Consider the following 68,707-nt stretch of genomic DNA (forward strand, 5'->3'; position numbering starts at 1 on the left):
TCCTTCCTGGGTCTGAGCGCCAGTCTACCTCATTAAACGCTGACACCTAAGGGCATGTTCCACTTCTATCTCTGTACCTCCTGGAGATGTCAAGCTTAGCTCCTGGGCGGGCAGGCCAGACCCTCCCCCAGCGGCTAGTCCCCGCCCCGCCCCTGCCATTCCCATCCCAGATCTCGGGGGTCCGGAGCCCCCTGCAGTTGCGGCCAGCCAGGATGGATTCTTCTCTCCGAGTTAAATTTCCCCCGCCTTTTTGATGTCACATCCTGTCCCAGCCTGCTTCCCCGCCGCCGCCCTCCCCACTCCCGCGCGTGAGCGTGGCGCGCGGGTCCCTCTGCGCCACCCGGCTGCCTTCCTCGCAAACTTTTGGCACCCCCGCCCAGGCGCGCCGGTGCGGGAGGAGCGCAGGAGGAGGGGCCGCGGAGGGCCGCGCCCCGCCCGGGGACAGCGGGGACAGCGCGCAGGACGCGCTCGCCATGCAGAGCGGAGGCTCCGGGTGCTGAAGGCGCGGGGCCAGCAGAGCCGGGAGCGCGTCCGCGTCCACGCAGCGCCGGCGCCAGCACCAGGGCTCCTGCATGCCAGGACGGCGGCCGTGGCAGCGAGACATGCAACCGGCCCGGAAGCTCCTCAGCCTCCTCTTCCTCATCCTGATGGGCACCGAACTCACTCAAGTACGTGCATTCAACGCCATTTTCCTCTCTGCGAGCGACGGAGCGCGGGGCCGCCCAGCACGCGGGGCCGGCGAAGTCCGGGAGCGGCTGGCTCGCAGCTCCGCGCCTGGGTGGGGAGGGGGCCCCGAGCGCGGCGCACCGGCCTTGGAGGGAGGGGCGCGGGCTGACCCAAGCCTGCCGCGTGCCCCCACCTCCGGAACGCCAGCCCGGGCCCGGCGTGGCTGTCGGCTGCCCCCTCTCTGCTAGGACCCCCAGCCTCCTACTCCCCTGAGAAGTTCAAAGGGCAGCATGAGGGACTCCTACCGCTGCTATTGTCATCTGAGGGGGGGGGGCATTCGGAGCAGGGTGTCCAAGCTCCAGGCATTTCCAGAGGTAGAGCTAAGTCCCACCCCCCCCACACCCCTGCTCCAGAGCATCCTGCATCCCTTCCTTTGGGCATAGCGCTGCCCTTGGGGCTTCCCAGGCCGGCAGTGGTGGCAATTGTGCCTCGGAGGCCAGACTGGGAAGGGCAGGCGGTGTGTGCAGGGCTGGGTGCATTGTGGACTCAGTGTGGCGGCTGGGGGGTTGTGGCCACATGCGCGGCATGAAGTGTGAGTGGCAAGCCACCGTGTGCGTGTGTGGGGACTGCTGGGCATTTTAAGCGGGCTTGCCATCCCCTGAACAATGTATCAATAGGAAGCCTGTCTCTGGCTGGTATTCTCCATTTTAAAAATCCATTTCGGAGCTGGCAGGTGGAGAGAGGAGAAGGGCTGTCTGGGAGGGCTGGAATGGGGGTGTTGCTTTGGCACCGGGGCGCTGGGAAGAGGCTGCCAGCTTCAGGAGCCCGGCTGCTCGGGAGTGACATTAAAATGCCCTTTCGTTGGTGCCACTGTGCCACGCTCGGAGCTGAGAGAGGCTGGCCCCTTGGAGCTGCAGGTCCAGGAGGTGGACAGACGGCCCGCACCTTGGCCACAAGCCCCAGCTGCCCCTGACCCTCCTTCCCTCCCTCTGTCCCCCTCCATCTCAGGATAAAAGAGGAAACAAAGAGAGAGGGCAAGAGGTGGATCACAGGAGAGAAGGCTCTGGAAGAAGCTTCTGTTGTTCTGCCTTGAAGCCCTTGCAGGCTCCCTGGCTCTGTCCGGGAAGCGCCCCATTGGGAGGGTTCCGTTGCTCCACCCGCCCTCAGAGACCCCTTCCCTGGTGCCCCCAGACAGTGGGCTCCCCTAGAGAGGCTCTGCACGGTAGCAGGGAGAGAAGTTTTCTGGGCGGTGGGGAGAGCCTGGCTGAGGGGCTTGTGCTGTGGGCAGACAGTTGCATGTGTGCACGTGCACACTCACACACACTCACACACACGCACTCCGCAGACACGAGCGCACACGGGCAGAGAGGAGCCAGGCAGGTGGCAATTAAGAGCACGTGCCTTATCGAGATGTTTTGGGAAAGAGATAGCTAGTTCTCCGGGGCCCTGGAAGTGGCTGTCCCGAGGGCCCCTGGAGCCTCGGTGGCCTTCTCCATTCCAGGCACCCAGACCACAGACACTTCGCATCCGGAGGTCTCCACCTCCCATCTTTTTAAAGATCCCCAATTCTGGGAAGAAACTTTCAGTTCAACTTCAATTGGAAGCTTCATCTCGGTGTTGAAAGTGTTTGCCCGGCCGTGCTGACGGTTGTGCCTGTCCCCCTCCCCCCTCCCCCCCCCCCCCCCCCGCCGGGGGTCAGCCAGCCCCTGCACAGGCTCCTGCCCCTCCTCCTCCAACCAGGTCCCCCTTCCAGACCCAGGTCAGCTCCCCAGCCCCCACCCCCCTGCACCAGCCAGGGGAATGGTGTTGTTTTCTTCCGGAGGCTTCTCTTTCTGAAGCAGAGCTCTGGGAAGTCTCCGGGGACTGTGTCCCTCAGCACAGCCAGGAGGGACGGCCCCACCCTCCCCAGCCCTGCCTCCGAGGGTAGGCTACTCTCTGTGTGAGGCCTATTGTCCCGAATTGTGGTGGGATTTAGAACAAAGGCTCAAACAGCTAAAATCACTCCGATTGTTCCTAGTCTAGGAAGGTTCAGAGAGTGGTCACCAGCTCCAGAGACCCCTGCTCCCCGGTGCTGCCCAGATGACCTCGGATGGGCTGGGGCCTGCCACCTTTAGCAGTAACCTCTAAGGTGCCGAGGAGAGCTGGGGGCAGTTGTGGCTCAGGGCTGGGCTGCTGTGAATCTGAGAGCTGCTTGGGGACATCCACGCTCAAGAGTCTTGCTTTCTTGATCCCAAAGTGATTTCAACCCCGGGAAGCCACACCGCACGGTGTCGTGAGCAAAGCTCCGAGTGCCTGTGAACACCTGGAATAAGCCAAGGGAGAGCTGAGCACTGGAGGCTGAGCCCTGAGGGTCTGTCTCTACTGCCCATCCTGTTCCTCTCCCACCCCTTCTAAGTCGCTCCCACGGCCGTATCCGCCCTTTGGGGACCCTTCCAGAGATCTGCACACAAGGTTCTAGGGCCATGACGATCCCGGGTCAGCGGCGTTGAAGTGGGAACAAGTCAGACACGCGTGACTCGTACCTGCACTTCATACGGGCTGCTCGAAGGAGGCCCGCGGACGGGCGGGGGAGCGAGCACATGGCTGCACCATCTGTTCTCCCGACAGCCGCCTGTGATGAGCCGCTCAGTCAAACGCCAACCGGTGATGGATGGCCTACTACGTGCCAGGCTGGCGGGCGCACACGAACTCTGTCCTCAGACAGAAAGACGTCTTACTCGGTCTCGTTCTGCGATTTCCAATCAAAGGTGGTGCTTCACACTCCTTGAGAAGCACCTTAGGAGTTTCCAGGGGGAGGCGGGTGTGGGGGGAGCTGAGCCCTCTGTCCTGGGGGAGGCGGGTGTGGGGGGCAGCTGACCCCTCTGTCCTGGGGGAGATGGGTGTGGGGGGCAGCTGAGCCCTCTGTCCTGGGGGAGGCGGGTGTGGGGGGCAGCTGAGCCCTCTGTCCTGGGGGAGGTGGGTGTGGGGGAACTGACCCCTTTGTCCTGGGGGAGGCGGGTGTGGGGGGGAACTGACCCCTCTGTCCTGGGGCAGATGGGTGTGGGGGAACTGACCCCTTTGTCCTGGGGGAGGCGGGTGTGGGGGGGAGCTGACCCCTCTGTCCTGGGGGATGTGGGTGTGGGGGGCAGCTGACCCCTCTGTCCTGGGGGATGTGGGTGTGGGGGGGAGCTGACCCCTCTGTCCTGGGGGATGTGGCTTTGGGGGGGAGCTGACCTCTCTGTCCTGGGGGAGGTGGGTGTGGGAGGGAACTGACAACTCTGTCCTGGGGGAGGCTGGGTATGGGGGGGAGCTGACCCTTCTGTCTTGGGGGAGATGGATGTGGGGGGGAGCTGACTCCTCTGTCCTAGGGGAGGTGGGTATGGGGGAGCTGACTGCTCTGTCCTGGGGGAGGTGGGTGTGGGGGAGCTGACCGCTCTGTCCTGGGGGAGATGGTTGTGGGGGGGAGCTGACCCCTCTGTCCTGGGGGAGGTGGGGCAGCTGGGGCTACCTGAGCCCCAGGCCCACTTGGTCCACTGATAAGAGCAAGCTGCCTGCATAGGAAGCTGTGAAATGGGTGGGGGCTCCATAGCAATGACCTTGACTCAGCTGCCCTGACTTGTACCCTAGTCCTACCAGGCGCCATTGGGGTGACCTTGAGAAAACTCTTAGCCTCTACGCATGAACGTCCACCTTCCAAGAACTGGATACCTCTCAAAGACGTCGCCCCCCCCCCCCACCCCCGCCCGACCCCGTCCTGCCCGGTTGCTAACTCCCCCTCCCTGTCGCCATCGCGTGCTGTTCTTGGACGCCAGCTGGTCCGCTGTAGCGCAGTCAGACCTGGGCTCACGGTGTGGAGCGTGTCCGAGCCCTGCGGTCTGGCATCTGGGCTGATAAGCTTTGTGGGAAGACCCGAGGCGCTACTGTAATTGATTGTTTAAGAGGCAGGAGACTGGGTGAACCCAGGGCTCCGGGGTCGGAGCAGGGGTGAGCTTGGAGAAGGTGGTGTGCGCGCCAGCCGTCCTGAGATCGCTCCTGCGTCCAGCAGTGAGCAGGGGTGGAGGGGGCTCCCCACCGAGGCTGACCTCACAGGAGGAAGGGTGTGTGGAGGAGCTGATTTATTCTAACGGAGAAGCGAGCTCCTGTCCCTAGCCAGGCTCTGCCTTTCTTAAGGACGCCAGCGCCCCACAGCACGCCCTGATGGGCTTCCCGCTGTGAATACTGAGCCAAGTGTCCCCGCGCTTGTCACGGCTGGTCCAGGAGCCCCAGTCCAGGTGTGTGCAAACCCGACTCCCCCGGGGAGGTGTGCGTGGGCGCCGTGGATGGACGGGGCGGGCGTCACCGAGCAGCTGGCGTGGGGTCAGCCCCTCAGAATCCCGCCGGGACCCGTCACTCCAAATCTCTTCTCTCCTCCTGAGATTCTGCCCGTCCTACAGGGGAAGACAACACCCGCTCCCCCGAGCAAATTTAATGAGAATAAAACAGCCCAGTTCTGTGACCTGTTGGAGACTAACCTTGGACGGATGACCCCACTGACCTGTGCACCTGCTCTGGCCCCTGATCTCCCCCACATCTGCGCGGGACACCGGGGTGGGAGTGGTGGTGGGGCTGGGGGTCGGGAGCACTGCGGTCCTTCCCTAAACCAGTTAGCTCACGATGCACGGCATTTACTCCTCTGCCTTAGGGCTGGTCCACCGCAGAGCAGCAGGGAGCGGAGCGCTCCCCAGTCCCAGGCGGCAGGGAGGTGCGGTGACACCGGGAGGGCATGACGCTGTGACCCCTCCCCCTCCCCTCGCAGCTGCTTTGTCTCTGAGAGCACTTTGCTTCTCCTTCCACTGACTGCCGCCTTCCCCAGTAAAAAGAAAGGTAATTTTCTGCCTTGGGTTGTATTTATTACTAAAGTTACCAGGCCCTGTGATCAGTATTAACGTCACCGTGTAAAGTAATACGAAACTAACTACTAGCTAAACTGAATTAGATACATGGCAACTGCCAGCCAGGCTGGTAGGGGGGGAGCCAGTTTTTGGCTCTGACAGGAACACCGTGATGCTTCCCACACTCTGGAAGCGGCAGCCGTAGGGTCCTCGCCACGGCGGGGCCGCTCCCGATGGTCCGGGCGGCTGACCGGGGCAGCAGGTGGGAAGCGAAGATGACTGTCCCTACGCTTCTCAGGCCGTCGCACACACGAGAAGCGCGCTGGACCACCTCAAGCACAGGCTTGACACCAGTAAGGAGGGTCACCGTTGGCTGAGTGTCCCTGAATCACGCTGCCTGCCGGGAGCCCGTCTGGACCCGCAGGTAGCAAGCCCAGCGACCCCATGCAGCATCCTCACTGTCCAAGCGAGGACGCCGCGCCTCGAGGTGCCGTACCTGGCCTCGCAGCCCCGCGCGTCAGTGACAGAGCCCTGGTGCGCCCCCAGGTCTGTCTGCCGCCTGAGACCCCGAGCGCATGTTTCTGTTAAGATGGAGAGAAAACATGAAAAGTAGAGGGAAAGGCTCAAGGTCACGAGCAGCAGGCAGAACAGAGGTGCCTGGAGCCATCGAGCAGATCTGTAGCCCTTTGCAGGGCAGCTCGGGGAGAGTCTCCAGCTGCGGGCCCCATGCTCTGACCTGGAAACTCAGCTTTTAGAAGGGGAGCCCAGAGCGCCCGGGAGCATTTGGGTGGGGGCCCATGTTGTGGTCTTCTTCCTACCACGAAGGGTGGGGGCCTTGAGCAAGTCCCCATCCGGGGGGCGTCTGGGAGAGTGCACCCAGGCCCCTCACCTCAGTTCTCTGGGGAATAAAATGAGGGTGCACGGAGGGAGCTCTGCACCCCTTCACGCATCCCAGCATCTGCTTGACGGCTGAGTCCAAGGAGCAGGCGAGAGCACACAGACATGCTTAGCTAACGTCGCTAATCGCTGACAGGCCCACGGTCCGTCACACCATGTGGGGCTCTGGGCATCATTCACGCAGCACTGGGGGGAGAGGGACCAGACCCTGCTCGCGGCTCCTTGCAAACGCTGGCTCCCCCTCCCTCTGGGCCCAGGTTAAGTCTTAGGACAACAACGGCCAGATGACGGCCAGATGACGGAGGGTGAAGGTGCCTTCTTTGCTCTCCGGCAGTGTTTAAAGACGCGAGCTTTCCAATCCGCTGGCTCTGATCTCGGCCACAGGGATTGGTACTGTGTGCCCGTTATGCAGGGTGTAATGACATCTACGGTCCGGTGTTCTGGCGGTCGGGGGGAGAGCGGGCAGCAGGAGAGCCTGGGGAGAGGTGGGCGGAAGCCCCATCTTCGTTAGTAGTGCTTATCCCATCCCCCAGCGTCGGCCAGCGCGTGAGAGGCCCAGGCTTCACGGCGGAGACTTCTCCAGCGTGCGAGATGGCTGTCGCGGGTGGCTCTGGCGAGAAGTCTCTTCCTCGGGCTTCAAGCGATGCTTGGGGTGTATGAGGGTCGAAGAGAGAACAGAGGTGTATTTATAAATGTTATAAATAGCGTACTCAGGACCGCAGGGTGTTGGTGTTAAATCTGACAGCAGAGCAGGACTCGGAGAAGACACGGAGGCGGGCTTTCAGAAACAATCCGCCGCTCTCAGACATGAGTCCCCGAGCCCCTGCCCTGCCCAGCGCACCAAGGCTCCCGATGCCCAGGCTGCCCAGCCTCCGGGCCTCGTCCTGTGGATGCAGGAGAGCGGGGGGAGGGTGTCTGGGGCATGGCATCGAGGGACTCCATTTCTCCAGAGACAACACAGCCTCTGTTAGAGCTGGCTGGGCGGCTTTCTGAGGCCGAGTCGGGCCAGCAGGCAAAGGGTCCTAATCTGCTGAGGGCAGAGCGTGGGCGCTGGGAAGGAGGAGCGGCTGGCAGCGCCCGCGGCCGGCTCTGAGCGGGCGCTGACTTCCCGGTGCCTCCTGCAAGCGCAGCTGGACCCCAGGGTGGACTCAGATGTTTTTATAACTACGTCACCCTCCGATCCACGTCAGGAGCCGTGAATTCGTGTCGGAATCACTGACTGATTCAATAGAAACCAGTCTGTCCTCCTCAATCACTTATGGGGAGTTCCCTCAATGGACAGTAACGTTTACAGGACCCCCGAAAACCACGAGCTCAGCCCACGGGGCTCTACAAAGTCATCTCATCCGGGCTCTTCAAAGTGCCACTCCCAGAAGTGGACCCCATTTCCGCTGGGCAACAACGTGAAGCCGTGGCCTCCCGGTCTGGACGTGAGCCAGTCTGAGGCAGCATTTATGAAAGCAGCATGGAGCTTTCCGGAGCAGGAGCAGAGGGTGTGGAGGGCAACAGGGAGGGGCCACGGGCAGTCAGCTCTCTGGATGGACAGAGAATCAGGACTGAGGGCTGGAAGGGGGCGTCGTGGCTCCGCCGTTGGTCACAGAGCACTCTCCCACGGGAAGCGGTTCCTGTCCCCGGGGGACTGGAGAAAACACCATGAGTCCCAACACCCCCCTTGAGCCTGTGCGGACCGCGGAGGGAAGTGACCTAGGAGCAGTTTCGGCTGGGGACGGGCCAGCTCCCGGCAGCCGGGCTAACGCACTTGCCGTCGCAGCGGCACCCGGGGCAACCAAGCATGTCTGGGCAGGCTCGCAGCCAGCCAGTGGAGCCCCGGCCTGGGTCTTCTGAGCCCTCCTCAGGACATGCTCTCCCGGTGGTCGGGCGGAGAGCAGAGCAGCCTCAGCAGAGCGCACGCCTGGCCTTTCCACACGACCCAGCCCCACAGCGGCCGTGGCGGGAGACCCTCCACCACAGAGGGTCCTGCAAGTGCACGGGCGAGGCCAGGAGGAAACGCCCCTCGTGAATGGGTATGAGGAGCAATCACCCCGGGGTAAACCCAGAGGCCGTGGGCTGAGCGAGGCGGAATAAGGGGATGCTTGGATCGGGCTGCCCATGGTGGTCTTCTGTGGCTGCTGGGAGAGGGGCTTCAGGTCACCGTGGGCTCCTAAGGTGCACGGCTCCAGACCAGACCCTTTCCCTGCCGCAGGGGTGTTCTTCCCCAGAGGAGAGTGAGTGGAAAGGGCACATAAGGGCTGGAAGGAGCGGACTGGCTCCGTGAGGACCCCCCCACGTCTGTCTTCCCTCTTCCTCCCCCACCCCAACTATGTGCAGATAGCTTGAGAAAAGTGTGCGTGGTTTTTTCACAGCAAAAGAGCATCCCAACTTTGTTCTTTGGGGATGTCCCTTTGCTCAGACCTGAGCAAAGTGGACCTGTGTTGTGTCTGCGGCACGGAGACGCTCCGATCAGAGCGGCTGTTGTGGGCCCTCGTGGGGTCGTGCTCCGACACCCCACATGTGCCGTCCCCTAGAAGAAGACCGCGGTTTTCGGCAGGAGGGTGCTTCCCCAGGCATGTCACGTCGGCGCTCTTTCTGAGAGCCCTGAAGCCCCAGGCCCTGGAGGCTGGCGTTCTTGTTTTCACATGTGCTGGTGAATTTGTGCAAAGCCCACCCAGGTCAAGGCTGGAGGACAGAAACCTGGCTGGTCCCCCCCAAATTCACATGCTGACATCCTAACCCCGAAACGTGATGGCATTGGGGGGTGAGGACTTTGGGAGGGGCTCTGCCGTCATGACCGGCCCGGTGCCCTGTAACAAGGCTTCACTCACCCCGTCTGCCGTCTGCCCCGTGAGGACGCAGCGAGGAGGCGGGCGCTCCCAGGACACAACCCTGCCACTGCCTTGTTCTCAGAATCCCAGGCTCCGCCCCCGTGAGCCACGAAGGCCTGTTTCCACGCTGTCTGTCTGGTGCTTTATCATAGCCACGGGGCACACAGACACCGTGACCTCTGCCAGGCGGAGGCCCACCATGAGTTTGAGCTTGGTCCTGGGGACGGCTGGCTCCCCAGGTGACCTGGGACAGGTCCTGCCGTCTTTCTGGAACTGACACAGCGAGAGCATCGCCCATGGGCGTCCGCAACGATTAAGGGACGTCCGTCGCGCACCTAGTGTGAGCGTGTCTGGGGCTCAGCACCTGCTCGGTTAACGTCACCCCAGCTATGCCGACGTGTGGACGCGAGTGAGCCCTCGCCACAAGGAGAGCTGTGTGGGAACTGGGATTGAAGTTCCTCCCAGGAACATCTGGGGTTGGCCAACGCCAAGGATCTTTAATCCAATGTCTCATTCTTCAACAATTCATAGTTTGCCTTGGGAAATACTGTGTAGCCTTCTAAATCCAATTACACTTGCTCAAGGCTTCTCAGATGACCCTTTCAAATGCATTAAAAGCAGTAGTCTTTCCTACTGACTCAGGGATTCCAGTCACTGAAGAGGACTTTGGTTTGAGATTGGATGAGTCGGAAGTGACTTTCCTCCAACCTCCAGTTTGTCAGAGCAGGGATGCAGGACAGGGAGACAGGGGTGTATGCCAAGGCGGTAGGGGTGCAGGACAGGGCGGCAAGGGTGCAGGGCAGGGGGACAGGGGTGCATGGCACAGCGGTAGGGGTGCATGGCAGGGCGGCAGGGGGGCAGGGTAGGGGGTCAGGGGTGCATGGCAAGGGGCAGGGGAGTAGGGCAGGGGGCAGGGGAGTAGGGCAGGGGGACAGAGATGCAGGACAGGGCGGCAGGGGTACAGGGTAGGGGCAGGAGCACAGAGCAGGGGGGCAGGGAGCAGGACAGGGAGTCAGTGGTGCAAGGCAGGGGGCAGGCGAGTAAGACAGGGTGGCAGGGGTGCAGGCCAGGGAGGCAGGGGGCAGGGGTACAGGGCAGGGCAGCAGAGGTGCAGGGCAGGGGGGCAGGGATGTAGGCTGCCGGTTCGTCAGGAGCAGGGCTGTACCCACCGCACACCGCTGTTCTGTCTATATGCGCACTATGGGAGGGAAGGATGTGAACGGTGCCTCTGCCCGCTTCTTTATAAAGCCGACAAGGACGGGAGAGCTGGTGAGGAGGGGCAGAAAGGCGTCGGCCGGGGGTGAGCAGGCTTTCCCCCCGAGTCCCTCTCAAACTCCCCTTCCTCCCAGGGTCAGCTTCGCTCTGGGCAGCTGCAGGAACCCCGAGGCGCAGTCCACGCTCGGCAAACCCGGCGGGAGTCGCCCAGAGCCGCAGGCTTACAGGACGGCCTCTCCGCCATGCCTGGGGGTGCCCGCACCCCCCGGCTCCCCAGCGCGACTGCGGAGGGGGCTTCCCAGCCCCAGGCCGGCCCAGTGGTCCTCGGGCCCTCCTGCCCCCAGCGGTCCCCCGCATGGGCACCAGCCCCGTCGCCTCCCACTCCCTGGGCTTCGGTTTCTCTGTGGAGGAGCCCGGCCGAGCCGGCGCTCTTCGCATTGGGAGCGCCGACTGTAAACCCTTACGGGAATTACGGACCTCAGGTGAAATGAGATGTTCTTCAGAATCAGGAGCGATTTTGTTGCTGTTTAATTCTTTGTGTCCGCCCCTTCGAGCGTCATCCCCCAGAACGCAGCCCTGCTCGGTGGGGACCGTTCTCGTGTCCCGCGAGACCTCTTCCGCACGTGTGCGTCTGTATCAACAGCAGCAGCTCTCACGAGGGGTGGCCCAGGTCTCTGCCATTCGCTTAACCCCTGGTGGCTCCGCTGGGGGCCTCCTGATAGGTTGTGTCTTGTGCAAAGCAGGATGGTCGTACTGGGTGCCAACCGGCACCTGCTCTAACCGCCCAATCTTCATAGCACCCCGCAGAGAAGGGTGACGATTATTATTACCGAACCCATTTCATAGATGGGGGAACTGAGGCACAGGACGGCCAGTGCCCTGGCCGGGGTCTCCCAGCCAGGGGCAGGCTGTCCACCCCCGAGTCTGCATTCTCAGTGCTGAGGGGCTTATCGGCGATGCCCCTCTCTGGCCATGGCACGTACTTGGTTGCAATGCCGGGAATTTGCTCCCGCGTTGGGGCTGCTTCTGTCCAGGGCTGTAGGGCACGCTGTCCCCTGTGTCTGGGCCTTGTCCTGGGGTTGGTCTGCAGCACACTGTATCCCCCATCTTGCACTAGTAGGTAATAAGCTAGTACCTGTGGCTTCTGGATGGAGGGCCCCAGAGTCTTGTAGATTGCGTTGGGTTCAATTTGAAATTCTTCCCACCAATTAAGTGGCCACTGTCTGCAGTGGGATTTGAGCGTGAGTGATTTGGGCCCCGCATCTGTTTCTCATGTGCCGGCAGAGGAAGGAGCCAGAGCATCGGTAGTCCCGTGAATGCTGCCTCCAGCATCCTACTCCCCCCCGCCTGCCCCCGCCTGTGCCTGTGCCCGTGCCCCTGCGTGTGACCTGGTGTGGCCTGGACTCCGCTGGTGCTCAGCGGAGCCTGCAGTACCAGCACGTACTGGGAGATGGCGCCCTTCCCCAACAGTTGGAACGGGCCACCTGCACTCCCTCACCTTCATCAGGGAAACCAATCAGGAAACCCTTCAGCGTGGTCTCACACCCAACCCTCAGGCCAGGACCATCCTGGCTGTAATCGAGTCCCCTTTCTGAAAGGGGACGGAGCAGAGTGAAGCCCCAGGAAGGCTGGCTCCTTGCAGTCCGCATTCTGGAAGGGAGACTTCTCGCGCAGGCAGAAGAGAGTGTAGTGAGTGATCTGGGGAGCTCTTCCCTTCCCAAATGGCTGGGAAAGCTTAATGGGAGCAACCGGAGCATGTGCATTTCATCCTTCAGAAGCCTCCTGCAAACACTAAAGCCCCATTAAGGTGTTCGACCCAGTCCGCGCCGGGCTTCCGAGGAGACTTGCACGTGGCCTGGCGTGATGCTGCAGAGCGCTGGGGACTTGTGCCAGGCTGCCCTGCCCCTCTCCCTGGGCACCAGGACTTGGGACCGCCACTCTTGCCCCCCAACCATAGACCCCAAGGCCCCACCCAGGGCCATGCTCCTCATGGGCGGGGCACCTTTTGCGCTCCTGCCCAGATTCCTGAGCCCCAAACCTGCACCCAGCTCCTGCCCTGCCAGCTGGGCCCTGCACCCCTCCTGCATACACGGACCCCTCCCGCCCATACCCGGGAGCCCACACTGGTGGGTGCCAGCAATTGCCTAGAAACTCCTTTCTTCCCAGAGGTATTAGAGCACCTGGCCACCCTGGGTCCCAGAGAGCCTTTACACCTCTTTCCCTCTCCCCCAGCACTGGGGCTGGAGACCCCCTCCCGGCTGGGCTTCAGATGGCAGCAGGGCTGGCCTCGGGAGCGTGGACCCACCCCCAAGTAGGTCCGGGGCAGCCAGGGCTGACCCCGCAATGGGGTGGGGGTGGTACCAGAGGGGTGCCCCGGCCTGACTCAGCGGGGCGGGCGGGGGGGGGGGGGGGGGGGGGGAGGGTAGCAGCGCGCAGCCCATCTGGAGAGTCAGGCCGCCGAGGTACACGTGGATTTTAGGACTTGGGGGCAGTGGTCAGCTTTCCTCCCTGAACACCCATCTCAACCCCTTGGCGACTGGGGTTTGCAGGCCTCGCTGCCAGCAGCCAGGGGGCGGCGGGGAGCCGGAGCGGAGAGGAAAAATCCACCCATTTCCTGGGCAGATTGCGTCGGCCGCCGCCCGGCCGTGTCCCCGCCTCCCGGCCGCGGCCCCCGCGCGCAGCCCGCGCGGCGCTCAGAGCCAGAGCCGGAGCCCGAGCCAGCGGCGGGGCGCGGGCGCAGGGCGCGGAGGGGCGGCGGCACCGCGGACACCGGGCGGCGGGCGGCGGGCAGCGGCCACTCTCCCCCGGCGCCCGGGGCGGCGCAGCCATGGCCGGGGCGCGCGGGGCGGCGACGGCTACGGCGGGCGGGCGGCGGCGGGCCGAGGGGGCGCGGGGACTCGGCCGGGCGCCCCTGCCCGCCGCGGTGCCGGCCGCCTGAAGGCTGCCCGGGGGCGCGGAGCCGGAGCCGGCGCCGGCGCGCGCGGGCGCAGGAGGCGACTCGAGGCGCGATGTCGGTGCCGCTGCTCAAGATCGGGGTTGTGCTGAGCACGATGGCCATGATCACCAACTGGATGTCCCAGACGCTGCCCTCGCTGGTGGGCCTCAACACCACCAAGCTCTCTGCGGCCAGCGGCGGGACGCTCGACCGCAGCACCGGCGTAAGTCCCCGCCGCTGCCCCGCGGGCCCTCCCGCCTGCCCCCTCCGACCCCGGGCTGGGCGGCGCCGAGCAGGGCGCAGGGCCAAGGATGCGGGCAGGGGTCCCCGGCGGCTCCCCCAGCAGGTGGGGGTGACCCTGTCCGTGCGCTGCCGGCCGGGCCAGCGGCCCGTCTGGTCCCCCAGGGGCGCCGCCTCCTTCCTTCGCGGGGTTTCCTCGCAGGGCAGGGCGCCTGAGGGACTTGGAGGCTTGGAGTCCCCTTCAACTAATAGTAAGTCCCTCACTGACAAGGTCAGGAAACTGAGGCAAGGGACTTGGGGACTAGTCCAAGGTCACTCAGCAAGTAAGGGGTGGGGACGCCGCTGCTCCACCCTGTCGGGGCTGGTCCAGCCAGGGCTCGGACTGAGCCCGCCCTACTTTGTGAAAGGCAGACCTGACTGGACTGCCCGGAGTGGGCCGGGCCGGCAGGCGGGCCGGGAGCGGGCGGCTCCCACTCCCTGAGGCTCTTTTCCCTGTTGGTCCCCACGCATGCCAGGTCCCTCAGGGTCCCGGAGCCTGAAGGTGCGGTGGCCGGGGTGGGGCCCTGGGAGGCACTGGCTGCGGAGCTGGCCCCCTCTCGGTCCCATCGCCCCTCTGTCCTACCTCCCAGGTGGCTTTTCCCTCCCCTGTCAAGGCCTTGGGGGAGGGGGAGAGCGGCCAGGGCGCCTGTGGGCAGGGCTGACTCAGATGGTGGCTGGAGCTGCAAGCCAGGCTGAGCTGAGCGGGAAGCTCCCCTGAGCAGAGGAGGATGTGAGGAAGGGCCCCAGGCTGGCTCCCTCTGGGGCGTGGGGGGGGCAGGAGGCTCCTCTCCTGCCTGGTTTTTGCTGGCCCCGGCGCAGCGCTCCGGGGGTGGGGGGTCTCCACATGACCCCCTCCTAGGACCCTCGGCATGTTCACCGCACCTGGTGTTTCTAGGATGACAGCCAGCGTGCTTTTCATAATGACTGTGCTCCTGCGTCTGGGTCCTGGGCTCCTGGGGTTGGCAATGAATGAACAGATGTACAGCTCCTATAGATTCTCCTCCCCACCCCCAGGCTAAAAATAGCGGGGAGGTGACCTAAGGTGCTCGGCAGCTGCGGAGGGGGGGGGCGGGGGGCGGGGTCTGTGCTCCAGCAGTGGTTTTGGACAGTAGTGTCTCCCCATGTGCCTGGTGCTCAGCGCCTGAGCCGGGCTGCAAGGGGACACCGGCCAGGCACAGCTCCGGTTTCTCGGTGGTCCTTGGGCATACCCTGGGACTGAGGTTGGGTGTGACCTGGCCCCACATGTCCCCAGAAACTTGGTGACATCCACCAAAGGACTCGTGGGTCGCAGCCCTGGCAGTCGTGGAAGGCTGGCATCTCCTCGGGCAGTCTCTGCCAGGATGCCCGCAGGACGGCCGCCGGGGCTCGGGGTCGTGGCGGCTCTGGGCTAATGGGCTGCCGGACCCCGGCTTTTACCACGGGCGCTTCGTCTCCGAGCGTCAGGGACGGCGTTGTGAGGCTGCGCCAGCCACCCCTGCTTGCCTTATGGGGAGGAGATCTTATTTCTGAATTACGTGCTGCTGTGAGTCAACCAGCCACTTGCTTTCCTGCCTGACTCCTCACCGGCTTGCGGCCTCTCCCCCTCCCTGCTGCCTAGCCTACCAATTCTGTCAGATGCCAGAACACCAAACATCCCTGGGATTGAAAAATCCCCTGAATTTGAACTAAATTTACAGAGTCGTGCCTGTTTGACTTCCTTCTAGCCCTGGGGACCACGATGGGATTCCGCCCCTTTGTTCTCGGGGGCTCCCGTCCCTCCCCGTGGTCAGAACGTGTCTTTGGACCGTTTTTGTCCTTCTCTGCCAGGGGTCGGACTTTGACAGTCCTTGCTGGTTGCCGTTTGCAGTGCCCTGCCTTAGGGTCTCACTTCTCTCCCTCTCCCCCCCCCACCTGCCCCCCCCAGGTGTTGCCCACCAACCCCGAGGAGAGCTGGCAGGTATACAGCTCCGCCCAGGACAGCGAGGGCAGGTGTATCTGCACAGTGGTCGCCCCCCAGCAGACCATGTGCTCACGGGATGCCCGCACGAAACAGCTGAGGCAGCTACTGGAGAAGGTGAGTCTGTGCGGGGCGTGTGTGCGTGTGTGTCCGTGTGTGCGTGTGTGTGCCCGCACCGGCACCAAGGCTGGGCTGGCCTGCACATCTGTCCCGGCTTCAAGACCTCCCTCTTTCCTGGCGTGTCCACACTCAGAATATTCATGAATGAATGACTGGGTGGATGGAGACCCCCCCACAGATGGCGCAGGAGGAGATGAGTAGACCCTGCTGGACGAGCCGCATGGGACTGGGGAGAGGGGACGTGGGCTGCTCCCCATGCCACCATCTTCCCGTCTGTCCCGGCCGTGTGGGGACCTGTAGTCCGGAGGGCTCGGAGCTGTCGCTGAGCAGCCGCCTGGGGGAGCGCCCTGGGAGCCCCTTGGGTTTTCGCCGATGGGCTCTTTCCGCTGCCCATGAGCACTTGCTTCTGCCAATCGCAGGCCTTGTGGTGCAAGTGCGCCGCGGTCCGCCCTCTGCGACCCACTGGCAGCGGCGCCGTGCGCTCACACTCACGTTTTAAACCCATCGTTTCAAAGAATCTGCACGAGAATCATGTCAACTTGGTGAGATTTTTCACCCCGTTCCACTGCCCACATACAGGAACACGCACGCCCATGCCCTCACCATGCACAGACCACCTACACACCCCATGTACACACACCACACACACACACCCCAGATACACACCACACACATGCACACCGGATACACACGCAACACACACACCCCACGTACGCAGAACACGCACACATACCGGATACACACGCAGCACACACACCCCACGTACGCAGAACACGCACACATACCGGATACACACGCAGCACACCGGATACACACGCAACACACACACCCCACGTATGCAGCATGCACACCCACTGGATACACACACCCCCCAATGAGCCATAACTGCCATTGTTGAGGAGTACGGGGTGGGGGCGGCCTGATCTGTGAGGAAGCCGTCCCCCTGCCCCCGCCCCGGGTTGTGCTCCTGGCTGGGGAAGGTCGTGGCGGTGGCAGCACCATGGCGCTAGGTCAGAACTGTTCAGTGTGAGCCCCGCTCAGCCACAGCGCCTCACACAACTGCAGACAAAGCAGGTCCCTGTCTTGGCCTCAGTTTCCTTAAGTGTGGAGGGAAAGCGTGGGTAAGCGACTCCCGGGTACTCCCAGCTCTGCGCGGTCCCGAGGATGGGGGGGGAGAAGGGCATGGAGGCCGTGGACTCGGCCTGGCCGTGGCGCCTGCTCCCCTGTAAGGGACAGCGTGGTCTTTGTTCTGCGGTCTCTAGCCCACCCAGTACGTCATTTAGAAAGAATTAAAGTAAAACGCATTTAGCAGATTCCACGAACGTTCATTAACACCAAACTAGACCAAAGCCTAATTGGGCCTTTAATTATTCAGAATTGCAGAGGAAGAGGTGGAGCTGGGAGGGGCCTCTGGGACCTGGGAGGGGGGAAGCGGGGGGCCGGGGGACAGGCTGGGGGCCCTGGAGCTCTTTGGGGAGGTGCCGTCTGGATTCCAGAAAGCTCTCAGAGCCCTTGGGAGCGCAGGGCTTGGGGCCCTTCTTCTGCCTCCGTACTCCACGGTGTCAGGGCTGGAAGATTTAAAGCCCATTTTATACCCCAGTGGGCACTGTTTTCAGAGGGCAGCAGCCTTTTGTTGTAAAAGAGGGCCTCCCGGCTTCCTGCGTTAGTGCGGCGGGGGCAGGGCGCGCCTGCCTCCTCGGGGTCTCCTCCTGCCTGTGGGGAGGGGGCACCGATGTGCCCGGCTCCGGTAAGGTGTTCCCTCGGCAGGGCTGGGGTCCCAGCCAAGCGCCTGGCGCGTAGCTCTGTGCTTCTCCAGCCTGGCTGCATGTGGGGCTCCACCCGAGGGCGTCGGGCAGTGGAGTCGTGGGCCGCATGCCCAGGGGTCCGACTGTCATTGGCCTGGAGTCCCCGGGAGGGCCTCGCAGCCGGGACCTGGTAGATGCCCGGTGCCGACATGAGGCCAGGGCTGAGGGCCACGGGAAGCCCGCCGAGTGGAAAAGGCCTGTGGGGGCCACGGGTTCTGTTCTCTTTGAAAAAGCCACCAGCCCTGGCTTTGGAAGCATGGGCTTTGGAATCAGGCCAGGCTTTGGATCGTGGCTGACCGCTGTGTGACGATAGACAAGCTGCTTAACTTCTCTGAGCCTTGGTCTTCTTAAGCATAACATGGGTCTCGAAATAGTGTTCACCTCCGAGGGTTTCGTAAAGATAGAGTGGAGTAAGTGACAGGATGGGCTCAGCCTGGGGAGGACGGTGTCATTTGGTAGCTGTGTGACCTTGAGCTCATCAGTTGGTTTCTCAGGGACACAGCCTGCAGGAAAGAGGATGGCCCAGGGACTGGGGTGTAGACCGGGGGAGAACACCCACCTGGGAGTGGTTGGGCCCCTCAGCCCCATCGTCTGCTGTATGACCGGCCAGAGAGGGGGGTCCTCGCTCCAGGTGGGACGGACAGTAGGAGAGTCCGCATTTTGTGTCAAGGCAACGGAGTAGCTTGGCCTCTTTAGAATTTGTTTTCTCGATCTTAAATTTAATCTTACTTAAAATTCATGAAAAGCATTCCTCTTCTGGCAAATGAGAAGCCCGTTGTGCTGCGTGGGGCCCCTGTTGGAGGTCTGCGTCTGGGGCCAGTGCGGACCCAGCAGCTTCTGCTCAGCCCACAGGAGCCCCCGCCTTGTGGGTTTTGCCAACGCAGCAAGAACCCTGCGTCTCAGGAGGGGAGGGGGTCTTGACAGGAGCGGCCATCCGTGTTCCTCCTCCCAGCATTGTGGCTGCAGGAGGCCCTGGGTGCATTAGGCGCAGGGGGCTTTGTGCCGCGGGTGTAGGAGTGAAGAAGCCCCAGGCCCCTCCCATCCCACGCTCCCCGTCCAGCCAGGTGGCTGAGACAGATGTGTATGCGTGCTTACTGCCTGGCAGGCCTCGCGCCAACGAGCTGATGCCGTTTCCAAGTAGCATGCGGCCACTTCTGGCTCAGCGCATCCTGGAAGCCTCCGAGGGAGGTCGTGTTTGGCATGAGCTTTAAAATAGGGAGGAAACCAAAACTCACAACTCTTCTCAAAGCGAGTCCTGTGGTTATTCAGTGTGACAGAATCAGACAGGTGTGGGGGGCAGGGAGAGAGAAGGTACTAGAGCAAACGTTTTCCGGTTCCCCATGGAAAGGACCAGAGAGCATCAGAGTCACCCACAGAGTGTAATTTATAAACCTGAATTTTTAAGCTGGATTTGTGTGTTGCTTTTAAATAACTAGCCATGAAATTCCAGGTATTTTAAAATGCTGCAATGAGTAATATCGGTCTTTCTCCTCCCAAGAAGCCTTTCGGTCGTGCTCTTACTTTATTCGCGGGGGCGGAGGAGGTACCGTAAGTGGTAGAAACCGCACTGTCATCTTTCCACCCAGTCAAGCTGCGTGTCATACCCTCACGGTTCCGTTCGTAAAAAGCGAGAGGGTTTCCAAAGGCAGCAGGAAGTCAGAAATGGAGTTTGGCGGTGGTCGTGCAGGTATCTCCTCCCTGGTGATTGGATTCAATTCTGAGAAGCGACCCAGACGCCACTGCACTATCGCGAGCTGCATCCCCTCCCCACCACCCCGAATGCATGTGCACAGAAACACCAGCCGGTTTCCCCAGAATAAAATGCACTGGCAGGTGGCTTCCCTGAAACTGTTTTTCTTTTAAGCTCTCTGGAATCCTGTTGAATATTAAAGTTCCATCTTGAGGCGAGACTCAGTTCAGATCTGCCTGCAAAGACGTAAAACAGCGATTCTTCATTTGCTGGCTGATTGATTCCTGACTCGATGCACGGAATGTGTATGTTTGCAGAGCAGTCATCCACCTATGATACCGGGAGGAGTGATGGATGGTGCGCGAGATAGGGACGAAGGTTGATGCAGAGTCAGGGAGAGCAGGGCCCTGGTAGCTTGGCTCCACGCTCCTGCCATCAACCTTCGCGGCAGGATGCCTGTGAGATTTAGGGGGACAGAGAGTCTCTACCTGGGTGGGGGAAGCCCAGCAGCGCTATTCATCCTTTTTTGGTATTTATGCCTGCCTGACCGGTTTCATCCTGCAGAATAAAGAGACTGAGACACAGTCCCCTCCCCTCTGATGAAATCAAAAGAAAGAAAAAAAAGTCACCCAAAGCCTTGTATGCCTGGAGCTGTGAGCCGGGGAGGACCCGAGGCTCCCGAACCCCTGATTTGCATCGCTGGCCATAAGAGAAAGCATTCTGGAACATGGCAGAGGAAATGTTTACCAAGCCAATTTGCTCTGTTTGGGGAGTTCTTGGTCCTAACACTCCCTGATGCTGGTGATTAACTGGTAAATAATGCATGGGCCGCCTCTGGTTCCCAGCGTGTCGGCTGCGTGGAAAAGGTCACTGTCGTGTATTAGGAGGCAAATAAGTTGGGTGGGCTCCTGCTGCAGCTCCTTTCTTGAACTTGTTGCCTTTTGACAGGTGCAAAACATGTCTCAATCCATAGAGGTCCTGGACAGGCGGACTCAGAGGGACCTGCAGTACGTGGAAAAGATGGAGAACCAAATGAAGGGGCTGGAGTCCAAGTTCAAGCAGGTGGAGGAGAGCCATAAGCAGCACCTGGCCAGGCAGTTTAAGGTATGTGTGCTCGTCTTCCTCCTCCAAGACTGGCCTGGGTTTCCCTTGTGCTTTCCCCTTCCCCTCCATAAATAGAAACATGGGGGGGCTGGGGAGGAGTCCCGCAGAAATTGCCCTTCGTCCTGCAAATGGCCGTCGTCCTTGCACACGAGGCAGCCCGCCCTCGCCCTGGTTTGGCAGAAGACACCTTAAAAGGGGTGGAGGGAGCCCTGGTTTTCAGCCCCCATTAGCTTCCCAGGCCCGGTCCAGGGACCTGGCTTCTGAAGCCAGGTCACAGATTAGCTGGGAAGGGACACGATTGGTCCTGTCATTCTGCAGCTGCTGTAGGTAAATCACATTAGCCAAGGATTAGCTTAATTGATTAGAGCCATTTCTGAGCAGGGATCACTCGGGGCAATTTTTCACATCTGACCTAATTTAGCTATGACAAGGCACACTGTAGATTTGCAGGGAGGAAAGAGACACCAACATCTTTCTCACTTCCTGGTAAGTGTTTTTTCTTTTTTTTTTTTTCTCTCCAGGTCACTCTGGACATTAAAGCCAGAGTTTGACCTAAAATTATATATACATATATAGAAATATGTATATATATATACATATATATATACACACAGCTCTAGTTTACTAAGCTTCTAAATGATTAAATTGAAAAATTATATGCACCTTAATTAAGGTACACGTGCATGTTAATTAGCGATCTAGCCCAGATATAAATGAACAGGTCAAATTACACAGCCCTGCTTGACTAGAAATTGCTGATGCTCTGTCTTCCTGTCCTTTTTATGCTAATGTTTTCTTTGATGTGCTCCCTGCATGAAGCAAGAAGTAATCCACTTTTAAAAGCGATACATTATGCAGACGAAACGGCAGGCTAACGAAGTAATAAATCTGTATTATAAATAAAATAATAGCAGGCCTGATCCTCTCGAGGAGCAGTGAGCCGATTGCTTACGTCGGAGGCAGGTGACTATGTTGTCCTTGCTCCTGACAACGTCGTCGTGAATTATCTCGGAGAGAGAGGTTTTGACCCACCTGACCAAAAAGAGTTTGTGTCTCTCCCTGAAAGGCCAGCATTCCCTGCGCCATGCTAGGGTCCGAGTCCTCTGAAGACGGGGGTGTCTTTAGCTGCCATGAGCGCGCTTATCTTTGCAAGCGCTGTCCAGACAGGCATCTCTCCCAGTTCCAATCTGCGGGGCAATATGGCCCCAGGGGAGGAATTGCAACCCCTTGCCTTTGACCATGCTTGAATTGCATTAAGAATTCCACCAGGAATGGTGAGGGAATCTCTGTAACTGTGAAGGCAGTTGGTTTGGACTAAATCTAACAATGGAGTGTGATTTTTTTTTTTAAGTGACCATGAGAATATTTGTCTGTGAATGGCTGTCTGTTGAAGGCAGGCTAGTGAGGTAGTTCTTCAACGGTATTTCGTTTTCTTGCTTGCAGGGCTAACTTAAAAGCGTTTTTTCAGTGCTGCAGTGATTGAAGAAGCAGTCCACTCCCATGTAACCATGAAAGAGGGTCAGAGAGCTTTTGCACCATGCATTTTTACTATTATTTTCCAATACTTAGCACCATATCACTAAGGAACCTTGAACACAACCAGGATCCTCTTTTGCATGCGGCGGTAGATGCATTCCATGGATAGTTTGAACCCTTGTCAATGCATTTTTTGAAAAAGAAAAAAAAAAAAGAAAAGAAACTTTGTGTGTGTGACTAAAAGCATGTAACCTTAAGATGTTGCATTCTAAACTGACAATAAAGACCTTTCCCAAATATGTTGGTGTTCTGAAGACTGTTTAATATGCTCTTCTAACTCTTTTGGGCCAGAATACATAAACCTATAAATGCAACAGGAGTGTGCACACACTCCCTCACCCGGGGAGAAGCCAGGCCAAGGCAGGGTGTTGCAAGTTTTTGCACGCAGAGCACTGAACCCAGCTTATTTTAACCTTGCAGGCGATAAAAGCGAAAATGGATGAACTTAGGCCTTTGATTCCTGTGTTGGAAGAGTACAAGGCCGATGCCAAATTGGTATTGCAGTTTAAGGAGGAGGTCCAGAATCTGACGTCAGTGCTTAACGAGCTGCAAGAGGAGATTGGCGCCTATGACTACGATGAACTTCAGAGCAGAGTGTCCAATCTTGAAGAAAGGCTCCGTGCATGCATGCAAAAACTAGGTAGGACCAGAACCCTGCGGGGGCGTGGCGCTGCTCCGCCCACCTCCGCTCACGCACAGGCTTAGGGAGCGGTGCTGAAGCGGACAGCGCCCGCCTGGCTTCAGGGAGGCCGCGGCTGCATTAGGGCTCCTGGGTAGAGCGTAGGAGCGTACCGAGGCGGCGGCCCTCCCCCTAGCGCACTGTCCGACCCTGTGCAAAGGCCAGCGCACAGACCCCATGAAGTCGCACATCCGGAAAAGGTACTAGATGCCACATACCATCTGAAGAATGTGTGTGTGCGCGCGCACACGTGAGTGAGTGTGTCTGCGTGTGTGATGGGTGAGTTTAGGACACGCGTTTCATAGGGCTGGAAACATACATCTCATATTCTCTCCAGGTTGGGAACAAAGGCTAACGAAACTCCCGAGATAGCAAATCATGCGTAGTTTGAATAAAAGAGAAAAGAAAATTCGGTCACACCACCATAGACGACTTGCCATTCACAGCGAGAAAAGGCGTCAGTCCGTCCTAACGGCCTGGATGGAGGGAGCCCCTGAGTGCATGGGCTCCTCAACCCCGTTGTTGCTTTCTGGGGGGCACCAGATCTGGGGGGTCCCCTGCCATGGGGGGACCCCTCTGGATTCTGGCTTGTGCTTGAATTCCTGCTCGCCTTATCAACCTCCCTCTTGCTTGCTCTCACAAATCGTGACTTGCTGGTGTCTGCGCCCATTCTTCTGGCACGTTTCTAATTTCCAGTTCATTCTTGGGTTTTCCTGTGAAGATTAGCTGGCTCTTCTCACCAAATATTTTTTGACACCACAGTTGTTCATGTTCATACTGTATACTTAGTGTACTTGAGGGTAATTTTTAGGGTAATTTTGGTTTATGAAGAAGTTTTCTTAGGTTTTATCTGATATTCTAACTTGATGCCCTCCCCACACCCTCCACACATACCCCAAATGCCTTCTTATAAGCTTACAACATCCCAAAGTAGCAATCTTTTAAAAATCCCTGGCATCATGGGACGAAAGCGAGAGAACATCGAAAGGGCAAGGAAGTAGTCGGCCAGCCCTCCTATTTGAGCAGGTCTGCACGGCCAGATTATTTCGAACGCCGTTCGAGACCTCCCAGCAAAGGCAAACACTCGAAAGTCCCCCAGGCCCAGGAAGGATGGCGAGAGGCATTGGGAGTTTAATCTGGTTTAATGTGGGCACTTCTGCCGTGTCCCATGAGGGATTGTCTACTGCGTTTTTCCAGTCACTTCACAGTGCTCCAGTCCTGGTGTGTCAGGGGCTGGGGGACCTGGGGCAGCCCCAGGAGGGGTCAGGGCTGGGCAGTCTCCACAGTGCTTCCCCGTTCTGACACTCCAGGGTTGGTGTGATGTTTAGAATGTTCACGATTAAGGGTCTGTATTGATGACTACGGGTTATATAATAATTTCCGTCGGGCACAGGTCGGGGTTTCTACCCAGAATTAGCCCACGCTGACCGCCTCTCCAAACACCCCCGTCCAGGGGTCTGAGCATCTGGAGAATCCAGGGGCAGGGGATTCTTGGTTATTTTATCCCGTCCCTGGGATGCAGACTGTGTATACCAGTGAGAACCTGAGATGGGACCTCCATGCTTTCCAAGTAGGGGATCAAGGAGCGAGATGGATTTCAGAATGGAAAGTTACAAACAGCGGGAAGCCATAGGCCTCTCCCAGGGGACAACGCCCCTCTTGGGACGAGCAGCCTTCCCATCTGCACCTGGCCTATTTTTAGAAGCTGCATGAATCTTCCTTTCAGCTTAGGATCTTGGGGCTTCCACGCGGTTACCCTTGGGCCACTGAGATGGTTGATCTGGGAGTAAAGAGAGAGGATGACTCCCAGGGGCTGTGTTCTTTCCCATCGGGAAGCAGCTGTGTGGTCTCGCCTCTGTGTTTCTTTCCTCAGAAACACCTTGACTTGTAGATAGACCCATGGAATCGGAGGCTGCGGGGGGCCCAGGGATCGGCATTTAACCCACACCTGGGTGATTCATGTGAACACCAACGGGTGAGAGCCCCCTGTCTGCGGCAGGCGGTAGCTAGGTATCACTCTGCAGCCGTGTGACTCTCCCTGGGCACTGACTGTCTCAAGTGGCAGCCACCTGTTTACCTGTACAATGAAGGTGTCGGAGTCCCCGTGCCCTGGGATCACCCTGTGAGTCCGGGGACACCTCATATCACGGCTCACACTATGCCCGGCAGAGTGGGTGGTGGGAGGGCAGGCAGGTGGTAAGCGACAGGTAGGCAGGTAGGCGGGCAGACAGACAGACACAGCTGGTAGGTGAATGAACAGACAGGTAGGTGCGAGGTGTGGCATAGATAAATAGCAGATGATAGATTGAGTAGTGGCTCCTCCCGCTCCCTAGGTTTCCATTCGAGCTCAGTAACTGCAGGACCGCATTCCTATCCTGTGGCTGGTTGGTATGGTTTTTATTTCAGGCTTGCAAATGGGCACTGTCTTAGCAGCCTGCTGTCCCGCTGGGAGGTGCTGGTGAGCATAGAGCCGAGGAGCCCGCCCCCTGCACTGTGGGGGCCCCCCATTCTCCCACAGCTGTCCCGGAGGCAGTAGCTCCCCACTCCCGGCCCCAGCCCCTTGGTGCCTTGGCTCCTTGGTCTGAAGTCTCAGTGTGGGTCCGTCCTCGTTACCTCCCCAGTGTAGACACTGCAGCTGCCCCCAGAGTGCTCTCCATTGGGTCGCTCCTTATGGCCACCTTCTCTTTAAGTCGACATGGCTGGTAATTTCTGACCACAAAACGTACACAGAGAAAAACAAGCTTCCATTTGTTTTCTGTTTCTATTTGTAAAGATTGCTCTCTCAATGGGATTGTATGTTTTTCCCAGAGGCCCAGCCAGAAACGACTCTGAAACTCTGTTTCTGAAACTGGAGGTGGGGCTCAGCATCTCTGGGCATCCTCTGCAAGAGAGGCAGCTTCTGACCACTCCCCAGAGCTCCCCTTGTTCCCAGACAGGGGAGCGCCAGAGCTGCCAGCGACCCTGCCCCCAGGCTGGGGCTGGAGACTTCACTGTCCCCCCCCGGGGAGCCCACACAGTCAGATGACCCAGCAGCTAGACCAACTGAGCCAGGACTCAGGATCCAATGCAGAATGCTGTTCACACATTGATGTGTCCTGAGCATCTCATGTGCCTCTTAGCTTCAGGCCTCAATGTTCCTGTCTGTAAGATGGGGGCAGGGAGAAGAGCTGAGTTTTAGGGCTTTCCCCAGAGGGAAGGAAGTGCTCAGACACCCAGAACCTTAGTATCAGAATTTCTGGGGGTCTTCTTGTTCCACCGAGAACACACGTGAATGAAGCCCGTGGGCTTCAGGGTCCACATTGATAACGGTCTTCGCCAGTGTGGGATGTCAGGGCATGGTGCTTCCCCTTGGCACCACATCCTGGGCTCTCTCTGCTGGGGAGGCAAGTCGGAAGCCTCCTTCCTGTTCTCTAGCCCTTGAGATGTAGCAGGTTCAGGAAGGCAGACACATTGGTCCTGACCTGCTCCCAGGGACCTGGAGGGGCAAGGGTGGTATTGAAGATAGCATGAGCGGCTTTTGCGTTCAGTGGAGGATTGAGAGCTAAGTCTAGGATGCCTCCGCCTGCAGGAGACCCGACAGGAAAGAAACCAACCCACATCTGAAGTGCTGTTCGTGTCTTGACCCGAGTGGGATCCTGGCAGGGCAGGCTTCCCCTTCTGGAGTCCTTCCAGGAAGTGATCAGGACTGGGCCTGGTGAGAGGTCTCCTGGCACGTGCCCTTCCCTACCCTGCCCATGTGCGGAGGGGTGATGAGTGACCCTCCTAGGCTCTGGGTCTGCCTGGTCCTCACATTATTCCACCTACGAGGACGTGTGTCTGCCCCAGCTCCCAGCTTTGCAAACCGTTCCCAGTTCACGAGGGATAAAAGCTGGGACCAAGGGGGACCAAAACTGGGGGCCCAGCCTGCCTGCTACGGGGCTCTCGGCCCCTCACTCTGGTCTCTGGCCTGGTTCCTTGGTGGGCATGTCACCCCGGGCCTGCTCAAGGCTCCCTGTGGAGACTGTCCCAGCTGTTGTCCAGAAGTGGAGATTCCTTCTGGGAATAGCGGCAGGCAAATGATTTCACTGCTTTGTCCAGGCTCCTGGATTTGCAAGGTGTCTTCCCTCCTGACACCCACCCCGGGCTCTGGCCTGGGCTCTGGAGGGCGAGGCCGGCCGGACGCTCCCAGCTGGGCGCTCTGGCCCCGGAGCTCCGCCTCCTCTGAGCTGCACCTGCGCAGGGCGGCTTCCCGAGCCTCCCCCCCCCACCACGAGCATCCTGAGCCCTCGTGACAGAGAGGGACACTTTCCTGAACTGAATGTGCCAAGACTCCTCCGTGAGGCTCTGCCATGGGGCTTTTTTAGATCCTGTCAGCTCCCGAGGTCTTGGCAGAACCAGTCTGGACAGAGAACCAAAAATAACTCCCTGACTCAAGGAGGGGGGGCAGCCTCCTGCCCGGTCGGCCCTGGAGACGAGAGGCTGCAGCCCGTATTAGGAAGAGCAGGGCTCCCAGGCCAGGCGGACCCTTCTCCGCAAGCTCTGACCAGTGATTTCAAGGCTCCTCCTGGGGGTCCCCAGAGCCAGGGTGCACGAGGGTGAGGGGAACGGAGAGCTCAGCCCAGGGAGGGCGGGTGTTGGTGCTACTGCTGACCCTTCCCCTCCAGATCAGACCTGACCTGCACCCTGCTTCCTGCAGTGGCCGGCTCCCCAACTCTGCCCCAGGCCCGAAGGCCCACCGTGGGCAGGACGCAGTGCGGTGGTCTGAGGCAGCCCTGACCCCGACTTTTCTCCACATCCTTGATCTGAATCCACAGTCATGGTAGCGGTTGCCGCGTTCACGCCAGACACCCTTCTAGAAGCTCCCCACTTCCTCAGCCCCCGCAGCTGCCCTCTGGGCTTACAGAAAAGGCAGACTGTACCACACTCAGAGGAGGGTGACCCTGCTTCACCTCCCGTCCCCTCTGCTGGGGCACATGGCGAAGGACATCTTGAGGGTTTTCTGAGAGATGAATCATTTTACCTCCAAGTACCTGAGAGATGATTCACTCACTCATTCATGGATGGTTCCGTGGCAGAGCCTTGGGGGACCAGCCAGGGAGTGCAACAAGCTTGTGGCCTGGGGCTGCAAGACCTGGACACTGGGGTCTGAGGCCCCAGGAAATGTGTGGTCACTGGCTTGAGTTGGGGAGGACAAGGTGGGCGGGGTTCCGAAGGCAGAGGTCTCAGGTAGAGGCCTGGGTTTGGGCAAAGCCGTAGAGGACAGGTGAGAGGGCTGGGGGAGGACACTCCAGGTGCAGAAGCAGCCTGAGCAAAGGCGTGGAGGCGGGAAGGGCCAGGCGTCTGTGCCGGGCTGGGGCACGGGCCCGCCATCTCCGCCCGCTGGGTGTGATGTGGAGGACAGACATCTGGTCTCCTTCAGGAGGTCATCCAGCACAGGGGGCCGTGGCTGCGCAGACTTGGCCAGAGCCTCGGTGTGAGTCAGCAGCACACTGGATGGAAAACCCACAGGCCCGCCGGGCTCCCCGAGTCAGGACACCCTTGGGGGTGATGACTCCTCCTTCCGGGCGCCGGCAGGACCACTGTCCCCTGGCTCAGTGGTGGGGAGGCTCTGGCGGCTGGAGGTGGCCCCTGTCACTGTCTCCCAATTCCCACCCAGTCCAGAGAAGCTGCTGTCTCCCAGGGGCAGCCCAGAGCCCCTAGGTCGTAGGAACCAGAGAGTGCAGGGGGACACCAGCCTTGAGCACCCCCTTTTTCTTCCAGTCCCTGTAGACACTGGCAAACCTTGGACCTTTCTCCCATCCCCCTTGTCCTCCCACAGATGGGGGACGTGTGCATGGGGCCCAGCAAACTTGCTCTGGTTCTTAGCAGGGACGCGACCCACCTGCCCATCCACCACCAGCTCCACAAGCAATGACTCCTGCCAGGAAGCCGCGGGCTGTGAGGGGACAGTATTTACGTGGGAGAGCACAGGATTACTCCCGAAAGAGGAACAGACAGGAAATCTGGAAAGGGGAAGAGATAGGCTGGTAGAAATAGGTGTGGACCCAAGGCAAGGCGGCGCCAGCCATGAGCAGGGCGGTGCCACTGATGGGGGTGTGGGTGCCAGCACCCCCGTTCCTGCCTGCAGGCGGCTAACATCCCTCCCGGCGCTCTCTGCGCTCCCGCCAGCACGAAGAAACAGGACTCCAGGCGCTGGGCTGGGTTGTCAGGGGTTGGTCTTCGCAGTCCTGCATGGTTCTAATGCAGAAACTCACCCCACTTCCAGTTCTTAGAGAGACCATCTTCTGAGGCCCGGCCCGCTCTCAGTTCTGCAGGATTATCCCGGCTAAACCGTGTCCCCGGGTTAAGTCACTGACAATCTTCTGAAAGCACCCAGATCTCCTTGGGACCTTGCTGACTGCACTGTGTGCGTGTGCAGGCTCCTAGGGCCCAGCAACGCCTTGCCCTCCGGGCTGGCGGGGATTCCTTTAATCTGGAAGACCCAAGTGGCCGCGGAGTCTCTGCTGGGCCGTCAGGTGCAGCCCGGCAGGCCCACGGGGCTGTGGGAAGGCGCTGGGTCCCCGCCTCCGCTGTGCGGGTGCTGGGGTGGCTCTGGGTCCCTCCCTCCCGGCGTCCCTCCATGAGACGGGTGGCACTGAGGCCACATCTGCAGCCCCATCCGTCCCGCTGCCCCGCTCTGTCCGTGCCTCCGGAGTCCCAGCTCTCTGGCCGCACGGGGGGCCCCCGCCCCAGGCAGAAGGGAATGTCTCCCCCTGCGGGAGGTTCTCTCCCCTCGTCTGGTTCTAACTGGCCGAGGGGTGCGGAGCAGTGAGCTCGTCCCAAAGGAGCCAGGTGGTGCTGTGCATGGAGTCCTGTGGGGAGTCCCACCACGTGGGGCCTTGCGATGCCCTCTCTCCCGCCGCCGTGCCAGCTGCCCAGAGGACAAAACCGTATCTTGACGAGGCCAGTCCCCTATATGTCCTGCCGTGGCACCTCCACCCCCGAGCCCCTTGGGACTCAGGGAGTGAGGCAGGGAGGTAGGGGTGCTGTTCCTCCCTCTCCCTGTGCTCCCTGGCCTCGGGGGCTCTGTTTGGGGGCGGATGGGGAGCTTCTCCGGCCTTTGGGGCTAGGGGTGTCACCAGGAAGAGTGGCACCCTGACTGAAAGGAGCAGAGGGGACCCACGTCCTCCTGCAGTGGGTGGTCAGGGTCGGACCAGGAGCTCACCTTCTGCTCTGTGCCCTGTCTTCCAGCTTGTGGCAAGCTGACGGGCATCAGTGACCCCGTGACCGTCAAGACCTCGGGCTCAAGGTTCGGGTCCTGGATGACAGACCCTCTGGCTCCAGAAGGTGATAACCGGGTAAGTGCCTCTTCCGCCAGGCCTGGGTCTGGGGGTGCCGCGGTCCCCCATGGGGCCGTCCCCCGAATGTCTCTCACTCCAGTGCCCGTGTGCCCACCTACGCGGAAAACCACGCCAGCAGTTGTGGCTGGAGCCCTGCTGGGCGCTCCTGGGGGTTTGTTCCCCGCGGCTTTGGGGAAGGACTCTGGTCCTGGCTGAGGTCCCTGTGCTCCCCCGGAGTCGCAGACCACAGGGGTGGGGTCCAGTAGGGGACCGATGGTGGGGTCGTCAGAGCAGGTGGAGCCCCGCAAAGCCCCCCTCCCCCCCCACCCAGGGCTCCACTCTGCCTTTCCAGCTGGAGGGCAGGGGAGGGGAGCTCCCAGACACTCCCAGCCCCACCCCTGCCCCAGGTGGAGCTCCTCTCAGGCCTTAGTTCAAGGGCATCTCATTGGTGTTTCATTTGTTATTCAAGACTGATGGAAATGCATGTTCCTTTCCGATTTAAGGAAGAGGCTGTGTTCTTTTTCTCCCAGCCATTACCCGCCTGGGTAAAAACTCAGAAAAGGAGAGAAAAGCAGGGCCTGGGTTGTGTCTCGCGAGCCCCATTGGGGATTTGGGGCTGAGGGCCGGCCGGCTGAGCGCGGGGACGCCCGGATATGGCTGTTCGGTGGCGCTTGGAGCCTCCGCCAGAGGCAGACTCCCCTGCGGCTCTCAGGGGACGAGGGGCACCGTCTGGGCATGCGTCCTCTGGCCAAGCGCCCGCTTGCTGGCTACGCTCCAGGGCGTGAACAAGCCAGAAGTCTGGGGCCACTCCCACCCGCCCCTGCTTTCAGGGGCTGGCAGGACGTTCAGAAACTGACCACTTTTTAAGAAAATCTCTGCTCTTCCTTCAGGCAGGATTGAGAGAGGGGCTTCTAGGCCTTGTCTGGAGGACTCTTAATGGGAAGGAAAGGGTGGCTTCCTCTCCCCGGAGATTTCTGGTCTCCACGGCTCCCTTCCCCCACTGCCACACCTGCTGGCCCCAGGATGCAGGCAGCATCTCTTGTGTTTCGGAAGTGAGGTGGCACCGCACTTCCTCCTGGGGAAGGTGGGCATGGGGCGGGGACCACGGGGCATCTGTCTATGCAACCCCTGTCCCCCGGCCCCGGAGCGGCTCACACCAGCCTGGGCTGCGGAGGATTCTGGAGAGTCCGTCCCGGACCGCAGACCCGGGGTGCAAGTGCAGACAGGTGTTTGGAGGGTGGTTTCTGTTTTATTTTCTGGGTTGAGTCGGGACAGTTAGCTGGTGCTTGCAAGTTCTCTGACAGTCTAAGGGGCTGTAATGCCAATCGGTCTCCTGGCCTCATTCCCCGCGGCGAACCCCAGCTCTGTTCCGGGTTTGGTGATGGTGAGACGGCAGGGCTCCGCGCCGGCACAGCTGAGCCCTCTGCGTGCACGGAGATCCCTTAGTATGAGAGGCTCTGCGGTAGCACCGCGACACGCGTGCCGGGCCCTTGGGGAGCGTTCTGCGTGCCTGTCCTGGTTGGGCATCCAGCGACCCTCAGCGACCTGCTGGTGTGGAGGTCACCCTCACCCCAGCTGTTTGATGAGAAAACCCCGGTGCAGTCTCGAGGCCACGGTCCTGGGAAAGGCCGGTCCGTGGTTTCAGTAACAAGCGTCTACAGCAGGCGCCCTGAGACGGCCCAGTCCCCCTCTCCTGCCTGCAGTCTGCCCACCACACACGCCCCACACACCGGGGTCTGGGGGCTCGTGCCCGCGTCCGACACCACACGCATGCCTCTGGCCCCTGCAGTGATATCATTTTCCTTTGTTGTAAAGAGCACTGCTCAAAAGATCCCTTCTCAGATCCCAAGTATCGGGGCTCCTGGAAGCCCAGCTGTTTGCCCCAAACGGGGAGGGTGTTGGTTCGCAAAGCTGTGGAGGGGTAGGAGATGCTGCCGATAATGGGACACCTGTTCCTGCCTGATGACTGGGTCGCCCTCCAGAAAAGGAGGCCCCGGGGATGGACGGAGTGCGCGGAGAGAGGGCGGCAGGAAGAGGCCTCCTTGGGGGGCTGCTGGCTAGGGGAGGGGGGAGCCGAGCTGGCTGGTGGGATGCCGGGCAGCTCTGCCCCACACCTGTGTGGTTCGGGCCATTCGGAGCCACGTGCTCAGCACAGCCCCCTCCACCCCCAGCCGCTGAGGGGCGCGTCCCTGGGCCCTGCCACTGATCTGGAGGACAGCTGTTTTGTTTGGATCCTTTTCATTCTCCCCTCCCATTTTGATCACACATGCAGGAAAACAGTAACTTGTTCCAAAGGGAAACAAGAATCCATGTCAGCTTCGGGGCAGGCTGCCACGGGGGTGTGGTCAGAGGCATGTGGCCAGAGGCTGGGGAGCAGGGAGCGCTGCACGGGGGGTCCCTGGTGGGGGCCCGTCTGGGGGCCGCAGAGGGGCGGGCATGGCTCACTGCCTCCCGACGCCTTTGCTCTGAGCTGCTAGAACAAGGTTAGCTCAGGATGCGTTTGCGCCCTTCCTTACTTGACTCCTTTATTAAGCACCAGCTGTGTGCCAGGCTCTCCGCTGGACTCTGGTGTTCTTCCACCATGTCTGGAAGCTGCCTTCTCTCGGTGGTGACTGGCCCACGTGCTTCTGATGGTGCTGGGGCTCCAAAGCTCTCACCCTGATGCCAGGCTGTGCCCCCCCCCCCCCCAATGCAGGAGACCTTCCTCCCTGACTCTGTCTGGAGTCCACACCTTCCCTCCTATTGGCTGGCTTCGGCTGTAGACGTCCCAGGCCAGCTCGCATCAGCCCCTCTGTGTCTACGTCTCTCCTCTTCTTAAGACACCACTCATTGGATTTAGGGCCCACGCTAATCTATCTTGAGATCCTTAATGACATTTGCAAAGCTCTCTTTTCCAAATAAGGTCACATTTACAGGTTCCTGGATGTGGACATATCTTTTGGGGGGCCACAGTCACCCCACTACAAAATTGAGACCTCCCTGTCTGGGCGTAGAGGGGGTGTAGGAAATGCCCTTCAGGTGGTGGGCATGATCAGTGGAGAGGGGGACAGCACGGTGGGAGCGGCAGGTGCGGGGCACAGAGCACCAGGCCAGAGGTGTCTGAGAGCTAGGGACTTGGCCTGGCAGGTGCAAAGGCGGCCGGATGCTGCAGGGAAGAGCCTGGAGCTGAGGAGTCAGGTTTACAGAGGAATGATGGTCTGGATCGCAGTTCTGGAAGGTTCAATCAGGCGGCACCAGGCATGGGGGCGAATAGGGAGCTGACGGCATAACAGGGCAAGGCGGCACAGACCATAGCAAGACGGCTCAGGCTCCAAGCCAGAGGGTCCTGCCTTGCCCGCACATTGGAATCACCTGAAACTTTAACCAACACACGTGTGGCTCTGTCCCTGGAGTCTGATGCAATTGTTCTGGGAAGTGAGCGTGCCCGGGGGCTCAGAGGGCAGCCAGGTTCCAGGCTCTAGGAGTTCAGATATGGGGGTTCTGGGTGAGGCTGGAGAGTCGGGGGAGGCCTTCTGGGGGTGATGGGATTCTCTGTGAGTCTTGGGACTTGGATGGGAGGGGAGAGAAAGGCATTCCGATCCGGAGATCACAGTGAACCCAGAGCGGTGCCCACTGTAAGGGAAGGGGCACCTTATCTCAGGGCCCTTCAGGGCTGCGATGCTGTGCCTTCTTTCTGCAGAGGGGCTTTTCATTGGTGTCTTACGGCCACCAGGCCAAGAGCTGGTCTTAAACATTTAGTGTCCTGGGCTGGCTTTCCCTCCCGGCCTAAATTGCATTTTCCAAAAGCATCTCCCGGCCTAAATTGCATTTTCCAAAAGCATCGTGCCCTGCGTCCGATTTGCTAATTTCCGGGAAGAGGCAGTTTACAAATCTTGAGCAATTTGGTGCCCATTTCACCCATCTCTGCACACGGGGGGAGGCACTGGACCCTGGGGTCCTGGTGTTACAGGCCCGCTCATGGGGGCGGAGACATTTGTGCACATTCAGGAACACGTCCGTGCTGAGAGCGGGAGAGAGGCGGCTTCAGCGGGCCTGGGTCAGGAGAGGGTTCAAAGGGGGGAATGTTGTTTGAGCCGGTCTTGGAAGAAGCACTGAGCTCCCTGTCTCAGGAGAGAGCCAAGGGGAGGCAGGAGGGCCAGTCCTCGGCAGCGTGATCATGGCCTCCGGAACCCCTGGCAGCCCAGCACCTGCCCGTTCTAATCCGAGACCCATATCGCGGGGGGCTGGTCTGTGGAGGCTAAGGGTAGTAAAAGCCTCAAACGAGACCCAGGTTTTTTTTTTTTTTTAATCTCATTAAAAACAAAAAGCACACCTGCCTCTGAGCATCTGAATAGGAGCCTCAGGAACAAGGTTAGGATTTTTTCTAAATTTTTAATGCGTGTGTAATGCCGTGTCTGAAAGGCCCGCATCCTTAATCTCTCCTGCAGCCGGCAGAGCCTTGACGGGTAAAGCAGCTGTCCTGCTGCCAGACAGATGCACTGGGGACGGCGCTAGCCGGGCAGACCTCTTCGTGTAACTGCATTGCTTTCTAATTTGCTCCCATATTGGTTGAAAATGACTAAAGCGTTTTGTACAAAGTCTAGACAGTTTCGCGTCAACTAGCATTTAAGCAATAATCGGAAATCTCTTCCTCTGTAACCCCAAACGTGAGCCAGCACTGGGTTTGCTCCCTTGGTGGCTTGTGACCCTCGGGGCCTTGCACGAAGCCCTTGTGCTTCTTGGAGAAGCAGCCCGGGGGGTGGGTGTGACCGTGATTCCACGTGAAGTGCCCCAAGTGCCCTCTTAATGCTCTCCTGCCTGGCAGATAGGGCGCCTCAGTCCGGGCCGCTGTGGCAGCCTGGCGGGACGAGAAGACCGACGTCCGGTGGCCCCTTGCATGCGGGAGGTTGCCCTTCCTGGTGCCCTACCTTGGTGATGGGTCCCCACGCCACAGGAGCCACCTGCGCCTGCGAATGTTCTCCTCGTCCAGTGTCGTCTTGCTGGCTTAGGCGTTCGTGCTCTGATGGAGTTCCTTCCTTCCCCATATAAGTGGGAGCACCTGCTGTGTTCCTGGCCAGGGAGGCGCAGTGAACCCACAGCCTGGACGCAGCCTGAGCAGAGGGGCGGGGGGCGGTTCTGTCGCCACCCATGTCCCCGACCTGCGGGGTAGCTGCACCCCAAGCTTGTGGGCTGCCAGTCCCCAGACCCCCTTCCCAGAGAGTGCCTCCCCATCCTTTGTCTTCACCGGGCCTTCTTTCCCAGCGGGGACAGTCCTGTTGGCTTTGACGCGTACCCTGTGAGTTTGGGGGAAGGACATGAAGTGACATTGCCTGGTCTTCATCGTCCTCCCCTGGTTCTCTCGGCTCCGTCTCGAGGTGCCGGGCCGCTGCTGAGTCCCGTGGGGGAGCCCCGCCTGCACCCCCAGAGCCACTAACGGGTGTGCCCTCTCCCCCCCACCACCCCCGCAGGTCTGGTACATGGACGGCTACCACAACAACCGCTTTGTCCGCGAGTACAAGTCCATGACCGACTTCATGACCACGGACAATTTCACGTCGCACCGCCTCCCGCACCCCTGGTCCGGCACGGGGCAGGTGGTGTACAACGGCTCCATCTACTTCAACAAGTTCCAAAGCCACATCGTCATCCGGTTCGACCTGAAGACGGAGACCATCCTCAAGACACGCAGCCTGGACTACGCCGGCTACAACAACATGTACCACTACGCCTGGGGTGGCCACTCGGACATCGACCTCATGGTGGACGAGAACGGGCTGTGGGCCGTCTACGCCACCAACCAGAACGCCGGCAACATCGTCATCAGCAAGCTGGACCCCGTGTCCCTGCAGGTCCTGCACACCTGGAACACCAGCTACCCCAAGCGCAGTGCCGGCGAGGCCTTCATCATCTGCGGGACTCTCTACGTCACCAACGGCTACTCGGGGGGCACCAAGGTCCACTACGCGTACCAGACCAACGCCTCGACCTACGAGTACATCGACATCCCCTTCCAGAACAAGTACTCCCACATCTCCATGCTGGACTACAACCCCAAGGACCGCGCCCTGTACGCTTGGAACAACGGCCACCAGGTCCTCTACAACGTCACCCTCTTCCACGTCATCCGGTCCGACGAGTTGTAGGGGTCCCCGCCGCAGAGCCCGGGGGCCAGGCCTCCCCCACGCGGACACGCCTGCGGAGCGGCCGCGGAAACAACCTCCCGATACTAATCATGCTAATTTTGAGACCTCGGCGGCAGCGTGGGCTCCAGCACCGCGCGTTGGCCTCACCTCTGTGCGCCTCTGGTTCGAGCGAGAGGGCAACACACTTGGGAAGAGACACATCCCCCCCGCCCCCCGTCTTTGCAGCTGGAACTGCAGTCCAGGGATCCCTGGTCCCCTCTCCCCCGCCCCGCCGCCCCCTGCCCGGCCCCCTTTCTGGTCAAATAACCTACAGAAGTAAGGCAACGACTGTTGGCCTGTTCTCGCCCGAGAACAACCACTGTTAGGTCGCATGGACATTTCCCCCAGATCGCGCTCAGCTCCGGTGGGCGTGCCTGCCGTGTTCCATCGAGGGCCCGCGGGCCGGCCGCGCTCCACGAGTGTAACTCATCCCATCACAGCTGCTGTCTCTCGACCGCGTGTTGTGTCTTAGCTGAGCTGCGCGGAGGCCCCGCGGCCCCACGGACCCGTGTGCGGCGCCTGCCGGCGGCGGCCGCACCCACTTGTCTGAGCTCGCGTCCCCCGTAGATATATCGTGCCGCGTCTGTCTGTCGTTTCCTTGAGGTGGTAGCTCTGTGTTCCGTTTATGCGCTGGGTGTTGTAAATGCCGTGCTGTAGTTTGGACTTAGTAAGTGGATGGTTTTTGTTTCTAAAAAGAAAAAAAAAATTTCAGTGTTCACCCTTAGAAAGAGGTAATCAAGTTCATGTTGATAATAAAGGAATTACTCTTCTTGTTGTTAAATTACCTAACGTACCCGCGGGTAGGAAGGGCTTATCTAGGGAAACTGTTTCTGCTGGGGAAGGAACGGTTCCGAGGGAAGACTGCGTGGGGAGCACAGTTCGAAGCCAAAACGAGGGAACTTTGTACCGTCCGGTTATTGAAGGAACAATAAAGATATTAGGAGATATCTTCGCTTCGCTGGTCATTTCTGAGGTTTTAAAGACAATGAGGCTTTCCAGAGCCCTGGGGATGTTTCCCAGAGTCCGGGTGGGGCTCTCCCGAGAGGCCCCGTCTGGGGCACGTCCTCCATCGGGTCCCCGACCCCCACCCCCCAGAAGCCAGAGGACAAGCCTGGGGCTCTGCACCCCCTGGGGTGAATCCGAAGCCGAGGCCGCATCGCTGAAACCCCACCTCACTCCGCCGTGGGGGTCTCCTCCAAGGGTACATCTGGATGGGGTCTGGGACAGGCACCCACCGGAGATGGGGTGGGGGCACCCGTGGAGAAGCTGCCGAGCAGTCAGAGGAGGTAAACCAGGCCCCCCTGGCCGGCTGACTCAGTGGGGCTGTGGTGGGTCCAAGAGGTCAGCGGCTGGCTCTCTCTGGGACCTGGGTCCCCAGGCCTCGGACACAAAGGACCTTGCTCACCCGCGGGGCCCGGGCCAACTCACGGGCTGTGCCTGTCGAGGAGGACGTGGGTCCTGCCTCAAACCCTCCCCACCCCAAATCCTTTCCTGCTTCCTGGTTACTGCTGGGCCCTCCGCGTCCTTCTGCCAGGGAGCTCAGGGATACCCTGAACTGTATGACAGGAAAGGAGGGGCGGGCAGGGGGAGGCCTGGACCTTAATTAGAACCTCTTTAGCTGGACGTCCCCTGTGAGCAGGACGGCTCTCCTGCCTCGGCAGGACGAGCTTGCAAGCAAAGCTTGTAGGAGGGGGAGACCGGTTCACACTTTCATGTTCTTACAAATTTTCTTAGAGTGAGGCGTCCAAACTCCTCCCCGTGAGAGATGGGAGCTGGTTATTCGAGTTTCGGTAAAGCCACAATTCAGTCCACAAGGCCACTGGCTACTCCTGGTGTGATGGAGATCCAGCCAAGCCCACTGGGCAGAGGCCGCCCTGTAATCACAGCTGCCAGGGTGGGCCGATTGCTTCCTACTTCCCCCGAATGACAGAGGGAAGAGCAGACGTACAGACAGATACCTGTTCTGAGTTCCAGAAACAAAATAACGACCCAAGAGGTGCAGAATGGATTTGCTGTCTCGGACGGAGTATTTGCTAGGGAAAATATGCCTCCAGGATATTAAATACACAAGAGAAATTGTTCCATCCAGAGAGCAAATAAAACAAGCGGCCAGCCACTAAATCTCCCGGATTCCAATAACTGAATATACTGGCTGATGGCAGAACATCTGTGGATGAATTTTCTTTATTAAAAGTCTGGCTTGGAATCAAACCCATGGTTCTTGGGGGGTGGGGGGGACTCGGAGGTCGGGACACGAAGCACTCAGTTCTGAGTGCGGCTGGGCCCGGGGCTTCCCCATTTCTGAGAGCCCCCTCTGGAAGGAAGTCCGAACTTGTTGGCCCCACGCGCAGGTGCCGTGGAACCCGCCGTGGCTCCTTCAGACCCCGGTGCCCGCGCAGAGCTCCCACGTGGCCCTGCGAGGAGCCCTTCCCCTGCCCACGCCCTCGTGAGCCAGCCGGAAGGGGCAGCTGCTGTGGGCATGGCGGCCAGCTCGGGCGCTTGGGAGGCGTGGGGTCCCACGCGCGGGGCCCGAAACGGGGGGCAGTGGTGGCTGCAGGGCGCTGGGCACACAAGATAGGCAGGAGGTTGTTGTCCTGGTGGAACCTTTAACCGAGTTCCATTTGAAGGTTACAAACAGTCTCTGGAGCAAAGACCACGTAGGTGCCGACAGAGCACACGTCCTGCCCCCACACGCCCCTCTGACTTCACACCACCCCGCAGAAGAGGCACGACTCCCTGTCCCCAGATCGGGGAACTCGGGCTCCAGAGGCCCAGCCATCTCTCGGGCAGCTGAGCTTCCAACCCACGAAACGGCGTCCACGTCTGCAAGACGGCGTGGGCCAACACGGAGAGGCATCTGAATGCTCCGGACCCTTGCGGGCCACTGGGCACAGTGAGTGGTTGTGTGGGTGGGGCTGAGCCGAGGACAGTGAACGGTTCCTCGGTGCGCATGGGGAAATGAACCCCCCAGAAGCAGCTGCCCGAGGATGGAGCGGGATTTGGGTCATTGCCTTGCCCAGCCACCTGTGTTGGCGTGGCCCAGAGAGACGTGGCACCTTCCCCTGAAACATGACCAGGAGGAAGTAGCCATGGGAATGTCCATGCCACAAGGAGCGAGGCTGGATTCCCGGGCCTACTGGAAGGGGCTGCCCGGGGCCGGAGGAACCTGGGAGCTGGACGGTCCCTCTGATGCTGAGCGGAGCGTTCTCACTGTGTAGGGGCCACGGCAGACCTGCTCACCATCGGATAAGATGTCCCTTCCATGGTGGCCCAGACCTGCGGTATTGAGGAGAACAATCTCTTTTGGTTTCCTGAGTAAATTGTTTGCAAAGGGGTCTCCTGTACCAAGATTTTGTTTTAATAAATCCATTGTTAGACATTGTTTTCACAGGCTATGAGAGTGACACATGGAGTCCTTTGAAGCCAATAGCAAGGAGAGGCATCGCCTGGAGGCCGCATCCCACTCTTCTTATACAAGAGGCACCCACCTGTATATGACCTTGCATCTCGCTGTCCTCACATGGCAGCTGTCCCTGAAGGTGGCGTCGGGAGCGTGACCCTCGCTTTCCTTCTTTGCGCTGCAGCGTGGGGGCCCCTTACGCCGAGACCCTCGGTGCTTTGGGCTTTCTGGAGTATGAACCATGTGTCCAGGTGTATCCTTTTCCCCCATTGAATCCTACGCTGAGTGTCCCATGCGCTTGGGCCTCTTTCTGGAATTTTCTCACTGAGCCTCGTTGGATGCCGTCACTGGAAACCCTGCGCTAAGGCCGACGGTTCGCTTACACAGCATGGGTGGGGGTTCGCTGCAGGTGAACATTCATGACTCCTTGGACACAGGCACGTATTCCACGGCTTTTTAAAGGGGTCTCTGAAAGGCTCGTGTGCAGGGACACCTAATTCTCGTGACGGTGACGTCACTGGGGGCAGCTGCTCAGTCCGAGTGGGATTTCTGCCTCACCAGCTTCGTTGGCTCTGCAAGGATTGAAGCGGTTTCGGGGTGCTGTACTTCTGGAGCAATTATTGCTGTTCTAAACAAGGCGCCTGAATCCAGGGGTTTGCCGGGGCTCTAAGAGCAAGATGGGAGCCTGTCTTCTGACGGATCCTGGGGAAAATCCCTCATCCTACGTGGTGTTGCATTGCCTCCATTTTGCAGAAGCTGACCCAGGGAGAGGAAGCAGCAGCCAGAACCCGCTGCCGAGGGGCGGGCTGGCCCTGAAGTGGGGCCTCCGGGCCCTGTGCTCTGCTCTTCCCGCCCTCGGCCTGCCCACGGACACACACAGCACAGCCTCCAGCTGGTGAGTTGCCCGAAGCAGGCGGTGGAAGGTGCCAGAACAGTGTGCCTGGCAAGGATCTGGGCTGGTCCTCCAGCCCCGGGTGCTGGTGAGTCACTGCTGCTGGACAAGGAGCAGGGCAGCGGAGGGAGGGGAGGCCCTGGAAGCCCAGAAGCTGGGGTGTGTTTCTGCTCCAGCCTTGTTGGGGGGAGGCTGCGGGGGAGGGAGTGCAGGTAGGACCTTCTTCTGTGCACACATACACACACACATGGACACAGACACACCCACAGTGTGTACATGCATGTGCGCCCACGTGCACATATGCAAATATCACATGTGCACACACACATGCACACATCACACATGTGTGCACATGCACGTACTTACAGTTCACACATACATACACAATCACGTGCGTGCACACGTACACACAACACACACGTAAACGTGTGCACACACATTTACTCACATACACACACAAACACACATGCACGCACATTCATGCAAACGTATACACACATGCCCACACGCACGCATTGCCCACGCACACGCACCCACACCCGGCAGGGAGCAACTGCAGGTTAGCAAGCTCACGTCTCCTTCCTGGGACCAGTGTTCACCAGGGCAAAATGGGAGTTGGCCCAGCCACTTCACGGGGAGACTTCTGCCCAAAAGACTTCATCCCACTGGCCTGGCCTTCCAAGCCTCCCAGCCAGCCGAGCCCTGTGCCATCACAGCGAGGGAGGGGCTCCACCCTGCCTCCACTGCGGGCACCCCCATCGGGACCTCAGCTTCCTCGCCGGTGGGTGGGGTGCTGAGGAGTGTCCCATCTGATGCTGGCAGACGGTCCCCATTCTCAGGAGGCAGCCGCAGCTCCGTGGCCGGGGGAGCACCAGGCGTCAGAGACTTTAGGGCTCCATCGCTCACTTTCTGGGGAGAATGCTCTGCAGTTAGGCCCCACGTGACCTCCAGGCCAGGAGGCCTTCGGCCCTCTCCAACCTCGCTTTCCTGCCTGGCCGAGCATGTGTGCTGGCGGTGACCCCGCAGCCCCTTGGCCGGCCACAAAGGCTGGCCTCACTCAGCAGGTGAAGACCGTGAGGCCGAGACACTAGTTCCTGCTGAACCTGTTTGCACAGCGCCTCGGTGGCCACCCCGAGATGGGCTTCTGCCAAATGCAGAGCTGTGTTTGGAGAGGAGGGTGCGTGTCAGGCAACTGACCCCTAACGGGCCAGAGTTTCTGGCAGTGCTGGCGCCCGACCCCGGGCCTCGTTCTTCCTTCCGGAGCTAGGCCTGGCGGGAGGCAGCACCCTCACAGGAGCCTCCAGGAGCTGACTCTGAAAAAGCTGTAATTTCCTTATTGATCTTCTCCTTCCCCCTACGGGCCCTAAAATCAGGTCTCTGAGAGTGATGTGGTTCCTGCTCGCTCTTCATTGTTTCATTTTTGCTTATCGAATTCCACGTAGTCCAGGGGGGGATGTCCCCTCTCCCCTCTCCCTCCCTCCAACAGCTGCTGCTGCAGGGACCTTGCTGCCGGGCGCTCACCCCTCCACGGCCATCAGGCCATCTCGAGGCGCAGGGACGCAGAGGTGCCCGCGTCCGCCCCAGCGCTCCCCGCCCGCCCGGCCCTGCCGCCGCCTTTCATGAGCGGGACAGGCGCTGCGATGGGCTCCGGCTGCCTGTCTGGCTTAGGCCGGCGCCCGTTGTCCCTGGTAAATTGGCTGTGGCAGGCCATAATAAAGAAGAAAAACAGTGGCTGCCCAGGGTCCTTGGAGGAGCCGGTGCTCCCCCGGGAAGGGCCCAGAAAGGAGGCATTCAATTAAAGCTTTCCTGCAGCTCTGCGCCTCCCGGCCCGGCCATCGTGGGGCTTCAGAAATGACTGAGGACAGAGGGACGGGACATGCTGCCTGGGGTCGGAGCGCTGGGTCGAACGCCTGCACGTGACACCCCGGCCAAGGAGACAGAGAGAGTTCCAGAAGGTGTTCACCAGCCTCCACTTCTCTGTTACAAAACCAGCAGCTCATTTTGCCCATAAAAAGGCAAGGGAAAAAATACTAGAAAAATTTAGGTAGCCTCTTCGAACCATTAATGATTCCATAAATACAGGCGCGAGGAAATCTGAAAGGTGATTTTCTGATAAGAATCACCCGTTCCTGCTCCCTCCCCCCACAGCACTGCATTCAGGGCGTTTTCACAAAGGAAGCTGAAGGGACACCTGCACGTCTAGCCCCACGGAGGAGGAGCAAGTAACTGCCGGTGGCTGGTGTCTCCTGGTCAGATCCCAGCCCCAGCGCTGGCCCCTCAGCTCACCCTCCTGGGGTGCAGCCTAAAGCCGTAGAAAGGGATTCAAATGGGACCACCCCAACAAGCACCTGAACCCCCCTTGCACAGCACGGAGGCTGGGTCCTCTGGGAGGGGACGCTGGGGCCGTGAGTCGAGGGCGCTGGCCCGGCCAACTACTGCTCCTCGTCGCTCTGAGTCCTGAGCATGAGATGCTGGGCTCCAGGCGAGCCCCGTGAGCTCATTACACATTCGTCTTGGTGGCCATCCCATCCTTGTCCTACCTTGTCCTAGCAGTCAGTGACCTCCAGCAGGCCTCCGGGCATGTCGGCCATGCCCACCACCACTTTGCTGCACTCTAGGGCCGCCCCACTGACCACAGCCTGATAGCCAGAGTGACAGTCCCCTCTTGGAGCCCCAAGGCCACAGGGTCTCGGGGAACAGCAAACGTCGCATCTGCAGGTGCTCGTCTCCGATGTCCCATGGCAGGACCCCGTGACCTGGCGTGGACTGCCCCCTCTGCCCGGCACCTTCGCCCCCCAGATGTCCACGGCCGACTGCTTCTCCACCCGCAGGCAACTCAAGCCGCAGAGTGCGTCCGACGACCTGTTTGTGAGTCTCCATATGTCCCCAGGGCCCAGCTCCGTGCCTGTGCATGACAGGTGCTCAGTAAACATTTGCCAAAGAAAGGAACGCAGCGGGCTCTTAGTCCCATGGGAGCGTTGAGGAGGCAGGCCGGCTCAGGCTGGGTGTGGGCCTTTGAAGTGCAAATCAGACTGACCACCCTGATGTGGCCTTCCGATGGAGCAAACCTGTGCAGACCTGTTCAGAGGTGCCGGCGTGCGCTAGCCCTGGGAACCAGACAGGGGCTCGCCCCCTCGGCACGCCGTCCCGCGGGGCAGCAGGACCTGGCCGGGCTCTTCGGCACTTTGCCTCTCTGCTGCTCAAAACTGAGAGTCGGGCCGTGACACGGGACGGATGAGAAGAGCCCACGAGCCCAAGTCCCTTTGGGGGTGTGGAGGCCGGCCCCACACCCTCCGTGCCAAGCTGTAGTTTGCAATGGCCCTGGGCCCCGCAAGTGTGGAGGAGGTGAGAGGAGGCCAGGGCTCGCTCCACCCCACCCCCAGCGCGCCTGACAGCACAGCCTCGGGCTCCCACGTCTAGGCGGAAGGAGCTAGAAGCAATTTGGTGTGTGTGAATTATTCAGAGCAGCCGGAAGGAAAGGCAGGATCGAGAGAGAACGGGTACAGACACAGAGTCAGAAAATAGATCCTACGCGAAAGAACTCATAAGGTTCATCGTGAAAGCAAATCAGCGGCGAGTTACAGAACATTATTTGATTAGATGCGACCAGTAGTTTCGAGAACAACGCCCATAGATTGTGTTTCTCCCAACAGGCTCACCCCACACTGGTCCGCAGTCTGTCCAGTGAGGTTTGCTGGCGTCCGCCGCTCCGTCACGTGGGCTCCTGGGGCACAGGCCCTTGGGACGCACTCGCTGCGGGCCCCCAGGTCACACACCAGCGCCTGCACCCAGCTCGGGTCTGCCGTGCATTGCTGCAGAGAGAATTCGTCCTGTTTCCAGCTGTCTCCAGGTGAGCCCGTCATATCTGTCCCCACCCAGGCTCAGACGTGACCCTGAGCCGTGACCTGCACCCGCCTGTCTGGCCCCAGCCACGGCCTCACCCCTGTGCCTAAAGGCAATGGCTCAAGCAAGCGCGACGGATGCGTCCTTGGAACTGTGTGATCCCCTTTATCGTGAAATTATCCCAAACCGGGGTCTGCTGGTCTGGGTCTGGGGCATGCTCAGCTCACACTGCTCGTTCCAGCTTAGCTCTGAAGGTCTGTTGGCCCTGAGATGGGACGTTCCTGTGGGAAAAGCGGGTGCAGAGCCGTGTGTGGCTACTCGGTCCCTCAGATAACACACAAACCAGGCAAAAGCTTCAGCGTTCTAGAACTTTCCCTGAAGATAAGACATGGTGGTGGGGCTATGTGGTCTGGTCTACAACTTTCCCTAATGGCACAAGGCAGCAGGCACTGCGGGTGGCGGCCCTGGGGACGTGGACAATGACGTTCCTCGGCAAGGTTGCCTGGGAGCTTCCCTCCAGGACTGCTGGTGGACACGCAGGCGTGAGCAGGGAGAGGCGGGCGTGCCCCCGGAGCTGGAGCCGTGCGTCAGGCTCACCTGCCAGGTTTGCTGAGCATGGACAAGGCTATGGCTCTCTCACACTCACCTCCCTTTCCAAGCTGCCGGACCTCGATGCTCAGAGATCTAAGGTTCTTCCATCCTGATGGTCTGGGGTCTTGAGCACCGGCTGTGTGGACGGCCCTGCAGCCATGGGGGACACAGAAACCCATAAACCCAGGTGTCTGCACAGAGATGAGTGAGCTCAGCTTGTAAATGGCCGAAGGGCCTAATTTTCCTGGGGCTGCTTTGATGCATTGGTTGGTGTGGGACATAGCGTCTGCTTCTGAGCTCGGTTAACCGAATCCCCGTTCACCTGTTTACCCACCCAGTATCTCTGGAGCACCTACTAGGTGCCAGGTGCTGTCTCAGGCGCTGCGAATGCCGTGGTGAGGGTGGCAGTGTGGGCCCCTCCGCAGGCTGACCAGGTCAGGGGTGGGCAGCTAGAAACCAACACGCCCGTCGGCCCCTGACACGGGAGTGACGAGGCATAGGAGAGAGCGCATCTCCCCCAGGAGGCACCGTTGGGCAGGATCCAAATTCCTGGGACAGACGCACCTGGCATGTGTGCCGAAGAGCCGGCTAGCTGGTGTGGCTGGAGCCCGGAGGGAGGGCGGGAGGCGGGGAGGGACAGGTACATAGCTGGGAGGTCGCAGGAGAAGGTGGGATGGGGAAGCCCAGCAGGCCTGCCACCTTGCCTCTTCGAGAAGCTCTGCGGGGCAAGGGCGCCGCTGGGGACAGGCACGGGCCGAGGGCAGGTCTGCTCGGGTGGGGGTGCCAGAGCGTGGTGGGGGCCGTCAGGGAGTGGGCAAGTTGCAGGGCAAGTTGCAGGGCCCAGGGTGTTGGAGAGGGAGGGACTCGAGGAGGCGTGGCCTGCCATGGACCCAGGCCCTCACTCCTGGGAGCACAGAGCTTCAGGGGACCGGAGGCCAGGTGCTCCTTTCTACGTGTCCCTGTGTCCTCAGTGCAGTGAGTGGAGGTCAGCGTCAGGGGACAGGCGAGGAATGAGGTTGTGGGGACTTGGGAGAGAGGAGGGAGGCTCACGGGCTTTGAGGCAGGGTGGCAGCGGTGGGCGCCCGCTGAGCTTGGAGGCCACCGGGCAGAAGGCCGCGCTTCCTCCCGGGGACGCTCCGCCATTTCCACGCAGCCATGAGCAAGCAGAGCCACGGATGGGTGGGTTAGCCACGGGCGCCCAGCCAGTCGGGCAGGGAGACGGTCAGCCGATGGCGCAGAGCGAGTGGCAGTGGGGCGACCAGGAAGGCTCACGGACACCGTGCGGTCGGTGGGGGGCGGCGCTCAGCTGTGAGAACATGGACCCATCTGAGGAGTTACGACTCTGGAGGCCGGAGTGACGATTTGAGTGGAGGAGATGCCCTGAGTGACAGGGTCAAGGGCCTGACCCAATGCCTGGTTGGTCCTGGTTGGGGGCAAGCAAGCCAATGGAGCCAGGGGGCAGAGGGGCCCCTGGGGCAGGACCACGCCCAGCACACCGCCCACCGGTTCCACAGGAGAGGGAGCCGGGGCTTCACAGACAGGAGAGAAGACAGGGTTTACCACACGGAGAAAGGCCCCACCAGAGGGCGGCTGCGGGAGCAAAGTCCCAGCCCCGGGGATACCAGCTGTATGAGCAGGAGGATGGAGGGAGGCATCTGTGGGAGGCAGACCCTGAATGCAGGGGCTTGCCAGTGGGGTTAGAGAGGGGGCAGGGTGAGCTCATGCAGGGGACAAGGGTCTGCATCAAGTGCGATGAGGGAGGCACAGGGCTGGGATCAGGAGAAACATGCAGGCACCTGAGGCTTAGAACGTAAGGAGGCAGCTGGGAGCCATGGCCTGCCCAGACAGGTGTCTCTGGGGCTGGCTGCCTGCTTGGTGCCAGGTGCGGCCTCACTTCTGGATGAGGAAGGACTAGCCCCTCTCAGCCTTAACAGGTGGAACCACCAAGGGGGCAGGTCCAGGGATGGGGTTTCAGCGGATGCAGGAAGAGCATTCCCTTGGTGGTGAGGGGAGGAAATCACTGGTGGGGTGCCCAGGAGATGTGTCTTCTGTGTGAAGGGAGGGGCTGGATCCAGGGACCACTGTTCCCTCCCAGTCCCCGTGGCATGTAGGCCTGTGCCTCCCCACAGCCTCTGCCCACTGGGCCTCGTTAGCGGGCAATCTGCAGGCTGCGGGGAGAGTGGGTGCGGGCCGGGGCAGCGTGACTTCCCCCGCGCTGCACCTCCAGTGCCCCACCCCGCCCGGGGCCATCTGTCTGAGCACAGCGCCAGATCCGTTTTCCATACATCAGCAGCCAGCTCCAGACACCCCACCCGGCTCCCGCCGCCGAGCACACCCCCGAGGTGACATCTCAAAGTCAGCAAAATATGGTTTTATTGATTGGAGATGCTGGGCGTGTCGATTTCCTGCGCAGGGAAAAGCATGTACTTTCCTGTCGCTTTCTTAAACAAGTCGTAAAACGCATTGTGCATGTAAAAGGGCCGCATAAAACACTGGCCACCGCGCGCTTCTGGAACCGCTGACTTTATAAATCAGGGAGATGGGTTTCGGAGGAACCTTGATTTCTCTTTCTGGATGTAAAATGGTCTACTTCGAAATTGGGAGAGGAGTCAGCCAAGATGGCCCTGAGGCTGCCAGAGGGCACGGGACATGGCCCAGGGGGAAGGGTTTTCTAAAAGGCGCCTGCCAGCCCCAGCCCTCGCGAAGACCATCCCATCTCCGGGGGAAGCTGCGCGGCCTGGCGCGGGCCTTCCCGAGCTGGGTCATAGCCACCCGCCGCCTGGACGCTTGCCACTTCCAGGGACAGCCTGTGCTGCTCTTGGGGGTTTAGAAAGAGACCCTCACAGGTGGCCACAGGGTCTCTGGCCTCCGGTGTGACGGGCTGGCGGGCGGTGATCTTCTTGATCCTTGGGGTGAGCGGCAGGGGACGCTCGCCAGAGCGGGGGAGGGGACCAGGCCCTGCCACAGTGGTTAAAACAAAAACCACTCCTCCACGGACCTCTTGGGCCACAGGTCCACAGAAGCTGGGGGTGCAGTGCTGGCTGATCTCGGGCCGGTGACTCAACCTCCCTGAGCCCCCGTCCTTGTTACCCCAGGGCAGAGGCTCACCCGGGTCAGCTTTAAGGACGGGACGCATGGCCGACACCGCGCCCAATGCAGCACAGGTCACCTTCACGCTGACAGTATCGTGGGGCACAGAACCTGACGATGTGGCCGGGACGCCCCCTTCATCCCATCATCCGTCAGGGACGGGGCGGCTGGGTGACTGGCTCCAATCAGCACCCGCAGGCAGGCAAATCAGGGAGCGAGGTCCTTTCAGAGGACAAAGCAGGCTCAGCGAGGGGCCGGGTCTGTGATGGATGCTGCCTGTGGGCAGGCGGGACTTCCCCAGACACAGGCTCTGCCTCTCACGGCTTGCGGTCATCACCGTGCTGTGGCGAGGGACTCTGCCTCCCCGTTTGCAGGAGAGCACACAGGGGCATTTCTGGTCCTCCCCGGGGTGGCTGGCTGCGAGGCAGCTGGACCCAGAGTGGGCAGCAGGCAGCCACGGAGGGCTCTGAGCCACGGGAGCAGCGGGCAGCCACGGGGGCTCTGAGCGGGGAACAGGCCACACTGGCGTCTTGAAGAAGACGGGTCCAGAGCTGAGGAGGCTTCACTGTGAAGCAAACAGCCCGAGGTCACCGTTCCAATTTCCACCCAGAGAATGGGAATTACGGGGCTGTTGGAGGCCACACAGGAGAAGATCAGAAGGAGGGTCTTCTCTCTGAGCCTGGATGGACCGAGATGGTGGGGAGGGGGCTTCACCAGGGGCAGCGTGCAGCCCAAGCGAGTGGGATCCCACTTCTGTGTCTCCAGAAAACAGCAAGCACGTTTTCTCAGGAAATCAAACTGGGGGCAAAGCAGGCGTGCGGTGGGGAGGGGCAGGGCCCAGACGTGGACATGACGAGTCAGGGCCCTGGCAGAAGCCCCCGTGGGAAGCGTCAGCAGAATGGGACGGGGCAGCCTGGGCGGGGTTGGGGGGGCTGATCCTGGGAGGACGCAGGAGCCCTGTGCTCGTCCATCACCTTCTGATTGGTTGAGCTCCATCTGGGCCGGGGGGGCGGGGGGGGCTGATGCTGCCATCGGTAGCCTGCTTTGGAGCATCTGGCCATATTATTTAGTTGCTTAATGATGGCAGGAGAAGCAGGAGTAATCATCCGTGTTAACATGTAATTTATTCCACATCCGTAATTATGTTTTGCAACCAGTAATGAAAGAGCGCCAGGCCCCCAGCTTATCTGACGGCGGTCGGCCCCGGGCCTCGGGCCTTAACGAGAATCAGGCCCGTTGGAGCCTCAGCCAGGTGGGTTATTCGGGGCCCAAGAGTGCTGCAGTCAGGCCGCTGGTGGTGACAGGGGTCAGGGTGGAACACACGTAGGAAAGGAGCCGGGGACTCCGTGGTGAACAGAATCCCAGCCCCCGAGTTGCCCATGACCCAACCCCAGAGCCTCTGGACGTGTGAGCTCCCGTGTCAAGAGGGGTTTGCCGACGAAGAAGACCTTGAGATGAGAGATGTTCCCGGCAGCCGGTGGGCCCAGCGTCACCCTGGGGTTCTTACTGGAGGGAGGTGGGGGTCAGAGGGGAGACGGAACAGGGGCCTCGAACCAAGGGAACCAAGGGGGGACGACACCAGCACCAGGAAGGGCAAGGGAGGGATTCCCCAAGAGCTGCCACAAGGAATGCCCCCCCCAACCCTGTCCCGGACACCGTGAGGTTAGGACTTAAATCGTGTTAGTGCGAGCCTGCGAATCCGTGCAGTCTGTTAGAGCAGACCCAGGAAGCTCACGCAGGCCCCAGCGCAGCCAGGGCCTCCCACTGCCCACTCGGGTCTGGGGTCTGGGGGAGGTTGCAGAGGGGATCGTCCCCAGGATGGGGAAACGGGGCCTCTCTCCCGCCCCAGAGCCCACGCCCCCACCCTGCAGGTGCTCTTGCTGTGCAGAGAAAGGGTATGTGTGTTAAGGGGGCATCAGGCTTGGGTCTGGCTGTTGGGGTGTCTCTGAGCACCATGACAAATGTCATGGACTTCACCCTAAGGACCAGGGTGGGGAAGGGAGTTCATTCACTTGTTCTGGGGCGAGGGTGAGGGGCGGGGGGCAGGTGGATGGAGTCCTCCCCACCGGGTCACAGCACCTGTCAGGAGGCTGGTTTACTGCCTGGCCTCCTGCTGATAGCCCCGAAAAGACAGGGGCCAAGTCCAACCCCTTACCACTGGTCCCTGTCCTGCCCCCCAACCCAGGTCTGGCACTGGGAGAGGCAGACGGGGAGGGGAGGGGAGGGAGGAGGGGGGAAGGTAGAAGGAGAACAGCAGGAAGAAGGGAGCTGGAGCAATGGAGCTGGAGAGGGGCGGGAGGGCGCCCCAGGCCTGTGACCCTGACCCTTGACTGCTCTTTGCCAGAGCCACCCCCCATCCCCCACGCTGCTGCCCTTCACCCCAAGCAGCAGAAACCCAGCTGGCAGGTCTTTCTGGTCCTGATGCCTGCAGAGCTATAGTGGGAGGGTGACCTTGTTTTTTAACTTCCAGCAACTCCTGGGAATTGAGCACCGCCCCCCCACCCGCCCTGGGGGAAGGACAAACCCAGGGAAAGAACCTGGGCCATTTGTGGCCGTGGCCCCTTGGGGAGCCGGTCAGGAGAAAGGGCTGTCTGCGGGACCCAACCTGGTCCTCCCGGGAAGCTGCTGGAAACCACCGTCCACTGTGGGCTCTAACTCTGTGATCTCAGTTGACGAAGGACTAAGCTGAGAGACACCTGGGGGTTAGGGACAGATTTAGACCGTGCCTGCGTGCGGAAGTGCTGAGTCACGTCGCCTGTTTGGAAAACAGAGAGCTAATTAAGTTAGTGTCAGGGAACAGAGGAGCGGTGGAAAAAACCTGCTGCTGTTCCGCTCAGAGTCCTGGCGGCAGGACGCCCCACGGCGGGCATGGGGATGGCAGGGCAGAGGACAGGCCAGGGCACGGCACGGGAGCCCCCCCACCCAGGAGAGCAGGATTCTAGAAAATGCAGGTGTCTGCACTGTGAGTCAAGCTGCCCCACCCCCACGGGAGCCCTGGAGGGCCCTGGAGGGTGGTCCTGGGACTTGCAGCCCTGTCCCTGTCCCACACGTTCTTCCCTCACCCCAGCGTTTGCCCTGTGCCCGGTGAGGACGGGAGTGAGCTCTGCCGTCAGAGCTCCCAGTCTGGCGATGCAGACACGTAGGGGGGCCGAGGCCGAGCCTCGGGGGGCGGGCTGTTGGAGGTGCCAGTGAAGAAAGTGAGGTTGTGGAGGGGCCGGTTGCAGGAGGCAAGCAAGGATGGTTAGAGCCCAGGTCTGAGCCAGGCACATGGCCTCTGACTTCAAGCGGTTCACTTGGCAAACATCTGCAGATGCCTGTCCTGGGACACATCTGCAGGGGGTGCGCCAAACCCATCCCGGCCCCCAAGGATCCCGAGTCCAGGGGTCATGTACCCCATTCAAACATGACCAGACAGGAGGGGCCATGAGGCGGGGCCCTCTGCTCCCTGGACCAGTTTGTCTGCCAGGCTTCACCTCCCACCTCAGCAGTCTCCTCGGGGAACCAGGGATGGAGTGAGTGCCTCCAGACCCCCACCGCCGGGCCCAGGTCCCAGGGTCCTCTCGGGGAGGAGACACCCACCGAGAAATGGACCCTGAGAGCCCCTGGAAGCAGGCTGTGGAGGCTGACTGTAAGCCGTGGGGGCTTCTCCCCATCATCAGGGAGGGGCGTCAGGAGGGCCTGACTTCCTGGAAATCCCCGAGGGGCTGCGCAGGCCTCCGGAGCCCAGGACTCCCCCAGGCCTGGGGCTCCCCCAGTCCTGGTTCAGGCGGAAGGCTTCCCACGTCAGGACTTTCCCTCGGTGGTGTCTGAAGGCCCTGCCCAGAGGACGGAGGCGCTCATTCAGTTTGGGGAGGGGGGATTGGTCCCGGGACCCCTGCTGACATCGCAGGCAGGTGCAGAGGACCAGTCTGGAATCCCTTCCTGAGGACGAGTGTGCTGGGAGGAGGTAGATGGGACCAGCAGGACAGGCCCCCCAGCCCCTGCTGTCGGCCCCCAACGAGCTGAGTACTGGAGCACTTGGCCCAGCAGACGCTTCCAGCAAAGGCCCTGCTGGGAGTGGCATCTGGAGTGTTCCAGGAGCCCACCGGAATGTGTGGTGGGCGCTTCCTGCTGCACCAAAGCCACGCCCAAGCCCCGCAAAGCCTCCATCGTCCAGCCAAGGGGAGGGCGAAGGAACCCAGGAGACCCACGGCCCAGCGAGGAGGGGGGGCACGTGTCCCTCCCCACTGCCTGCTGGGCACGGTGAGCCGGCCTGGAGGGCCATTCACCCTGGACCGTGTCCCTCAGGACTCCCAGCCCTGCCTGGAACCAGGAGCCCGAGGGGGGTGCCCGGTGCTGCTCTCGGAGCTGAAGCTCTTGTGTTTCTCAGAAGGCTCTCCGGACCCACATGCCCTCATCACCCTCTCGGCTCCCCAAGATCACACACGAGAAGCCAACCTCCCAGCCTCCCAAGATTTGGGGAGCAGTGCGGGGGCAGTCAGCTCCAGCAGGGCACTGCCGTGCTGCGACCACAGGCCGGAACCACAGGAGTAAGGCTGACCCCAGGCTGATGCAACTCCGTGTCTCTGGGGGGAGGAGGGTTGCCAAGGCCTGGAGGGCTGGCAGTGTGGCTCACCCACGTCAGGTCCCCAGGCTCTGACCGGGTCTCAGCGGGCAGGTCCGGAGACGCCGAGCAGAGACTGCAGGCAAGGGAGGCCTCGGCTTCCTCCTGAGCCCTCCAGCGGGGGACTTGCTGACGTGCTCCCCGAGCCCCGGGCTGGTGCACGAGGTGTCTGTCCTCTCTGGAACCCCTGCTGGAGAAGGCCCATTGCAAGGGCTGCCCCTACCCACCTCCAGCCCTTCCTCCGTCCCCTCTGGCTGGGCAGAGAGTCTGGAAGCTCGCTGGCCGGCACCTGCTGTGCACCCACTCTGAGCCAGGCCCTTCCAGGCAGGGGCGTGCAGAGGGCTCCAAGCCCCTGTCCAGCCCCAGCCTCTCCTCCTCACTCCAGACTCACCCGCTGAGGTCTATGCGTGGACGTCTGGTGGAAATGGCCACTCAGTGTGTCCCCGTCACTCGCAGAGCCCCCTTACCTTCCCGTTCACCGCATGCCGCCCCATTGCTCCGGCTGCTCAGACCAGAACCCCAGGATGCGCTGGAGGCTCTCCCCTCTTGCTATCTGGCCTGTGGCAGGTGGTGTCCACTCTGCTCCCCACACCCTGTAGGTCCCTCCGCCTTCACCTTCTGGGCCTGAGCAGATGCCCTCCCTGTCCCCACCCCATCCCGTTGCCCCATCCCCAGCCTCCGTGACCCATCACTGGACCCTGGACACGATACCGCAATGTCTTGCTCCTGCCAAGCTTGGCGCCAGCTTCCCCAGAGCCTGGCACACCTCCGTCCCGCCCCCGCCTGCTCCTGCCTGTTGGCTTTGTCCAGCACGGCTCCTTCCTGCCTCGGGGTTTGAGGGGGGAAGCTTGTCCCCCTCAATGCCCTCCCCAAGTCTCCGAGGGCCTGTCTCCTGTGGTTAGATCTCAGCCTAACGTCACCTCCTGGGAGACTGCACCCCTAACCCCACTTCCATGCAGCCTCCTCACTGTCCCGCCTACTCTGACCCACGCAGGCTCCAAGCAGACACCTGTCCTGTTTGTTTCTTTACTCACCAGGCCCCCACTGCCACTGGAACCTGAGCTTTTCCATGGAGAGTCTGCATGGGTCTTGCTCACTGCGGGTGCCCCCAGTCCTGAGATAGCCCGTGATGTCACTGAGTGTCACCCAGGACCCCACTGCGGGGTTTCCTCTGGAGCCGCCTGTCTGGGCTCTGCGCACTTGCCTCGGCCCGGTGGAGGGCCGTGGAGGTCAGGCCTTGCTTTCCTCTGCCTGCTCAAATTCTTCCCAGCTGGGGGTCCCTCTTGCTGCTCTCAGGCCAGCACGTTCAGGCCAGTGTGGATTAGTGCCCTGGGGCCACCACAACCGACCAGCAGCCCCTGGGGTCTACAACCACAGGAACGTGTCCTCCCCCAGTTCCGGAGGCCAGAGTCTGAGATCCAGGCAGGGCAGGGCCGCGCTCCCTCCAGAGGCTCCGGGGGAGGGTCCCTCCTGCCTCTCCCAGCTCCCGGTGGCCCCAGCGTCCCTCGGCTTGGCGCAGCGTCACTGAGCGTCACCCTGTCCTCGCTTGGCCTCCTCTCTTCCAAGGACACTTGCCCTTGGATTTGATACCACCTAAACTAGGATAGTCTCATCTCCTGATCCTTAACTTAATTACATCGACAAAGACTCTTTCCGAGGAAGGTCACAGTGACAGACTCTGAGCAGGCATATCTCTGGGGGACCACCACTCACCCCACTGCACCACGTCTTTCCTCCTCCCCAGTTTCTAGCCCCCCTGCACCTGCCACATCTTCCCCACTCTCCTCCTTCCTAGGGCAGTGCCCTGTCTGCCTGTCTCGTCCTCCTCCACACCCAGCACAGGTGGGTGCTCCGTAAACGCCTCTGTTTTGCTCCTGGGAATCCCAGGCAGGGTGTAGGTGGCGAGCAGAAGTCTCTGCTGGGCCCCCTGGTCCCAGACAAATAAAAGTCCGGGCTGGAGACATTTACAGACTGGACCAGGCTGCCCCCGCTGGCAGCATCCACGGCTCCCTGGTCCTTCCGAGAGCGCGAAGTCCAGGCTCCTGGAAGGACCTGCTTGGCGGCGTGTGGCCGGTGCCCGGACCTCCACGGCAGGACTGCAAGCAGGCCTGGGAGCACGGAGGTCAGGTGGCCCCCGGGGGGACTTGCGGGTGGGCACCAGCCCCTCGTCTGGCTGGCAGCTCATTAGGGCAGCTCTGGAAGCAGCCAAGGGGGCGAGTTCACGGCAGCGGGAGGGGTGCACGCTTGGATCTGACTCATCATTGTTTTACCGAAGTTCAGAAACGAGGAGGAGGTGAACGCGTGACCCACTTCTGCAGGCTGATGGGCACGGGTGCTGGCAGAAGTGCCATGGCAACCAGATGCATGGGCTCCACCACACCAGCCCACGGCGCTTCCTCACCAAGATTCACGGGGAAGAGACGCCTTCACCTCTCACCTCCAGGGAGGGTGAGGGGAAGCAGGCTCCGCTGACGAGAGGTGCCCTGTGCACCCCGCCCTCCATGCCAGCTGTGCCCATGTTCCTGCTGCGGCTGTGAATTCGGGCTGTGCCCGACCCCCTCCTCTGGTTCCCATGGGTCCCACGCCAGCTGGCCCTTGGGCCGTGTGACAGCCACCAGGACTGGCCGGGCTGGCCTTTCTCCTGCCGGTGTTCACCGGCTCACCCGGCCTGTGGCCCAGGGCAGGCGACTGGGGCAGCCCAGGGAGGGCCAACAGGAAGAGCAAGGGTGTGGGTGTTGACCCCCTGCTCTCAGGTGTCCCATCACTGAGTGGCCTGCACGTGGTGCTACTGTCCGCATTCCCAGAGGAGGGGCTGGGGCCTCGGGGCAGCGGAGCCGGGCCTGTCACCTCTGGGACACACCTCCCCCTCCCCTCCCCCACTGCTCCCCCCCCACGCGGGCTGAGGGGTGACCCACCTCCTGTCGCTGTGCCGTCACGGGAGGGCAGGGCTCAGTGGGAAGGTGAGGGCGCTTGTTTACCAAGTCTCTATGGCAGGCTTGCCATGATGGTGAGCTCTGTTTCCTCCCCTGCAGCCCGCCACGGCAGTGTAGACGAGAGGGGAGTTCCAGCTGAGGGCAGTGGCACAAGGCTTCAAGCCCAGAGGTTGGAGGATTGGCCCCCCCCGGGCAGCACCTACAGCCCACTCCTTCACCTCAGAGACCCCGGGCACCTGCCCTCTGCTGACCTCTTCTTTCCCATCTTGCTCTGAGCCTGCGTGGTTTCCCCCGGCCCTGAAGCAGCCTTCAGTGAACTGGCCACTAACTTATGTGCCTCCTCTTCCAGGGAGGCTTCCTTGACTCCCAGACCTATGACATTCCCACATGGCCCAAAGACCCCGCCTCAGTTCAGAAAGAAAAAGGTCTTGTTCCAAGTAAAATTGACATCTATGAGCTGGACGAACCATCCGTTGTGTCCCCTGCCCCAGCGTGAGGGCAGCTGGGCTGCGTGGCCTCCTCCCCGTCTCACACCCACCTTGCCCCCCCACCCCACTCCTGGCTGTCCAGCCTCGGGGTTGCCGTCTAGGAAAGGGGCTCCAGTCTCCAACCAGCACGTGCTCAGAGCTGCCGTGCTTGCACGTGGCCTGTCTGGGGGCGTGTAGGGGACTCCCCGCTAGGGTGTCTCCTGCTGCGTCCCCGTCCCGTGGCGTCTCCTCTCCTCCCTCGGCCCTGACTGCAGCCTCTTCCCGCAGGGCCGCACACCTCTGGGAGAAGACCTCGGGGACCAGGTCCTCTTTAAGACGACCCTTCATGATCTTTCTGCCATGAGCTCCAGGGCTGAGCGTGGCCCCTGTGGGAGGGCCCTCGCCTTCTTTTCTCGCCTTTCTGGACACTTGGCCTTTGCCCCTAAATTTTGTCCCTGTGTCTCTGACCTGGCAGAGCTTTCATCAAGCTCCCAGAGGTGCCCCATCACAGCCCCTCAGCAGCCCCAGGTTAGGGCCAGGTACCCTCACCCTCTCCTGCCTTCATCGGCATCCCCAACCCCTTTCTGTTCTTCCCACAGGTGATAGGCTTTGGGTCCCTAAAACCGACTCTCAGAGATCTCCTCGGGAACACACACGTTTTGATCTCTGATCTGGGGTCACCTATCAGCTGTGTCTCAGTGCCTACATCAGGACAGAGCTGGCAAGGTCTCAGCCCCCTCCACGCACCGGCACTGTGGGTCAGCCAAGGGCTCTGTTCACTCACGGGGCAGGTCACCACGGGCCAGCGCTGGTTCCCGAGGCCCCGCACACCTGCGATGGAATGCCACGCCCCCTGCTGCTCAGAGCTCATTGGCCAGGAGCGGTCACATGGCCTGACCACCCACAGGGACCCAGGAAGTGACCTCCTGCCGGTACCTGGAAGGTGGAGAGCCACAGCCCCAACACCCTCTGTGCCCCACTCCCAGCACTTCTGCTCCCCGAGCCAAGAACCCCCTGAGGTCAGGGATCTCGACTGAGTACCAGCCCGGCCTCTCAATATTCACTAAATTAATACATCGGGCCGCCCATAACCTAGGACGCTTCATGTTCTTTGAAGGCAGAGCCCCCAGAGGCTGCAGTCTGCTCTCCATCTGGGTTTTGGGGACCATTCCGTGAAGTGTAGTCACACCCTTCCTTTTCTCAAGTGTGAAATGAGACTGGACCAGGTCGTGGGCTCTTGGGCTGCAGAGGGTGTGGGAGTCCCCTGCAGAAGGGGGAGACTATTAAAAATGCAGATTCCCCTCCACCCCCAGGGGTTCTGATTAGGAGGCTCGGGCCAGGCCTAGGGACCCCTTTCAACGTCCTCCCCCAGTGACCCCAACGCAGGGCAGTTCCCCGCTCCATGCTCAACGTACTGAGATTTCTCATGAACTTCCAGGTCAAGCATCGAGGCTGCTGTTTCCACGAAGGGGATCTGGTGCCCTTGAAGCCATACTGAACGCTGCTCCCGCAGCCAGGTTGGCTGTGAAAAATCCTACCCTAGTAACTGGCAGGAGGAATGGTTCGGTCGTAACCATCATTTCCCGAGGCTTCGTCACGCACAGACTGAGAAAGAGCGTGTAAATGCCTTCCTTTTCTAGGCTCAGGGAGGTGCGGGGGCAGACGGAGGGCACCCAGGTGTATGTCACAGAAACCTAAGCACGGCGACTTCTCCAAATTCAGATTCTCTCTCTCTCTCTCGTTTCATGCAGCATAAATCCAGAGGTCTGCTGTCAGGGCTTATGTGGCAATGCCACAATGGCATCAGGGACCTGCTCTCAGCCTCTTAAACACAAAATGACTGCAGCAGCCCCGGACGTCAGTTGCATTTTAGGCTGAAGGGAGCCTTGGAGGGCAAAACACAGAAGCAGGTGCGTCTGCCTCCCTTGATCAAGGAGACCCCAGTTTTTCCAAGAGTCCCAACCTCAGACGTGTGCTCACCTTCCCGGCAGAACTGAGTCTCAGGGCAACCCCAGCCTCGGGGCTATGTAGTTGTGAATATCTGCCCAAAAAACAGCTGTTCCTGGGGAGGGGGCAGAAGGTGGATAGAGAGGAGGCAGGCTGCCGTGCTGGCCACCGGAGGCTTCCACCCTCCCCACTGGACAGGGCCCGTGCCGGGTCGAGGTCGAGGGCTTTGCTTCCGGTGAAGGAGTTGGAAGGACACCCGACTCCTGGGCAGGCAGCTCCCTCTCCTGTGAGCTGGCCAAGGAGCCACGGTCCACTCCTCTCTGGACATCTTCACGGGTGACAGGGAGAGCGTCGGGGCAGGCTCAGGGATGCACTCCACGCAGGGCCGCACGCAGAGTCAGATGGATCTCGGCGCCCATGGGAGCTCCCATCACAGCTGGCGCTTCCTCCCTGGCTCGGTCCCCCGCAGCAGGACCCCCACGCCCACCCCCACCCCGGCCACTTGCCTCGGAAAAATAGTGATGACTTCGGGCCTGGAAAGTAACCAGTTTGGGGCTTTCACCAGCTGCCTTGGAGGAGAGCTGGACGGAGCCAAACAAGTGGGGATACGGGAGGCTGAATGCGCCGAGGACGATTATGGGTCTTAGGACCTCACTTCACGTCGCTGGTTCCTCAGTATTTTGTTCCCGGGTTTAAAGGACCCAGCTGCCCCCTCCCCTCTCTCTGGCCACCTGTAACTTACAGCAATTTGGCAAAGCGAGCCCTTGAAAAAAAGGTCAAAACATTTATCTTTTTCTCCCTACCTGATCCCTCCAGAATTCAGAAACTCTCAGGAAGTGTTCTCATTCTTCATGACCGTTTATGTACTTGCGTGAGGCCAAGAAGAATCTCTTCTCCTGTAGCAGGACCCAACCGGGCGAATCCTTGGCCTGGCTTCCTGGCCTCCGGAGGCTTTTCAAAGTGCGGTGCGAGATCCTTGACGGAAAGTTCCAGCAAAGCAGGTTTGGAGGCGCCTGTAGGGTCAGTTGCTCTTCCTTCTTAAAGAATCCGGCCAAGTTTATTGAAAAGCAGGCTTGGTTTGCAAACAAACCAGTCTTCCTGTGGTCGCCTGGGATAGAAAGGGGAGCGACCACAGAGAAGAAAGTTGGATCTCGGTGATACAGCCTTGTGGGCACGGGGTCTGGAGCCGCCAGTCGTCTGACGTTCTGTTTGCTGCAGAGTAACCAGACCCCATGCAGACTTACAGCTTTCTCCAGCGCCCGCCGGGATGCAACCCTCCAAAAGCTAACATTTCCCCTTTTTTCTCACTCCTTTGACTTGCAATCAGTATGCAAATAAACCTGCCCTCTCCCCGAGGCCCCGCCCGCTATCCCGGGACCCTACGGCAGGAGCCATCCCAGGCCACTGTGAGAACGCGTGATTGCTGACGCGCGCTGTTGCGCCTGTGTGAAGAGCTTTTGCAAGATTGCACCCCATTTGAGTTGTCTGATGGTTAAACCTCTGCTCCTGGAAGTCGTGAGTCCTTGTCCGTTGTCCTCCCCACAGCTGTCACACTGGCCTTGCAGTGCGTGTGCCCGCCAAGGGTTCATGTGCCTGTGGGCAGCCCCCGACGGGGGATCAGACGCCTGGGTGACATCCCCAGTAACCATGGAACGAGGAAGGCGGGGATCACATGGTGCTCCTGCCGGCCGGCTCCGCTGGAGGCATGGCCCGAAGGCGGCCCCTGAGCCCGACAGCGCGCACAGTGGTGACCGGTCGACACTGTCCTGCCTGTCATCCTTCCAGCCCGCTGAGCGAATGGCCAAGGGGAGGGGACTGTTAAAATTAAAGAACAAAAAACCCAGACTGGCCTTAACATTCCTTGAGCAGACAAAAGCAGTGCAGTCATGCCAACAGAGCAGAATTCAGCTTCTTCGGCAAGGCTAACGCGACCCAGGGTGTTTCTTGCTTGTGCCTCTGGAAACAGCAAGACAGTTGACGCGAGGTTGCCACTGGCGACTCTATCACTTCAGAAAATTCCAGCATTATAGCCCGTCCCCGGGAAGGTCAGAGTCACTGCCTTCCCTGTACGCCAGCGGCTTTGCAGTCGCGTGCCCCTGAGCCTCGCGCCGCGGTCTGGTCTGAGCACTCCCGCTTCGCAGACGGTGGGTTTGGTGTGTGTCAAACAAACTTCACTAATTACAGCTCCAGTGACTCACTGGTTTCACTCTGTTATACCCGAACCCCGGCCCCGGTGCGGACGGCCTCTCTCTGAGTCCCCTGCCTTATCAGGCAGAGACCTCCTTGGCGATCGCTGCACTGCTTGGAACAAAGGGCGAGGGGAGGGCTCCCTTCCAGCGTCGGGACTGGAGCGGGGTCCCTGGGGAGGTGGGAAGGGGCCGAGCGGGCGGCCGGGGCCTGGGTGCAGTGCTGGCTCCACGCTGGGCTCATGCCAGCGACCTGGGGTGACGTTAACCTCCGTGGGGCTGTGTCAGGGCAGAGTCTTGGGGCCTGGGGGGAAGGATGGATAGAAAGTGCTTTGCAAACACCAGGATTTGGCCAGATGGGGCGCGGATGGGCCAGGGCGAGGCAGAAGGAGCTGGAGTTTCAGCCAGCATGGCGCCTTCTTGACGCCCCACAGTTACAGAGGTGTTGGGAGGGAGGCATGGTAGCGGCTCAGGGGCAGCAAGGCCAGGGTGGCAGGCCAATGGGGGTCTGCAGGGACATCGGCCCCCACTCTGCCCTGCTCCCCAGCTTCAGGTCAGCCTGGGGGCGGTCGCTTTTCTTCTCTGCACAGAAGTCTCCCTGCGGGGTTGGGGCGAGCAGCCTCCGGTGTCCCCCGGAGCTCTGGCCCCTCAGCAGACCTGTAGGAGACTGGGGGTTAATCACGTCCATGGACTCAGCCCAGGACACAGAGCAAGCAGGGCAGGAAGGAGCAGAGGGCATTTCCCCAAGTGGGTTGAGGACGGAGAGCCTCGGCCGGGTGTATTCCCACAGCGCCTGGGTTGGTGGGGGTGCTGGCCCGTGAGGAGCGAATCTGAAACCCCGGCGGGCTCGGCCTCCTCCTGGGGCACAGGCGCCTGGCCGCACAGCCGAGGCCGTGGCTCCCATCGGTGGACACAGGTTTCCAGCTGGGGTGCCTCTCCTCCTGTCCTTCCCTCAGACAGCCTGGACTCTCACGGTTCCCCACCTCCTTCGCCCGCGTCCTCTCCAGCCTTCTGAGGTCTGGGCTGGGGAGCTCAGCGGGGTCCTCGCCGAGGGGCCCCACGGGCCCCCAAAGCCGGGCTGTGGAAGCCGGACGAGGCCCCATGGACGGCGTCTCCAGAGTCTGCCTGTGCTCCCACCGCTGGGGCTTTAAATTACACGCTCAGAGCATTTGTCTCCGAGGCGGGAGCCTGTATTTATCGTTGCTAACGTATTTTCTCGGTGGGGGGGGAGGGGATGTGCCGCCACCTATAAATTCAGGAGGAGGTGGAGAAGGATCCGCGCAGGTAGACGGAGATGGATACGCGTGTCGGGAGCGCGGCGGCCCCACAGCGCACGGGGAGACGGATCTCCCGCAGGCTTCCGACAGGCAGCTCATCTGTTGGGGGCGAGGGAGGGAGGAGTGGGGGAGCGAGCCTCCCATTTGTCTGAGGCGTCAGAAGCATGCCCACCTCTGCACCTGGGTCTGGCCTGCCCTCCTCTCTGGGCTCCCAGAGCCCGCCGGGCCGAGGCCAGAAGAACCTCTGGGAAGACTGGGCACTGTAGGTGAGGCAGTGGGCATCCCGGGACGGCCGCAGCAGAGAGGACGGGCATCCAGGGCATGGGGTCCAGTTGCAGGTGCCCAGCCCCGACCCCTGGCTCAGTCTTGCGGTTAAAGAATCCAACAACCATGGGATGCCAAACGGAGATGGTGGTGGTAGGGGTGGGGGGCAGGTCGATTATGACTCAGCAAATACTCCGTCCTCCTAGCCCCTTACCTCTGTGGATGGAACCATTTCCCCTGGACATTAGGGTGAGCTTGGCCAAGGAACGTGGGCCCCAGGGCCAGCCAGCCAGGGCCAGGCATGGGCCACAAGGGGCCTGGCATGTTTCCAGGCATCCGTTGGGACATCATACCTCACACCCAGGCTAGCACAGCCCCTCTGACCCGGCCCCAAGTGAGGCCCGTGCAGCTGGTCCATGGAAGCCAGAGCCAGGGGCAGAGGCTGAGGTCATGACACGCATTACGGTTACATGGCAGAATCTGGTGGAAGGAGAGAGAGGAGGACCTGGCCAGTGCCCCTGTCAGTGGAACCGGACAGTCGAGCCACGTGAACACAGGTAGTCCTTACAGCTGCAGCCCTGTCCCCATGGAAACTCCAGCTTCGCGGTCTGGAGGCTGGACGCAGCCCGGGGAGTCCGTTTTGCCACAGGAGCTCTGGCCCAGCAGGGAGGGAGGGTCGTTCCCATCGCTCACCTCCCAACCAGGAGAAATGCACTGACCTGCCCGTTTCCACGGGACTTACTGGGCACCCCCTGTGCTCCAGGTGCTGGGCTGGCTGCAGGGCCCAGGAGCAATCAGGGCAGCACAGTCCCTGTGCCTAGAAGTGCGTGGGTGTGGGCATATTGATCAAACCACGGGTCCTCAAGCAGACCCCGGGGCTGCACCACATCTTTCCAGGAAGCCCTCTCTGGAGTGGGCCTGAGCCCCACCCTGTGCACAGAGCACTGGAGTTTCCCAGCTCTCCGCCCTTCCCTTTCCTCACACCTGTCCTGCTGGCTCCACCCCAGGACCTTTGCACGTGCTGCTCCTCGCCCACAGCACAGTCAGCCAGATCTTGCACGGCTAGATCCACTCCTCGGAGAGGATCCAGTTTTCTCCTGCCCACTGAGTCATGCTGCTCACTTACTGACGGTGTCGCCCTTCTGAGAAGAGCAGCAGTAGGGCCCCGTCGGTTCTACTCCCTCTGTAGGACTGACCCACGGGACATAGGGGGAAGCGTGCTGAATGCACGCAAGGGTAACGCTCATTGACGCGGTGGTTTGATAACAGGACCCTGCTCAGAAGCGCCCCCTGAGCCAGGGTGGCCGGATGGCTCGTCCCTCACGGGGGGGCCCAGGGCTTCTCTGGTTCTGGCTGGAACCTACTCTTCCAGACATAATCGTCCTACCTGCCTCCAAACTCATGTGACCCCTGGACAGGCTGCACTGGACACTCGGTGTTCCCGCACAGATCTCCACCCTCCTGGGGGAGCGTGGGCCCCTGCCCCAGGTGGGGAAAGCCCCCAGTATCGAGGGGCCGGACAGCAACAGGACACAGGCCCCACCCGAGAAGGCCCTGAGGCCGAGGGTGGGATGACGCCCTCTTGCTGGGAAGGAACTGAGAAGCTGGGCCCGGGGCCAGAGGGGCGACAGATGGGAGTGGTTTCCCACGGTGGCCGCTCAAGGGTCGGACCCACCCTCCTCCAGCTGATCCACCCTCCTCCAGCCCCAGCCCGCAGGGACCTGATTCCCTCCCGGGGCCCTCACACGACGGCTGCTGAAGGCCCTGCACGGGGCGTTTTAGGTACATCCTCACCGAATCCTCACAACACGTGGGTGTGGTGGGTGTGACTGTCCCTACCTTCCAGACAGCAGACAGGGTCCGAGATGGCACGTCCCCGCCGCTCGGCGCACGGCCTATGGGCCCATGGGAGGGCACACGACACAGCCCTGGAAATTCGCGTGAGCCTGGAAGCCTGGGAAGACTGGCTCTGGGTGGCAGCCTGACTTCAGCCCCAGCTTTTCCAATGGTGCCAACCCCGTCTTCTTCACCCTGCGGTGGCCCCTGAGCGCCCTGCTCGGTCTGTCTCATGGCTGGCCAGGGGGCCCTTGAGCCCCCATCTCACACCGGTGTCACCTGTCGGCCCCTCTGCTGACGTGCTGGATGGGGAGCCCTGCCATCCCCCCACCTGCCCCCACCCTCTGGCAAGACCAGCCCAGCAGCAGTGTGCACACAAAGGCCCCCAGCCCTGAGGGTGGGGTGTGGGGGGGGCTGGGACAGACCAGCCTGCCTGCCAGGTGGGGGGTGTCATCCAGGATTAATAGCTTCCAGAAGCCAAAACCTCTCTAACTGCTAATTAGCACTTCCCTGGGGCTGTGAGTGGGCGTGCACGGGCAGGCGTGGGGATTGTCACAATACATCCTCCCTGCGGAAGGGCGGGGGTGAGTCACCTGGCACTTCCCGGGATGCGCGCATCCAGGACCCAGAGTCCTCTTTGCCATTTGGCTCCTGGAGACCTTCCCGGGCTGGGAGTGGACGGGGAAGCAGAGCAGGTGTCCCTACCTGGACAGGAGACAAAGGGCCCCCCGGTTCCTGGGGTCCTTGAGGCGGGGGGGGGGGGTCCCACACACACAGTATCCAAATTAAGCCTCATCACCCAATCACCCAAAAGCCTTCGAAACAGCACCAGAGGTAATTCAGGCAGAGGCCTGAGGGAGGGAGGGGGTACTTTTCGCAAACCCCACCTCTTCGGAAATGCTTGCACTTTCTGGCAGGTGTCTGGTGGATGGATGAGAGCCTGCTGGCTCTGCATGTGCTCCCCTCACCCTGGCCTTCATCCCCCCCACGCCAGGGCCGGGCTAGCAGGCCGCCTGCAGAAGAGGGGTCAACGTCGAGAAATACGGGGCAAATAAACCGGGTAATGTCCCCCTGTGTAGGCACTACAGATAGGACGGATCAGGGCGACCGGACATGGCAGTGAGACCGCTTCTGACGGAGGCACTGGGGAGGCTCTCACGGCCAAAGGTGAGTGGACCCTCACATGACATCATCCCCCAGGAGCCCACGCTGTGTGGTTGGGGGGCCGGTAATGGCCCCCATCCGTCTCCAGCCCCCGCTGCACAGGATCTGGGCCCTGAGGGGTGTGATGCGGAAACTCCCGGGGGCTCCATGGTGGCTGAGCGTCTCCATCAGCAGACAGAGGAACGAGGGGAGTCTGGCACTGTCCCTGCTGAGTCACCCCGCCACGACGGCTGTCTGTCATGCTGATGTCCCGACCAGTCTGAGGCCTGCCTCCCGCCCCAGCCCGACCCTGCCAGAGGTTTGCCTGGTCCAGAGTGTGGGTCCTGCGTCAGCCCAGGGACGGTGGTGGGGCTGGTTTCCACCTGTTTCTCTCCTGCCAGAACCGAGCAGAGCTGGGGAAGGTACAGGGCTGCCCCAGAGCCCGAAGACGCAGCAGCGAAGCCCAGACCCGGGGGAGGGAAGGAGGGTGCCCCGAGCTCCCCCGTCTCGTCAGGCTGACAAGTGGTGTTCATCGTGCACGCCGGGGCCGGCAAGAACGACGAGAACCAGATTCACTCTCAGCACGTAATTACTGTTACGCACGCAATGTGACCGAGCGCACGGGAAGATGAGACGTGGCTGTGGGGTCCTCTCCATTTATCGTGAACAACAGAGGAAGGAGCAAGAATATTTCTATTGCTTTGGGAAGAATGGTTTTAGAGGAATGGTTTTATCTGTCAAAAAGGAGAAAAATCGCCTGTAGCCGTTATTTGGAGATTGGAGGCTCCCAGTCCCCCCATCAGGTTGAGGCCACCGGCTCACCTCCTCGGGAGCGGGCTGGAAAGAGGTGAGAGTGGAAATGGAGCCTGGATCCTGGGCCACTCGTGGTGTCGCCAAGGACGACCGCGGGACTGGGGCAGAGCACAAGTTACCACGGAAGACTCTATCTGCCCCTCCCGCCCCCACCAGACAGCACGCCGACCCCACTCCTGGGTCTGGGGTGACTGGGGTGGCCCAAAGGCTCAAGCAGGCATAACCCTCTCCCCTCGATACAGACGTGGCCCACCAGGATGAACTTCAGAACTCATGTTCGACCATTGTAGGATGTCATGAGCTCTGGCTCTTCCTAGTTGGGAGCAAGGGGACATGAGGACAAGGGGTGGCTCCTGGCAGCCACACTGAGACCATGAGGGCCGCTGGCCCAGGGACAAAGCCAACACACAGGAATATGGAACCAGGAGACCCAGAGCTCCTCTGCTGGGCTCAACATGCGTCCCAGGCTCTGGAAGCTTCTCAGTGCACAATCCCATTCATCCGCACGATTGTCCTGTGACCCGGGAGCACTTTGCTTCCCATTTTGCAGAGCAGGGGGCTGAGAGGCCAGGGGGTCTGCAAGGGATCACACCCCCAGGACACCCGATGAAAGTTCCCACCGAGCACCCTCTATTCTCTCTGGTGTCTGGGGCCCAGAGGCCGTTGAGAAGTCACAGCCCAGGCGGCCCCTCAGCAGGGAGCACGGGCGTGGGACACCAGGGGCTCCCGTTGCTGACCTGAAGTCGTCTGGTCCCTGACTGCCAGGCGGACACTGGCTGGCAGGAGTGTCTGTACGGTGCGCGCACGCGCTGGGGAACAGGGGCTCGCGGGCGCCTTGCGCTGATGGAGAGGTAGCAAGACTGCACTGTCCCGAGGAGAAATGTACCTGTCCTCACGGTTCCCAAGGACATGCGTGAAGATGTTCTGGGAGTGGAGCCAGTTTCCAGCAGGGAGTGTCGGGGTGGGCAAGGGAAGATCTCGGCTGGCAGCCTGGGGCTTCTCAGCGCTGCTCTGTGGAAGGAACCCTTGGAAGAAACAGGTGGTATTTAGAAGTGGCTTGGAGGGAATTCAGGAAATGTGCTGTTCCGCTTTCTACTCCCCCCAACCTCTTCTTTAGTCTCAAACGTCGTGGGAATGCAGTGTCACTGTGACCCCAGAAGCCCCACTTCCCCGACAGCAGACCCGAGAGCCACTGTCTCAACCCCTGGACTCACCAGAAGGGGCTCCCACGCTCCGGCAGACACCCTCCCATGCACGCGAGAGCCCTCGTGGGAGGGTCAACACCGGGTGGCCTCGCCACGTGGGAGCCTCAGGGATGCACAGCAGAACATGGTTTCTCTGCGGACGCCCGCAAGTCAAGGGGAGGCCAGTGCGGAACAGAGTGTGGGTCTTCCCGCCCTGGGGCCAAGGGCGCGAGCAGCCACGTGCAGGTCGGGAGGGGTCAGGAAGTGAGCCCCCCGGGAAGAAGAGGCCCCGGCTTGGGAGGAGGGCTCTGGCCACATGGTACCCACCGCTGGGCTGGGGAAGGCACGTGGGTCTGGGGTCGGAGAGACACAGACTTGAGGCTGGGTGTGTCCCTCCCAGCCCGTGACGTGGGGACAGCCAGGACGGACAGAACCTGAGCCCCGTTTCCTCGTCTCTCACGTGGGATTTTTGTGCCGACCCGAACGAGCAGTCCGCATCTGTGCGCCCAACGCTCAGTGTGTCTGTAGGAACCTCGGTGCCCCTCTCCTCTGCCTGCGGAGGGACGCGACACCACGCTCACGCTAGGGGCCCGGGGCCACCCTCGCTGACACAGTAGCTCCTCCACCAAGGGGACCGGCCAGCGGCAGCCCCAGCCCCTGGGTTTGGCCCAAAGAGCCAAGTGGGTGACGGATAAGTAATTCCAGTTCCCAGCGGAGAGTCATTTCCTACCTCTTCTCATACAGGGTTGCTTCTGTGGCTGGAAATTCACCGCGTTCCTGAAGCCACAGATGACTTTTAATATTATGGGAGCTCTCCATTTTTCACTAATTTAATTTCTAGGGCTATTAAAGGTAGCCTGAAGAAATGCCATCTGTTGAGTCGATGATAGAGAAGGAATTTTAGGAGTAAGACTGTAAATTTCCACTTTATCAGGGATCTTGGTATCTGAAATCAATTCGGGGAAGAAGTGAAATGCTTACCAGGAGGATTTCTCCATCAGGGCCCCTCTTCTTGTGCTGTTTTTCATTTCGATCAATCAGCTCCTGACGTTCTCGGCCCCAGGAAGGGCCCCGACGCGCGTGTCCAAGTGCATTTCAAAACCACCAGGAGAGCAGCCATCGGAAAATAAGATGTTTAAGGGATTTTATTGTTTTTACCAAAATTTCGACAGCCCCAAACGCACTTCATTTCAGTAAACATGGGGCGTATTTCCGCTGGAAGAGCATCCTCTCCAGTGGCTGGGGGGAGACGCTGGTCATATAAGCTGATTACCCCCCACACCTCAGGTGTTCCTGCAGGGAGGAAACTTCCCCTGGGAAATCCCAGCCGTCCTGCCCAGAGACTCACCCCAGGAAGCCCCCTTCCCTGCACTTCTGGCCTTGGGAGCTCCCCACCACCCGTCAGGGACTCTTTCGTAGACGGCCTCTGTGTGCCAGGCACTGTCCCCACGGAGAGGGTGACTGGGGTGGGCACCTTGGCCACAGGCCTCCTGAAATGGGCAGGAAGGGGACCGACTTCAGGGAGTGTGAGCGTTGGGGGAGGGCATGTCCCCAGCATGGAGGCTGCAATGGGGACAGGCTTAGTGTGCATGCGGGACAGAAGAAAACTGTCCCGGGATGGCAGCAGATCCTCTTGGGACTGGGGACGATGGGGACAAAGGCCAGGGTGCAGCCCAGCTTGGCCAGCGGGGTTCCTGGGGTGGGGGTGACTCAGGAAGGAGCGGTCAGACCCAGCCTGGGCGCCAGGCGGCCAGGGTCCCCACGGCCTGGGGAGGAAGGGATATTGCCCCAGCAGGATGGGGGGACCCACGTCCAAGCAGTGAGCAGCCAGAGTCTGAAGGAAGGGGACCCAGCAGGTGTCATACAGGCTCTACTCTTGGAATGTCTTGACCCAGATTCAGGGTCCTGGCTGGAGGTGGGCCACTCCCTTCTGGAGCAGCTGACTCCTTCCACAGCCGCACACCTCCTCTTTTGGGCTCCCGCCCTCGGGGCCCCGGGTCAGGCCCCAGACAGCTGAATTATTCAAGCTCGCCAGTCCACGGCGGCTGGTGAAACTGCTGTCCCTGCAGCTCCACACACACGTGGCGATCCCACGGGAGCCTGCTGGACTCGGCCTCCGATGGGGGAGCGGGCACACGGTCTCCGAGCAGGACTCCCGGGTTCTGGCCGTGCCCTGGGAAGGAAAGGGACTTGAGAAGAGGCGTCAGTAGGTGGCCCGGCCGACCCGCCCACAGGGCGCTGCAGG

General features: G+C 60.8%; 1 protein-coding gene and 1 long non-coding RNA gene across 6 annotated transcripts in view; one reads left to right on the top strand and one right to left on the bottom strand.

Annotated features, from left to right (window-relative positions):
• Positions 1-320: 320 nt before the first annotated feature.
• Positions 321-36,940, top strand: OLFM1 (olfactomedin 1). Of its 5 annotated transcripts, none has more exons than XM_026514319.4 (6): positions 321-668; positions 15,568-15,717; positions 20,164-20,319; positions 22,276-22,495; positions 29,744-29,850; positions 35,280-36,940. In XM_026514319.4, the coding sequence occupies exons 1-6, from the start codon at positions 573-575 to the stop codon at positions 35,952-35,954; spliced, it is 1,404 nt and encodes a 467-aa protein (XP_026370104.1). In that variant the 5' UTR covers positions 321-572; the 3' UTR covers positions 35,955-36,940. The 5 variants fall into 5 exon arrangements, with proteins under 5 accessions (XP_026370104.1, XP_026370103.1, XP_044245437.1 ...); XM_026514318.4 differs by lacking the exon at positions 321-668 and adding an exon at positions 13,372-13,608; XM_044389502.3 differs by lacking the exon at positions 321-668 and adding an exon at positions 14,065-14,166.
• A 30,719-nt stretch (positions 36,941-67,659) lies between these two features.
• Positions 67,660-68,707, bottom strand: part of LOC123001878 (uncharacterized) — a 2,082-nt gene continuing 1,034 nt past the window's right edge. Inside the window, exon 3 of the long non-coding RNA XR_006411169.3 lies at positions 67,660-68,635. This is a non-coding gene — a long non-coding RNA (uncharacterized LOC123001878). The remainder of the gene's footprint in view (positions 68,636-68,707) is intronic.

Source organism: Ursus arctos, unplaced genomic scaffold (genome assembly GCF_023065955.2).
Source record: "Ursus arctos isolate Adak ecotype North America unplaced genomic scaffold, UrsArc2.0 scaffold_18, whole genome shotgun sequence".
NCBI classification, from domain to species: domain Eukaryota; kingdom Metazoa; phylum Chordata; class Mammalia; order Carnivora; family Ursidae; genus Ursus; species Ursus arctos.

Excerpts from the sequence above, each read along its gene's own strand:
- OLFM1 (XM_026514318.4), top strand. The coding sequence starts at position 13,459 with ATGTCGGTGCCGCTGCTCAAGATCGGGGTTGTGCTGAGCACGATGGCC. Across the intron at positions 13,609-15,567 it reads CGCTCGACCGCAGCACCGGC|GTGTTGCCCACCAACCCCGA; the intron begins GTAAGTCCCCGC and ends TGCCCCCCCCAG. Across the intron at positions 20,320-22,275 it reads ACCTGGCCAGGCAGTTTAAG|GCGATAAAAGCGAAAATGGA; the intron begins GTATGTGTGCTC and ends TTAACCTTGCAG.